Source organism: Leucoraja erinacea, chromosome 18, assembly GCF_028641065.1.
Source record: "Leucoraja erinacea ecotype New England chromosome 18, Leri_hhj_1, whole genome shotgun sequence".
NCBI classification, from domain to species: Eukaryota; Metazoa; Chordata; class Chondrichthyes; order Rajiformes; family Rajidae; genus Leucoraja; species Leucoraja erinaceus.
In genome coordinates, this window is record NC_073394.1 from 39,786,804 (window position 1) to 39,839,041 (window position 52,238).

General features: G+C 43.3%; 1 protein-coding gene across 1 annotated transcript; it reads left to right on the forward strand.

Annotated features, from left to right (window-relative positions):
• Positions 1-18,694: 18,694 nt before the first annotated feature.
• Positions 18,695-50,850, forward strand: LOC129705981 (vitamin D 25-hydroxylase). The gene is made up of 5 exons (XM_055649956.1): positions 18,695-18,892; positions 29,533-29,674; positions 45,003-45,635; positions 46,988-47,317; positions 50,378-50,850. Exons 1-5 carry the CDS (start codon positions 18,695-18,697, stop codon positions 50,551-50,553), a joined length of 1,479 nt encoding a protein of 492 aa, XP_055505931.1. The 3' UTR covers positions 50,554-50,850.
• The last annotated feature ends 1,388 nt before the right edge of the window (positions 50,851-52,238 follow it).

Sequence of the window (52,238 nt, forward strand, 5' to 3'; positions counted from 1 at the left end):
AAGTCCCCCCTTAACCTTCTGCGCTCCAAAGAATAAAGACCTAACTTGTTCAACCTTTCACTGTAACTTAGTTGCTGAAACCCAGGCAACATTCTAGTAAATCTCCTCTGTACGCTCTCTATTTTGTTGACATCCTTCCTATAATTAGGCGACCAAAATTGTACACCATATTCCAGAATTGGCCTCACCAATGCCTTGTACAATTTTAACATTACATCCCAACTTCTATACTCAATGCTCTGATTTATAAAGGTTAGCATACCAAAAGCTTTCTTTACCACCCTATCTACATGAGATTCCACCTTCGGGGAACTGTGCACTGTTATTCCCAGATCCCTCTGTTCAACTGCAAAAAGATCACCTCCTTTTCGCTAAAATGTCTGTGGAATAACATTATTCCAATACTATCTGGCCATAATAGTTATATCAGCATAAACCTCTCAGCTTTGGTATCTCTGGGTAACACATCTCCATCGAAACACAAAGTGCTGGAGGGACTCAATGGGTTCAGCAGTGTCTGTGGAGGGGAATGGACAGACAATGTTTCAGGTCCGGGTCCTTCTTCAGGCTTCAGAAAGGTCCCAACCACAACATTCTCTGTCCATTCCCTTCACACCTGCCGAGTTCCTCCAGCACTTTGATTGTGCTCATGATTCCAGAGTCTGCAGTTTCTTGTGTCTATGTCTCCATCAATATCAGATATAAAATATATACCATGTTCATAACCTATTTGCCATTTTACTGTTTGAGTGAAACATTTACCACTCTCTCCATATGGAAGGAATTCCTAACTTGACTCCCGAAAGTCTGGACTCATTTCCAGACTTTGTCCTCTCGTTCTACTCTCTCCAGCAATGAAATTGAATTTCTTTTAAACACCCCATCAAAATCGTTAATGAACAACATTTAAATGTCATTTGAATTATTTTCTCGGCCTGCATATGACAGATGACATTTAGTTTAGTTTTATATGGATTCCCTTCACATAGTCATACAGCACAGAAAGAGGCCCTTCGGCCCAATGTGCCTATGCCAGCCAAATTGCCCCATCTATGCTTTTGTCCCATTTGCCCATGTTTGGCCCATTTCATTCTAAACTTTTCCTGTCTAAATGTCTTTTAAAAGTTGTTATTGTACCTACCTCAACTACCTCCTCTGGCAGTTTGTTTAATTTTGGATATTTACATATATCCACTTTTAATCATTTTAAAATAGTCCGTTCTATTATTTTTGGGTCCAAATATGGTCATGTTCACCTGCAATGAAACCCATTTAATACTTTGTATATGAGTATAAAAGTGATCATTTTTGTCTCCAATATCCTTTCAGGCTGATAGAAATATGCATTTTGGAAATTATAGTCTTTAGAAATGATTCTGTTTGCCCAGTAATTATTAAATTCTCTACATCGATCACCCAACACTTCCTATCCTCCCTCTAAAAATATTTTTCATGTAAGCCGCTGCTTTGCAGCTACTGGTTAGGATCAGTTTGTGCATTCCCATAATCAAACTCACTTGCATTCCCATTACTCTCAATATTATTTGTCACATCATTCCCAATCTGACCTGATGCCTTGATTCCCAACCCTAACGGACGTTCTGGAGAAATCTGTCCAGGCATTCCTTGTTCACTCTCATGGGAGTGTCTCCGGATTGCATTCCAGCTCATCCCAAAGGTGAAGAAATCCACAGAAAAGATGTTCACTCAGAAAAGACACAGCGAGACAAATTCCCACACAACCATGTCAATGCACAAGATGCACTCTGCCAAAACTAACTTTATGCTGCATATCAATAAAATTGAATTTACATTCATCTTAGCTTTAAGGATACCTAATTGATTGGGTGATGCCAAATGCAGTGACTAACTTGTTCCGAACCAAGAAAAGCAATGATGACTAAATTCACCACTTACACTAATCAAATCCCTGGCAGATGCATCCCCCCACACCGAGGATATCAACCACTAAATTAACTTATTTTCTGCAACTCATCCTCTGCTGCTATGTCGAGTCGTCCCATTGTTTGCTGTTTCCCAGTTAACTGCATTTTGGCTCCTGCTCCTCTCAACTTTACCCATTGTCCATGCACACCGACCGATGTCCCTGAGACTGACTGCCTCTGTTACTCCTTTACTGCCACTGGTCCCCTCCTCTCATCTGCCAGATTTTGACATTGCTTTGAAGAAATGCAGGATGGCATCTGAGGTGTCATCGGGACAATCTATCCCTCAGCTAATGAATTGTCATCATAATATCGTCAGACTGAGTCTGAAGAAGGGTCTCGACCCCAAACATCACCCATTCCTTCTCTCCAGAGATGCTGCCTGTCCCGCTGAGTTACTCCAGCATTTTGTGTCTGTCTTCGGTGTAAACCGGCATCTGCAGTTCCTTCCTATATACGGATTCTGCTTTACTGCCTTTGCCACAGTGGCTGGACTTCCAAAATGCCAATTCATCTGTAGGTGACTAAGCAGTCACTTTGTCTACACTTGGTCTCGCCAAACACTTGAGCTCGGTCTGCCAAGACCCGCTGGAGCTCCCATTTCAACTCCCATTCCCATACTGACCTTAGATAGACACAAACCTTTGAAGTAAATTGTGGGTCAGGCAGCTTCTCTGGAGAACATGGATAGGAGACGATATTGGTCAGGACCATTCTTCAGACATATTCATTACCCAAATTGTGCTTTCTGTCTTGGGCCCCCTTCATTGAATTCTCCAGTTTTAAGTAATATCCCACTACCCCTGCATATCCATGTGCCTATCCCAAAGTCTCTTAAACATCACTATCATATCTGCCTCTACCACCAGCAGCACATTCCAGGCACCCACCTAGACATCTCCTTTAAACCTTTCCCCTCTCACCTTGAACCTACGCCCTCCAGTATTTGATTTTCCCTCCTAGGAAAAGTCTTCTGACTGCCCCTCATAATGTTATGTATCTATCAGGTTTCTCCACAATGTCTGGCATTCCAGTGAAAACAATCCAAGTTTGTCTTACCTATCCCTGTAGCTAATAACTCCTAATCCAGGTGTCATTCTGGTAATCCTCCGGCACTCTTTCCAAATCTTCCATACCCTTCCTATAATGGGACAACCAGAACTGCATGCAATACTCCAAGCGTGGCCTGACCAAAGTCCTAAAAAGCTGCATTATGACTTCCCAACTCTTAACATCAATGCCTCGATCTATGAAAGCAAGCATAGCAAATGTTTTCTACTTGTGTTGCTACTTTCATGGATTTATGTACATAGATCACTCTGTACATCATGCTGTGAAGGATCATGCCATTCATTGTATATATTTCCCCTTATATTTGACCTCTGAAAGTGTAACATCTCACATTTGGTCAGATTAAACTCCATCTACAATTTCTCCACCCATGTCTGCAGTTGAGCTACATCCCACTGCATTTTGTGACAGCCTTTCTCATAGTCCACAACCCCAGCAATTTTGGTGTCATCTGAAAACTTACTATCCAATCCATTTACACTTACGTCCAAGTCATTTATATATATCACAAACAGCAGGGGTCCCCGCACAGATCCCTGCGTAACTCCTTCCACCACAACCCTCTGTCTTCAGTCAGTAAACCAGTTCTGAATCCATATGGCCTATATTAATGTGTTTAAGAAGGAACTGCAGATGCTGGAAAATCGAAGGTACACAAAAATGCTGGAGAAACGCAGTGGGTGCAGCAGCATCTATGGAGCGAAGGAAATAGGCAATGTCTGAAGAAGGGTTTCGGCCCGAAACGTCACCTATTTCATTCGCTCCATAGATGCTGCTGCACCCGCTGAGTTTCTCCAGCATTTTTGTGTACCTTGGCCTATATTAATCCTGTGCAGCTTAATCTTGTGGAACAGCCTATCATGGAAGACTTCAACAAATGTTTCCCCAGCACTTCATGTTTTACTGATCAATACCCCCATTGGACAACCTGCCTCAATGTCAGAAACTCCACCAATTTTTGTAAATGTATTGAATAACCCATCTACATTTCCGTCCGTCATTGATGCATACTATGAGCAACCGAGGTAGCAAGATAGCAGTACAGATTTCCGCTGAACTGTACTGGTCATTTTGTTGATTAGCACTAGATGGACCTTCAATTTTAATCATGTATTAATCATATGCTTTGATAATATTTAAATTTCAATAACATAGTGCAAGTTAGTGCATAGCAACAACCTAATCCTTGCCTCTAAATTGTTAGTTGAATTGTTACCACATTTATTAACATGGATAGGAAAGGTTCAGACGGATATGGGCCAAACAATTCAATTCAATTCAATTCAACTTAATTGTCATTGCACAGATACAAGTATAGGTACAACGAAATGCAGTTTAGCGTCTGTTCGTAGTCATAGTGCAAGATAGGAATTAAAAGAAATACAGAACAAGCATACATTAGAGTAAGAAGAGTACTGGTTAACAATGTGGATGGAGAGACCAAAGATATCTAGCGACGGGACTCCGAGTTCAGCAATGTAAGTGTGTTGTTGAAAAAGCTGTTCCTCATCCTGCTAGTTCGAGACCTGAGGCTCCTGTACCGCCTCCCTGATGGGAGGAGGGCAAACAGTCCATGGTTGGGGTGAGAGGGGTCCTTGATGATCTTCCTGGCCCGTCTCAGACACCGTTTTCGGTGGAGGGCATCCATGGCAGGGAGCGGGGCACCGATGATGTGCTGCGCGGTTTTCACCACCCTTTGTAGTGCCTTCCTGTCCGCTGCGGTGCAGCTGCTGTACCATACCGTGAAGCAGGTGGTCAGGATGATTTCGATGGTACAGCGGTAAAAGTTGGTCAGGATCTGGGGGGACAGGTGGGCTTTCTTGAGCCTCCTCAGGAAGCAAAGGCGCTGCTGCGCCTTTTTGATCAGTTTGGTGGTGTTGAGGAACCAGGACAGATCCTCCGAGGTGTACCCCGAGGAATTTGTAGTTGGAGACGCGCTCCACCTCAGTCCCGTTTATGTGGATGGGGGTATGTCTGCCTCCTCTGTTCTTCCTGAAGTCAACAATAATTTCCTTCGTCTTCTTGGAGTTGAGGATGAGGTTACTGTTGGCACACCAGGCTGCCAGGTGCTGGACCTCCTCCCTGTAGGCTGACTCATCGTTGTCACTGATCAACCCTACCACCGTGGTGTCGTCAGCAAATGTAATGCTAGCGTTGGAGCCATACTTAGGGATGCAGTCATGGGTGAAGAGGGAGTAGAGGAGGGGGCTGAGCACTCAGTGTTATAGTGGAAGAGGTGAGGTTGTTGACCCTAACAGACTGTGGTCTGTTGGTGAGGAAATCCAATGTCCAGTTGCAGAGGGAGGTGGAGATGCCAAGTCCGCTGAGTTTGGTGATCAAGCTGGCGGGGATGACAGTGTTAATAACGCAGGCAAATGGGTCTAACGTAGATGGGGCGTTTTGGTCAGCATGGATGAGTTGGGCCGATGAGCCTGTTTCCGTGCTGACTGGCTCTATGGGTCTATGGCAATTGGCTAAAAGGTTACACAGACTAATAAAAATAACAATGTCTTTAAAAGAGAGAGCAGATTTATTTTTGTAAAATAAAGAGCTGGAGTTCAGCACTATCTTATCGAAGCCACAGTAGGGTTTTGTTGCCAAAACAGTGACAGTCCATTTTATTGTTAGTTGGCATGGTTTCCCTGTCATCTGCAGCTCTTTCAATCTTTCTCCAGGCAAAGCGCTTCATCTCATGACTGACACTCATTTGACAAGTCTCTTCTCTTCCTTATTCTTCTGCCACTACGTCACCTTTGACTCAGCTATGAATGTCCACACCTCACTGCCTACTTGGGTAACTGCTGCCTCCAGCACTTCAAGTACTTGGACATGGATCTGCCCTTGGGTAAAACAACACGTCATTTATGAACAATGGGCACTATCAAACTATGACAGTTGAACCATACTTCACTTTGACAAAGACTGGATGTTTAGGAATTTGCCTCAAAGTTTAATCGAATACTGGACTACAAAAGCATTGTTAGAATGACTGTTTAAAAGCAAAACATGGGTACCAAGATATATGAAACATATTTTTATTAGTGTTAGTGTGTGGGGATTGCTGGTCGGTGCGGACTCGATGGGCCGAACGGCCTGTTTCCACGCTGTTTCTCTAAACTAAACTCATCATCAGTGGTCACTCGAAACGAGTATGGTTGTCTTTTTTACGATGCCTGTGCGTGACTTTGTTTAACGTGAGGAGACTGGTGAACAGACAGCCACCACACGGAGCTTGACAGATCTGGGTCAGGATCCAGTGACATGGAGTCCAAGTCCTTTTCTGCTGCAGCCTTCATCCGCCTTCCCGGCCGTTGTGACGCTCCACTAAGGTCAGCCATCATCATCCGCCTGTTCCACCGTTGAAGTCTTGGTTGGATTGCTCTTTGTCTAGAGACATCCCCCTCGACATTACCGCCATGGATGACCCTACCAGGAGCACAGCTCCAGACGGCATCGCTCTCAGGATCTCAGGACCACACAAACTTCTCCACTACGGCATGGCGACAATCCACAGAGAGAAACTAAACTAAACTAAACCTACTAACCCACACGTCTTTGGGATGTGGGAGGAAACTGGAGCACATCACTAGGCTCCAGGTGACACATCACCTGCTCACTCTGCAAATCTGGTTTAATTGAATACTGGTTATTGCTTGCAGTATTCTGAAGCAGAGGATGCCCTTACACCATGGAGGACTACATTCCTTCTATGTAGCACCTTCTTCAAGAAGAAAAACAGTTAAAATCTATTTAAAAAATATAGAGAGTTCCTTTCAATATGGTGACAAGCTGTCAAAGGACATAAGTGCTGGAGTAACTTATGTATATATAGATATAGATATTATATAGATATAGATACGTGTGTGTGTGTGTGTGTATGTGTGTACAAATACAGATACATATTTATATATATACTTAGTACATAAAATACTGGTTGCAATGCTCAAAGGTTGGAACGTTGAGCATATATATATATGTATATGTATATGTATATGTATGTGTATATGTATGTGTATATGTATGTGTATGTGTATGTGTATGTGTATGTGTATGTGTATGTGTATGTGTATGTGTATGTGTATGTGTATGTGTGTATGTGTATGTGTATGTGTATGTGTATATGTATATGTATATGTATATATGTATATGTGTATATGTATATATATGTATATATATACATATACATATATATATATATATATACACATACACATACACATACACATACACATACACATACACATACACATACACATACACATACACATACACATATATGCTCAACGTTCCAACCTTTGAGCATTGCAACCAGTATTGCAACCAGTATATATAAGCAAGATATTCTACTGCGCTTCACAAGGTCAGCATATCACACTAGAAGGCTGAGCAGCAACTAAGGAGAATTGCTCCAGATTTTTGGACACGTACTGTCCACTCTATATAACATGGCCCTAACATTCTTGCCATTATAAAACAATAAATTATGCAACTTACCATGAGCGCCAACCACAGGTGATCTAATAGTTTGAAACAAATCAGCTAATGCCTTCATTAAAAGAGCAAGCAAAGGAATTTGAGAGGAACACAATGGCACATTTGTATGCTATTATCACACGGCCCAATTTCACCCGTTAGTGTCCAAAGATAAATGGCCACAAATTCTGCAAATGTTGGCAATGGTAAGGATTTTCAAAGCTTGATACAAGTCATAAAATTAATTTATCGGTATTTTCATTAGATAGCTGGCTTGCATGAATATGATTAAGTGTCAAGTTATATTTAGGTAATACATTTTTAAAGGAAAATGTTTAACCTAAACCCTTGCTCAATAGATTGCCCAGCAGTCTGATTTTAAGTATGTTGTACATGTAGTAATGTCATGATTTTCTCAATTTTCCATCTTTTTTTATGCAAAGGGATTGGAGATGAAACACGGGGAGGATTTGTTACATTTGGAGACGATGTTGATGAAGGCTCACTTGGCATACCATGGACAATCTTGGTCCCTTTACCTAAAAAAAGATTGGAGATGGTGCAAAGGAGATTTCCCAAGCTGATTCCTGGATGGGAAGTTGTCCAACTAAGAGACTTTGAATAGTTTGGGGATGCATTCCGTGGGGTTCGGAAGAAACTGTGCAGCCCTTTACAGAAAAAAAATCCAACATCTGGAAAGTAATGTATAGGTTCCATCTAAAACAATGCAAGTGTGGAATGTTGCTGTCAATGGATGCTTTTTAGGGTATAGATCAGTTACAGATATGGGCGAACAAATGGCAAATAAAGATAAACCATCATGGTCTGGTTTGGCTCATCCACAAAGCACGACACCCGGAGGCTGCAGCACATCGTTCGATCAGCCGAGAAGATTGTTGGCTGCAACCTTCTCCCATCAACGTACTGTACACTGCAAGGGTCCATCTCTGAACCCTCTCACCTTGGCCACAAACTCTTTGAAGTACTTCCCTCTGGGAGGTGACTCCGGACTGTCAAAGCCACCACAGACAGACATAAAAACAGCTTTTTTTCCATGAGCAGTTGGTCTACTCAACAGCCAAAAGTCTGTAGCCTCCTTTTGCTCTGGTATTTTATTTTATTCTTCACATGTTTAAATTTTACTTCGGAGTCACATGAGTAATTCCATGAAGACCCCGCCAGTCTGCATGCGTGCCATTACGTCCGACGCATGGCGCAGCGACCAGCTCGGAGGTGCAGCGCTCCTCCAGAGGTAAGTTTAAAAAGCCTCAGGTAAGTGTTAAACTTAGTCGGAGGTCGTGTCTGCACTTGTTAAATCTTGTTATAGGAGGGCAAGTCCAAGCATGGAGAAATCGTTGAGAACAAGGTGAGCCGTTGCGAAAGTAACTATAGCCCGCGGTAGTGCGGGTTGCGGGCGGCCGCCTAGCTCATCTACCGAGTCACCAATAGTAAGATCAGTGACTGCAGACTTGGTGTCTCAGATTCAGATTCAATTTTAATTGTCATTGTCAGTGTACAGTACAGAGACAACGAAATGCATTTAGCATCTTCCTGGAAGAGCGACATAGCAAACGATTTGAATAAATAATAATAAGTGTCCGGAGGGGGGGGGGGGGGGGGTGGTGATTGGCAGTCACCGAGGTACGTTGTTGAGTAGAGTGACAGCCGCCGGAAAGAAGCTGTTCCTCGACCTGCTGGTTCGGCAACGGAGAGACCTGTAGCGCCTCCCGGATGGTAGGAGGGTAAACAGTCCATGGTTGGGGTGAGAGCAGTCCTTGGCGATGCTGAGCGCCCTCCGCAGACAGCGCTTGCTTTGGACAGACTCAATGGAGGGGAGCGGGGAACCGGTGATGCGTTGGGCAATTTTCACCACCCTCTGCAATGCCTTCCGGTCGGAGACAGAGCAGTTGCCATACCATACTGTGATGCAGTTGGTAAGGATGCTCTCGATGGTGCAGCGGTAGAAGTTCACCAGGATCTGAGGAGACAGATGGAACTTCTTCAGTCTCCTCAGGAAGAAGAGACGCTGATGAGCCTTAATGAGCCCCACGGTGTCTGAGGGCACCGTGGCTAGCGCCGGTGGGGCGTAAAGCCACCAGAAAGTCTGTACGGTCGATAGACTCCGATGAGTCCAGTCGGGAGGGTTCCCCTCCGAGAAGGGATACCGTGTATGGGCGGTTAGCCAGGATGGAGCTCCTTATGGAGGGGATACTCCATCAAGAGTGTCGGCCTTTCCAAGAGCCGGCGCCAGCAGCACCTACTACAGGGCTGCCTAATGTCTCCCTCTTGGAGGAGGAGAGCATAACGGGTCAGTATGAATCTGACGCCGAGTCTGAGGGCTTAGCATTGGCGGCTGCCCCAAGGGACGAAGGGCACGAGCCGGATGTCCCATCCTGGCAGCAAGGTTTGCCATCCCGATAGATTCAGGAGAGCCGCTTGGGGAAGAATTGGCAACAACAATTAATTACTTGGCCTCACACCAGCTTCAGGAGCTGACCATGGATGCAACACCTAGGAAATACGACACACCGGCTAATTGTATCCTGCTTAAAGTGCCGGCAGTAAACCATGCCATCTGGGGCCATATGGGAGTAAGCATCAAGGGCGCAGGAGATGAAGCTGCAAAGAGTACTGAAGCTACCAGCTTCCGGCATTATGGCATTCGGGAGGTCAGTGGATGGTGGGCACCTGACTGAGGTTCAGCAGGATGACCTGGCTCTCATGTGCAATGTGCACTTTGAGATTAACTGCCCTAGAACAAGCGCCATCCGCCCTACAATCAACCCAAAATTCGCTGCCCTGTGTAAGCCTAGCAACATCCAGCCACCAAATCTTTTGTTCGGGGAAGACCTCGCAAAACGGGTGAAAGAGCTAGACGATGAGGCAAATACCGTCGGGCTCATTAAGGCGCCAATGACCAGCAGAATCCTTCAGAGGCAGCACCCCTACAAAAGGTTTGCTGAAACCGGGTCGGGTCAAGGACCAAGCCGGTCATTCAATGTGCGCAGCTGGCGCACTCCAGCAGGAGCACGGGCAAACACGCCTTTCCCCGCCAGAACCAGGGGACAAAGAACACTACCGGTAACCATGGTTCTTGTGTCTGTCGAAACATACTCAGTGAGAATTACCTACCAGTTGGGGGGAGATTACATTGGTTTTTGAAAGAATGGTATGGCATAACATCAGAGTTGTTTATACTGCAAACTATACAAGGGTTTTGAATTGAATTAATTCCCAATTTGTGTCCGCCTACTCAACATACCTCACGGCGGGCACTCATTTTCTCACAAAAAGAGAATTTGGAGGTTCAAGCTGAAATTGGAAAATTATATTTAAAAGGTGTAATTGAGAAGACAGTTTGTCAACCTCACCAATTCATATCTAATATTTTTCCTAGACCAAAGAAAGATGGTGGGAGTCGGATGATTTTGGACTTGACAGACCTTAATCCATTTGTGCAGTATAAACATTTAAAAATGGTAACATTTGAGACTGCCAAGCAATTGGTTTCCAGAGGGTGTTATGTGGCATGTATAGATTTAAAGGATGCATATTACTCAGTGCCTGTTCATAAAGACTATCGGAGATATTTGAGATTTAGCTGGATGAGGCAATTGTGGCAATTTAAAGCGCTGCCTAATGATTTAACCTCAGCCCCTAGATTATTTACAAAGCTGCTAAAACCAGTACTGGGACTACTTCGGGCTCAAGGTCATATTGTAATGGCTTATTTGGATGATATCTTAATAATTGGAACTTGGGAGGCAGCTGAGTTATCTGTTTCAGCTCTTAAACTCATGTTTGAGAGATTGGGGTTTCTCATCCATCCAACTAAATCAAAATTGATACCAATTAAAATTATTGATTATCTGGGATTCACATTTAATTCAAATCACATGTCTGTAACTCTGCCCAAGGGCAAGAGATTAGATTTAATTGAAGGCTGTATCAAGCTCATTGGGGAGCAATCACCTTCAATTAGGTATGTGGCTAGCTTGATTGGCAAATTGATAGCAGCCTTTCCAGCTGCACAGTATGGACCTTTGCATTACCAACATTTACAGAGGGCAAAGGTACAGGCACTTAGAATACATGCAGGTCATTTCAACAGACCCATGCAATTACCAACTGAAGCTATTGCTGAAGTACAGTAGTGGATAAGAAACATTTCGAATTGTTCCAGCAAAATTTTGATAGAAGCACATTCAGTTGTGTTACAGACTGATGTTAGTGCCCTAGGTTGGGGGGCTACTGATACCATCTCTAGCTGTGGAGGCAGATAGAATGTGCATGAGGCATTTATTCTCCAGTCACGTGGAATTAATTATTTAGAGTTATTGGGAGCATTTTATGGGCTTAAAGCTTATTGTACCACCAAGCATCACTTACATGTTCAGCTTCAGATTGACAACACCACGGCAGTGGCATATGTGAATCATATGGGTGGAATGAAGTCGGAATCTTGTGACAGATTGGCTAACTTTATTTGGCACTGGTGCATTAAAAAAACGTTTGGGTTTCAGCTGTCTATTTGCCAGGCAGATTCAACATGGTGGCAGACACCAGGTCACGCAAATTCAATGACAACACAGAATGGATGTTGAATCATGATGTATTTAATGATATTGTTGTTCGGTATGGGATGCCAGATATCGATTTGTTTGCATCCAGACTAAATCACCAGGTACCGAAGTATGTTTCATGGGAATCAGACCCAGAGGCAGTAGCAGTAGACGCTTCCGCGCTACACTGGGGCGGACTGTTTATATATGCATTTCCCCCATTCTGCCTCATCAGTCGGTGCCTGACCAAGATAAAACAGGACTCCGCTTCAAGAGTTTTGGTGGTACCCGACTGGCCTACACAGCCATGGTTCCCTCTCATTTTGGACATTATAACTCAACCTATTATGGTGGTTCCAAAATGTAATAACTTATTGGTGCACCCTGTGACTGGGGATCAACACCCGTTGTATGATCTATTAATTTGTTAATTTCCAGATTTTAAGGAGGCCATACCTGGGTCCGGGACTATCCAATCGTACCGTTGATGTCGTCACATCATCCTGGAGGGATAGCACCAAAAAGCAGTACATCTCTCATGTCAGGAAATGGGAGGAGTTTTGCTTACAAGGGAACATTAGTTACCACACAGTTTCCATCCCAGATGTGTTAGAGTTTCTGTCCAAGTTGTACTTTGATGAAAAGTTGAGCTATAGTGCCATCAATAGTGCCAGGAGTGCTCTGTCATCGTACTTATGCTTGGGGTCAGAACTACAGTCGGTAGGATCTCATCCGTTAATATCCCGGTTTATGAAGGGTGTTTTTAATTCCAATCCCCCCAAGCCTAGATATTCTGAAATCTGGGATGTGAGTGTGATACTCGCGCTGCTTCGTCAGTGGGGTCCAGCCACATCCTTGTCTTTGGTGAAGATTACCCTGAAGTTGGTCATGCTCATGGCGTTGGTGCCAGCGCAAAGGGTTCAGACTCTGCAGAAGTTGCAACTGGACAGGATGCTGTCAATGACGTTATATTTTACATCTATGATCTTATAAAACAGAGCAGACCAGGGGTGTCAGGATTCAAACTTGTACTGTCAGCATATCCCACGGATTTACGACTATGTGTAGTGGCACACTTGCGATGTTATATCGAGGTCACCAAGGGTCTCAGAGGCTCAGAACTATCGTTGTTTATTAGCCACAAAAAGCCACATATGAAAGTGTCGGTTCAGACCATTTCAAGATGGCTGAAACAAGTGTTGGTCTGTGCAGGAGTTAATACTGACAATTTTAAATCTCCCTCCACCAGGGCAGCATCAACATCAGCAGCGAGGGCAATGGACGTCCCTCAGCGGTTTTATAATAAACCACTTATCGAACCCGGGGTGTTCGCCCATTCTATTTTAAGTTCTGTTTCATAGCTTCCCCCTGGAAGAGAGGGGTCGCAATTGTGTTTCTTTATTTTTTGTTGTGAATTAAAGCATCAACATGTTAATCTGTACCATGTTTCACTGTATTGCTCATTATTCACTTCTCCTGATTCAACTGATGCAGTGTGATGCCTAGATTCGTATATCTACGGCACGGCAGAGCTTTGAAATCTTCACGGAATCACTCACGTGACTCTGAAGTAAAATAGTAAGATTAAACGAGAACTTACCAGTTTGAAGTTTGATCTTTATTTTATGAGGAGTTACGATGAGGGATTACGTGCCCTCCGCTCCCGGCTCTCAATATCATAAAGGTCAACTGGAAGGTCTGTTTCTAGTCTTACTTTGTTACTTCAGTTACTATTATCTGTGATTTCACATCGCTGCTTTGAAGATTGACGCGCATGCGGACTGATGGGGTCTTCAAGTAATCGCTCATCGTAACTCCTCATAAAATAAAGATCAAACCTTAAACTGGTAAGTTCTCATTTAATCTTACTATTATCATGTTTTATTTTTAATTGTCTACTGTATTGTGTTGTTATCCTTGCGAGCAAAGCACCAAGGCAAATTCCTAGTATGGATACTAAATTTATTCAATTCAATTCAATTCAATTTAGGCAAGTGTAAGGTGTTGCATTTAGGAGATCAAAAGAAGGGGAAAGTAAAGAGTTAATGACATGATCTTTATCAGCATTGATGTACAGAGGGATAACAGCGTCCAAGTCCACAGCTCCCTGAAAGTAACACAACTCAAGCGGTGGAGAAGGCATATGGTATGCTTGCTCTCAGCCTATAAGTGTGAGGGAGTCATGTTGCAGCTTTATCAAACCTTAGTTAGCCCATATCTGCAGTGTTGTGTGCAGTTCTGGTCACCCATTTGAGGAAGGATGTATATCACCCCAGATTCCAGTGACTTGTGTCTCCATCCGTTCCTCCATCCTGACCCTGGTAGTCTTCCTGACTGTAGCTGGCCCCAGGGTATTTAAACACTTCTGTTTGTTTTATGTAGATCACTAAATGTAGCTCCTATGTGCTTGGTACCACTGGTAGAGCTATTGTCTCGCAATATTTGAGATCCGGGTTCAATCCTGATTTCAGATGCTGTCTGTGTGGAGTTTGCAAGTTCTCCCTGTGACCATGTGGGTTTCTTCCGGACGTCCTGGTTTCCTCCCGCGTCCTAAAAATTGCTGGGTTTGTAGGTTAATTGGCCCTCTGTAAATTGCCGCTAATGTGTACAGTGAATGATAAAGTGGCATAACATACAACTGGTGTGAACAGGTGATCAACGGTCAGCATGGATGCAATGGGCTGAAGGGCCTGTTTCCACGCTGTATCTTTAAACTGAAATAAACTAACTTGTTCTCCAGAGCATTTCAACACTTACTCTTGACTTACGGCCTTTACATGTGGTCTTCTAATTGATTTCCACTATCTTCAGTCAACTTGGCATGAGTTTGGCTTTCATTTTTACTACACATCTCTCTTTACAAACCTTGTTCATTATTTGACTGTTAACATGTGTAAATAAAAAGAGAGATAATAATGTCAGCAGGTCTCACTCAGCAACAAGCAATCCAAGCACAAAAAACATGGAAATACATTTGTTTTCCCCCTCAACATTGTAAGCAAAAAGGAACGATGGGGAAATGTGAATAAAAGTCCGCTTTTGAAGTTCTGAGTCATTTCTAATCTTCTTAAGATAAAAATTAATGGAACGAACCATCTGATTATTTCAGATAGCTGTGAACTTCGATCATTTTTCAGCCTTTTTCACCATCCACATTTAAAACAATTTCTGTACTAATTTGTGTCCTTGCTCTTTGTACATAACTTTGTGGATATTCCAACACAACAGATAGGGCAGATAATAAGTACAAGGGTTTCCTTTGCGATTATATAACGCACATTTTGCAATAGTTTGCTAAAAGTTGTTGACAACTGACAAAATGTTGTAACTGCTCAGGAATTCATGAAAATAAAAGAGAAATCCTCAGGCAGGCACGCTGAGTGCTTGTATGGTGTGCTGTTAGAATCATGTGATCATAGAGTGATACTGTGTGGAAACAGGCCATTTGGCCCAATTCGCCCACACCGGCCAACAATGTCCCAGCTACACTAGTCCACTTACCTGCGCTTGGTCCGCATCCATCCAAACCTGAACATGACCTGTCTCTTACACAATGGGATAGTCCCAGCCTCAACTACCTCCTCTGGCAGCTTGTTCCATACACCCACCACCCTTTGTGTGAAAAAGTTACCCCTTGGATGCCTATTAAATCTTTTCCCCTTCATCTTGAACGTATGTCCTCTCATCCTCGATTCCCCTACTCTGGGCAAGAGACTCTGTGCATCTACCCGATCAACTCCCCTCATGATTTTGTACACCTCTATAAGATCCCCCCTCATCATTCTGCGCTCCATGGAATAGGGACCCAGCCTACTCAACCTCTCCCTATAGTTCACACCCTCTAGTCCTGGCAACATCCTCATAAATCTTTTCTGAACCCTTTCAAGATTGACAAAATCTTTCCTATAACATGGTGCCTAAACTGAACACAATATTCTAGAAGTGGCCTTACCAAAGTCTTATACAACTGTTATACAACTCCCAACTTCTATGCTCAATACTCTGACTGATGAAGGCCACCTTATCTACCTGCGACTCGACCTTCAAGGAACCATGCACCTGTACTTCTAGATCCCTCTGCTCTATAACACTATTCAGAGATCTACCATTTTCTGTGTAGGTCCTGCCCTTGTTCAACGTCCCAAAATGCAACACCTCACACTTCTTTGTATTAAATTCCATCAACCATTCCTCCGCCCACCTGGCCAATTGATCCAGATCCTGCTGCAATCTTTCACAACCATCTTCACTATCTGCAAAACCACTCACTTTAGTATTATCAGCAAACTTGCTAATCTTGCCCTGTATGTTCTCATCCAAATTATTGACGTAGATGACAAACAGTAACGGGACCAGCACCGAACCCTGTGGCACACCACTAGTCACAGACCTCCAATCCAGGCCTGGACTAGCAACCTTCCACCATCACCCTCTGCTTCCTTCCATGGAGCTAATTTGCTATCTATTCCGCTATCTCTCCTTGGATCCCATGCGATCCAACTTTCCAAAGCAGCCTACCATGCAGAACCTTGTCGAATGCCTCGCTGAATTCCATGCACGCAACATCTACAGCTCTGCCCTTATCGATCTTTTTGGTCACGTCTTCAAAAAAATCAATCATATTTGTGAGACACAACCTCCCACACAAAGCCATGCTGACCTTAGAATAAAGGGGAGGTCATTTAAGACTGAGGTTTCACTCAGAGAATTGTGAATTTATGGAATTCCCTGCCACAGAGGGCAGTGGAGGCCAAATCACTGGATGGATTTAAGAGAGAGTTAGATAGAGCTCTACGGGCTAGTGGAGTCAAGGGATATGAGGAGAAGGCAGGCACGGGTTATTGATAGAGGATGATCAGCCAAGATCACAATGAATGGCGGTGCTGGCTCGAAGGGCCGAATGGCCTCCTCCTGCACCTATTTTCTATGTTTCTTTGTGACTATCCCTAATCAGGCCTTGCCTATCCAAATGTCTGTACAAGCTATCCCTCAGAATACTCTCTAGTTCCTTTCCAACTACAGATGTTAAGCCTATAGTTCCCAGCATTTTCCCTGCAGCCCTTCTTGAAAAGAGGCACAACATTTGCCACCCTCCAGTCCTCTGGCATATCTCCTGTATTTAAGGACGACTCGTAAATTGCAACCAGGGCTCCCGCAATTCCCTCTCTAGTTTCCCGCAATGTCCTTTCGAAGATCGGCAGTGGATCTGTGGCGTGGTTTATTGACCAAAACTCAATGTCAGTTCCATTCACACACCTGGGATTCTCTGGAAAGGTTAAGGGGAAGGATTGATGGAAAGAAAATACAGATACTGGAAGAAAGATACAAAGTGCTGGAGTAACTCAATGGATCAGTGAATATGTGGAATTCTTTGCCACAGAAGGCTGTGGAGGCTGTCAATTGATATTTTTAAAGCAGAGATTCAGATTCAGATTCAGATTCAATTCAGATTCAATTTTAATTGTCATTGTCAGTGTACAGTACAGAGACAACGAAATGCATTTAGCATCTCCCTTGAAGAGCGACATAGCAAACGATTTGAATAAATAATAATAAGATAGATAGATTATTGATTAGTGCAGGTGTCATGGGGAGAAGGCAGGAGAATGGGGTTAGGTGGGAAATATAGATCAGCCATGATTGCATGCCAGAGTAGACTTGATGGGCTGAATGGCCTAATTCAGGTCCTATCAATTATGACATGCCAAGCAACTTCTCTGGAGAGATGGCATGGATGACATTTATGGTCATAATCCTTCTTCAGGCTGAATGTAGAGGGAAGGGAGAAGGGGAGGGGGGCGCGGGACTGGAGGTAGGAGAAGGTCAGTACAAATCAGGGCAGGCATCAGATGAACAAGGAAGGGTGGAGCCCACAATGGCCCATTGTTGCCTAGGGAAGAGGTGGTAATGGTGTGGAGGGATGATCCTGGACCTCCATGGTTAGCATATCTTTCAATGAGGTACAAAGACAAACTCGCTAGAATTATACAGCATCTAGAATTCCAAGAAGACAAAGACAAATCTATGGAGGATGCAGGAAACCATTAAAAAAGTCTGAATGCAGAAGCAAGGAACTGCAGATGCCTGTTTGCACGAAAGGATACATAAAGGCTGGAGTAACTCAGCGGGTCTGGCAGCATCTCTGAAGAACATGGACAGGTGACGTTTCGGATCGGGATCTTTCTTCAGAACGGTGTCCCACATGATAGGAAGGGTTGGAGGGAGGGAGCACTTTGTACCAAAGCCCTTTCATGCTTTGAACATGATTCCAGCATCTGCAGTTGCTTGTGTAAAATGTGGGAGAAGGAACTGCAGATGCTGGAAAATCGAAGGTAGGCAAACGTTGCCTATTTCCTTCGCTCCATAGATGCTGCTGCACCCGCTGAGTTTCTCCAGCACTTTGGTCGACCTGGGGGATATGTGTTCAGGTGCATGGGCAGGAAGGAGCACTTTGTACCAAAGTGTTTTTTGTCCAGTCAGTGCATTAACACGCGGTAAAGAGGCATCCCCTGAGGCCGCTCCAATGAGGGGGTGGGGGCGGGGGCGGTCCTCCACCTCCACCTCCACCTCCACCTCCACCTCCACCTCCACCACTGGCCAGATGTGATGAAGCCGGCGGTCGGGCTCGGGAGCGCGCCGTGGATGCCGAGCGTGGGCACGGTGCTGGGCTGGCTGCTGCTGCTCTTGTTGTTGCTGCTGCTGTTCCGCCAGGTGTTGCGGCAGCGGCGACCCCGCGGATTCCCCCCTGGCCCCGCCGCCCTGCCGCTGGTCGGCAGCGTGCTGGCCCTGGTCACCCAGCCACACGTCTTCATGCGCCAGCAGAGCCAGGTCCACGGGCAGGTAGGGTCAAAGTCAGTCAACCGCCCGCACCTTATAGAAACTTATAGAATATCCAATCTTATAGAATCTTATAGAAACTTACAAAATTCTTAAGGGGTTGGACAGGCTAGATGCAGGAAGATTGTTCCCGATGTTGGGGAAGTCCAGAACAAGGGATCACAGTTTAAGGATAAGGGGGAAGTCTTTTAGGACCGAGATGAGAAAATCATTTTTTACACAGAGAGTGGTGAATCTGTGGCAGAAGGTAGTTGAGGCCAGTTCATTGGCTTTAAGAGGGAGTTAGATGTGGTCCTTGTGACTAAAGGGATCAGGGGGTATGCAGAGAAGGCAGGTACAGGATACTGAGTTGGATGATCAGCCATGATCATGTTGATTGGCGGTGCAGGCTCGAAGGGTCGAATGGCCTACTCCTGCACCTATTTTTCTATGTTTCTATGTTTCTACCTTGCCCCGGCCAATAGACTCCAGAGTGAGGAAGAACTGGCCCTTCTTCGCCCCAACTTGGCCAACATAGCTGTGTGTCTAAAACATGACATTGCTTAGTCATGAGAGTACAGAGGAGATTTACTAGAAAGTTGCCTGGGTGTCAGCAACTAAGTTACAGAGAAAGGTTGAACAAGTTAGGACTATTCTTTGGAGCGCAGAAGGTTAAGGGGGGACTTGATAGAGGACTTTAAAATTATGAGAGGGATAGACAGAGTTGACGTGGATAAGCTTTTACCATTGAGAGCAGGGAAGATTCAAACAAGAGGACATGATTTGAGAATTAAGGGACAGAACTAGGGGTAACATGAGGGGGAACTTCTTTACTCAGAGAGTGGTAGCTGTGTGGAATGAGCTTCCAGTGGAAGTGGTGGAGGCAGGTTCCATTTTATCATTTAAAAATAAATTGGATAGGCATATGGACGGGAAAGGGATGGAGGGTTATGGTCTGAGTGCAGGTAGATGGCACTAGGTGAGAGTAAGTGTTCGGCATGGACTTGTAGGGCCGAGATGGCCTGTTTTCGTGCTGTAATTGTTATATGGTTATATTGTTATGGAGTGTTTCCACACTTGAAAAAATCATTTTCCCACAGAGAGTGGTGAATCTGTGGAACTCTCTGCCACAGAAGGTAGTTGAGGCCACTTCATTGGCTATATTTAAGAGGGAGTTAGATGTGGCCCTTGTGGATAAAGGGATCAGGGGATATGGAGAGAAGGCAGGTACAGGATACTGAGTTGGATGATCAGCCATGATCATATTGAATGGCGTTGCAGGCTCAAAGGGCCAACTCCTGCACCTATTTTCTATGTTTCTATGTGTGCAAGAAGGAACTGCAGATGCTGGAGAATCGAAGGTAGACAAAATTGCTGGAGAAACTCAGCAGGTGCAGCAGCATCTATGGAGCGAAGGAAATAGGCAACATTGCCTATTTCCTTCGCTCCATAGATGCTGCCGCACCCGCTGTGTTTATCCAGCAATTTTGCCTACATTGTTATGGAGTCCTAGAATGTGGAAACAGACCCTTCTCCTAAGTTGCCCACAGCGACCAACATGCCCCATCTACGCAAGTCCCGCCTGCCTGCGTTTGGCCCATATCCCTCTAAACCTGTCCTATCCATGTACCTGTCTAAATGTTTCTTAAATTTTGCAATAGTACCTGCCTCAACTTCCTCCTCCTCGATCCATGCACCCACCACCCTTTAGAAACATAGAAAATAGGTGCAGGAGTAGGCCATTCGACCCTTCGAGCCTGCACCGCCATTCAACCCCTTAAGAATTTTGTAAGTATCTATAAGATCCCCCCTCAATCTTCTAAATTCTACATTGGAGATAACAAGGAACTGCAGATGATGGGTTTCACAAGAAGACACAAAATGCTGGAGTAACTCAGCGGATCAGACAACGTCCCAGGAAAAAATGGATATGTGATGTTTCGGGTCAGGACTCTTCTTTAGACTATGTATTGGCACTGTTATCTCTCTATCTTAGCACTGATCCTCACTGCAAGGTGAGGGGTTGAAGAGGGACCTCAAGGACAAATTTTCCACTCAGAGTATCTCATATCTGAAGTGAGCTGCCAGTTGACGTTAATCAAATGTTCAAATCATACAGCACAGACAATTGATCAAGTTGATGAAGTTTGGATGGGTGCATGGATAAGAAAGGTTTAGAGAGATATGGGCCAAACACGGGTTGGTGGGACTAGTGTAGATGGGGCATATTGGTCAGCATGGGTAAGTTGGGCTGAAGGGCCCATTTCTGTACTGTATGACTATGAAACAGGCTCTTCGGCCCAACTCTATGCCATATAACCATATAACAATTACAGCACGGAAACAGGCCATCTCGGCCCTACAAGTTCGTGCCGAACAACTTTTTTCCCTTAGTCCCACCTGCCTGCACTCATACCATAACCCTCCATTCCCTTCTCATCCATATGCCTATCCAATTTATTTTTAAATGATACCAACGAACCTGCATCCGCAACTTCCACTGGAAGCTCATTCCACACCGCTACCACTCTCTGAGTAAAGAAGTTCCCCCTCATGTTACCCCTAAACTTCTGTCCCTTAATTCTGAAGTCATGTCCTCTTGTTTGAATCTTCCCTATTCTCAAAGGGAAAAGCTGATCCACATCAACTCTGTCTATCCCTCTCATCATTTTAAAGACCTCTATCAAGTCCCCCCTTAACCTTCTGCGCTCCAGAGAATAAAGACCTAACTTATTCAACCTATCTCTGTAAGTTAGTTGTTGAAACCCAGGCAACATTCTAGTAAATCTCCTCTGTACTCTCTCTATTTTGTTGACATCCTTCCTATAATTGGGCGACCAAAATGGCCCATCCACACGTCCCATTTGCCCATGTTTGACCTATATTCTGCTAAATTATGATAAATTATATTATAATAAATGAATATTATGAAATGTATACACACACACACACACACACACACACATTGGTGAGACTGAAAACCTGGCAGTTTAAGAAACTTAATATTAATGAAAAAAGTACCCTGTCACAAATGTGGGTTGGGCAGGATTTCTGTAAGCCAGAAGCAAGATAATGCAGGGAAGTCATTATCCCATTTCCATATGTTGACGGGAATTTTGAGAATTATTAGGAAGATGAGTAGGTTCTAATTTGGTTAACCCTGGAGCTCACATACTGGGGAGCACGAGGGGGAAATGGCCAAGATAGAATGTAGTAGCAAAAGCTGAAACATTCAGCTGAGAATCAGGCTTCCTTAACAGTAGGAGGAGGATAGTCATATGTAGTTCTGTCTAGGTTCTTATCTGTTGCAATCTTGCATTACAGCTGCTCTTGCTCAATGTGTTTAGCAGGCAATTCTCCCAAAGGTTAAGAAATGACCTATTTTAACCTGAAACGTCACCCATTCCTTCTCTCCAGAGATGCTGCCTGTCCCACTGAGTTACTCCAGCTTTGATTAAAGTTAACGTCATACATTCCTTCTCTCCAGAGATGCTGCCTGTCCCGCATTTTGTTCCTAGCTTCAATTCAATTTAAACTAGCACCTGCAGTTCTTTCTTACCTATATATACATATATATACCCACACACACACATATATATACACACACATTAAAACAAATAAACACACAATAATAGGTTTAAAGGGGTATTAGCTTTGATGGGGCATCTTGGTCAAAGCTGAAGGGCCTGTTTCTATGCTGTGTGACTGTGACTTTAAATGTAATGGTAAACTGTGGAAGAAACCAGCAAGGACCTTTGTACTTTACTTATCTTGCTGCCGACTAAGTATCAATTACACAGCATCCAAGGATGTGTTGTGGAGGTGACCCCACGAGCCGGTCACTGGCGCATGCGTTTGTCTAACGCCTTTAATTGGAAGACTCATTGTTGATAAATGCAGTCGGATTTCAATGATGGAAAGACTTAATGTGAACCTGAGGGGCTACTTATTCACACAGTATAATCACATGGGTACATGGAACGAACAGCTTTTGAAAGATACTTGGACAGCTACATTGATAGGAAAGGTATAGAGCAAGGGTTCCCAACCTGGGGTAAATTCATCCCCAGGGGGTAAATTTCACCTACCCAGAGGGTAAACTTGTTGATTCTGCAATTGTACATATTTTTTCTCATTGACTTCCTGTGTGTGGTTCTGGTGTACAAGTATCTGTTCATCATTAGTTGTTCATAAATAGGTGAAATAACATTGTGATGTGCTATTAAAGTTGCCTGGGGTAAATGGGGCAAAAAAGGTTGTGAGCCCCTGGTTTAGAGGCCAAAACGGGCATATGGGGCACATGGTATGCTAGCACTTTGGTTAAATTGGCGAGCATTGGGCTGAAGGGCCAGTTTCCGTGCTGTAGTGTCTAACCCGTTTCCGAGCAAGGCATTGGTTTGAGACCAAATCTGGAGTATTGGGTACAATTTTGGGGAAAAAAAGTTTATAGGGGGTTCTGGATAAAGCACCAAAGAGAGTACAGAGGCCAGGTGACTAGAAATCTGCCCTGGGTTTCAACAACTAAGCTCAGAGATAGGTTGAATAAGTTAGCCACACTCCAACTGGAGCGTACAGGTGACGTCTGGAAAAATATTCTCTCTGCATTATTATTCCACTCTTTCTGCACAGAACATTTCTACAGAAACTTCCGTTTGTTGAAAATATTGAAGATAAAGGAGCCATGACATTTGGAAATGACTCTGCGATGTGAAGTCTCTGATCATTAATCGTTCCCCCGTGCAGGACACCCTGCAATCTGTGACCCTGTCCTCCCGACGTTACTTATCAGACGTATTATTCAAAACTATCATTCCCAGCTGAAACACATTCTTTGATCTGGTAATAGACACAAAAAGTTGGAGTAACTCTGCGGGCCAGGCAGCATCTCTGGAGAGAAGGAATGGGTGACGTTTCAGGTTGAGACCCTTCTTGAGACATTTCAAACATCTCGATCCGAAACGTCACCCATTCCTTCTCTCCAGACAAGCTGCCTGTCCCGCTGAGTTACTCCAGCTTTTTGTGTCTATCTTAGATTTAAACTGGCACCTGCAGTTCCTCCTTGCACAATTCTTTGATCTGGTATCTGGAGTGGAAACATAGAATTTAGAAACATAGAAATTAGGTGCAGGAGTAGGCCATTCGGCCCTTCGAGCCGGCACCGCCATTCAATATGATCATGGCTGATCATCCAACTCAGTATCCCGTACCTGCCTTCTCTCCATACCCCCTGATCCTCTTAGCCACAAGGGCCACATCTAACTCCCTCTTAAATATAGCCAATGAACTGGCCTCGACTACCCTCTGTGCCAGAGAGTTCCAGAGATTCACCACTCAGACTGTCTTGAATCAACAGCAATATAGAATAAATTGGAATAAAAGCGAAATTATGTCTTTAAATCCACAGGATTCGAGACACTTACTAAAATTCCCCTTCAAAATTGCAACAGAAAAATTCAAGTACCTGGGTATTCAAATTACGAGAATCAGAAAATTATTCAAAGTGCCAATTTTATACCAGCTGAAACACTGAATGATACGATTAAATTTGGGAAAACGCACAAAATTGATAGGAGTAATTCGCTATAAAAATGACTTTCTTACCACAAACCATATATATTGTTTCAAGCGATGGATACAGGCAAAATATTTTTTCAAAAAATTAGATACCACTATCACTTTTTATATGGGACTACAGAACACATAGAATTCAACGAAAGCATTTGTGCAAATCTAAAGAAGTTGGGGGTTTATCATTACCTAAATTATATATTACTACTGGGCAGTGCATATTAAGCCTCCACCACTTCCACTGGCTCATTCCACACCGCTACCACTCTCTGAGTAAAGAAGTTCCCCCTCATATTACCCCTAAACTTCTGTCCCTTAAGAGGAGTGCTATCCGCACGATATAGGAAACGATGTTTGCTCTCAAGGCCGATAAAATTGAATAGTATAATATATAAAACGTCACCCAATCCTTCACAATATAATAACAATTTGGAAACAAATAAAAGTATCCTTGAAATTAAAGCTTTATCAGTGTCTAACTTACTATTTAAACAACCCATCATTCAAAGTTCTTCATTGACAATTCATATCAACAATGGGATAGACTGGGGATTAGGAAAGTAGGGGACATGTATGAAGTGGGCAAACTGTTATCTTTTCAACAATTAAAATGTACAATTTAAATTGAAGGATAATCAATATTGTAAATATATACAGGTATGTGACTTTATGAAGAAATATAGCACATAGAAAAAAAAACTATATTTTTAGATCCTTTAGAAGAAGCAATGAATATTAAGGCTGATTCACAAAAATTAATATCATACTTTTATAATAATATATTAAATAGAGAATCACCCTCAACAGAAGCATTAAGGGAAGATTGGGAACAAGAGTTAATGATAAAGATCTTGAAGGATAGATGGGAAAAGTATTTGATGAATACACATAACTGTTCTATTAATGCAAGACATAATTTAATTCAATTCAAATTATTACATAGACTATATTATTCAAAAACGAGGTTGAATAAATTTTATCCAAACGTCTCTCCCAGATGCGATAAATGTTTGTTTCAAAACGCTAATATAACACACTCATTTGCTGGATGTACAAAGTTGAATAAATTTTGGAGTGATATATTTGATATATTTACAAAGATTTTCAACTCAAGAATAGAACCTAAAATGGAATGGATTATATTTGGAATAATAGGAGAAGATACCAATTTAAATAAAGATCAAAATGTTTTTTTTAATTATGGGTTAATAATTGGAAAGAAATTGATACTTAAATTTTGGAAAAATACAACCATACCAACTGTTAAAATGTTGATTAGGAATATGATGGACATAGCACGCCTTGAAGAAATGAGACTCCGACTAATAGATAAATATGACCAATTCTTAAAGAGTTGGTCTCCTTTCATCGACTTTTTGGAATCATGTGATGCAGCGGTGCCGTAAGGATTGCTGATTTCAGTTCATGACGCGGATAGAGCTACATCTCCGAATACAGATTTGAAAAATTCTCTTTTAAGGGGCCTTCTCTTCTATTTCTACTTTCCACTTTCTCTCTTCCTTTTTTTATTTTTTATATACACACTTCACGTTTTTCTACTCTCTACCATCTATTTTTCCCACTTTTTCCCCTTTCTATTGTTTTCTTTTTCTTGTTCTGCTTACTTCCTTCTTATAACATAAAACTAGAGGTTGTACATAGAATGGATTACGGTATTACATAGTTGGCACCTAAAATTAGGTGCCACTGTACTGTTTTGTGCTGTATTAACTTCTTATAAAATAAACAAAAAAAAAACAAAAAAACAGCAATAAAGGCTGCTTCTTTCACAGTTAGATTGTACAGCTATTCATCAATGTGAGATGTAGCAACATTGGTAAGGAACAGGATGTCAAGTCGTCAAGTCACTTTTATTTCTATAGCACATTTAAAAAACAACTCTCGTTGGCCACAGTGCTTTACATTGCTGGAGGTACTAACGTTATATAACATTGGTTCATAGATTAAGTACATACATAAATACATACATATAACCCTCCCTCAGAGGACGTCAAGAAAGGCTTGAGAGTAAAGATGAGTTTTAAGTCTCTACTTAAAGGAGTCGATGGAGGGGGCAGTTCTGATGGGAAGAGGGATGCTGTTCCACAGTCTAGGAGCTGCAACTGCAAAGGCGCGGTCGCCCCTGAGCTTATGCCTAGACCGCAGGATGTTCAGTAACCCCAAGTCGGCCGATCTGAGGGACCTGGAGGCGGTGTGGTGGGTAAGCAGACTTTTGATGCAGGTGGGGACAAGCCCGCTAAGGGCTTTGTAGACATAAAGAAGGATCTTGAAATTTATTCAGAACCGCACAGAGAGCCAGTGGAGAGAGGCCAGGATCGGGGTGATGTGGTCCCTTTTTCAGGTGCCCGTCAGGAGTCTCGAAACGATTTGATCGTTTTCTGGGCTTCAGGGGGAGATAGAGTTGTGTATCGTCTGCATAGCAATGGAAGGAAATGCCGTGCCTTGAATGACTTGGATGTGTTAATTCAATGTAAATGCCTGAGATCCATTAATCGATTAACATGTTAGAACAGCCCCCAGAGCGTGTCAGAGCACTGAAGTGACAACTCCAGCACCTGCTACTGCTCTAGTCCAATTGATATCATCGCTCTGATCTTTCCCACAACTAATAGCTTCCCCTTGGAGTGTCTAGGTGATTGTTTCAGCCTGGTTCTGTTGAATCCGTTTCAGCCATTCTTCCTGGTAGTGTATTGTAATCACCACAATGGGATGATGCTGGAGTGGGTCAAAAACTTCAAATTACGAAGACCAGCACACCGATGCAATTATAAAGAAGGCACATCAGCGACTCCACTTCCTGAGAAGATTACGGATATTCGGCATGTCGAAGAGGATTATACAGGTGCACGATAGAGAGCATTCTGACTGGTTGCATCGTGGCCTGGTTCGACAAGTTGAACATCCAGGAGCGAAAATGACCACAAAAAGTTGTGACCACTGCCCAGTCCATCACCGGCTTTGACCTCCCCACCAGTGAAGGGATCTACCGTAGTCGCTGCCTCAAAAAGGCAACCAACATCATCAAAGACCCACACCATCCTGGCCACACACTCATTTCACCCTTGTCATTGGGAAGAAGGTACAGGAGCCTGCAAACTGTAACGTCCAGGTTCAGGAACAGCTACTTCCCTACAGCCATCAGGCATTCACTACAACAAATAAGCTCTGAGCTCTGAACTGCAAAAGACTATTTTATTATTGCACTATATTTGTTATTTATTGAACTTTTTCTTTTTTTTTCTCTTCCCCCCACTATATACAATGTTTACATTTTCACATATTCTGTTGTGCTGCAGCAAATAAGAATGTCATTGTCCCACCCGGGACAAATGGCAATAAAACACTCACGACTCTTGACGCAGAGGGACCTGGCGTGAGAGGGCCGCTGAGAGAACAAAGTGGGGCCCAACGTGGGGGATGGGGCCATTTAGAGTCAAAAGAGGGACGGGGCTGGCGGGAGGGGGGGGGGTTCAGCTAGAACAAAGAGGGATCATTGGGGACTATAATGAACACTATAACTTTGTCAGCACGCTAGACCTTTTGACACTTTGCATACTATGTGAAGGAAAAAATGTCACTGTGACATGTCAGGTGAGATAATAAAGTGTCATTCATTAATTCGTTAATTGTATAATTATCTTACGGCGTTATCCCTTGGCTGCTAACCCTTCTGCCTTAGGAAATAATATTCTTTCTAACTCACTGCATGTGAGTGGAAACACCTCCATCAAATTGTTTCCGACAGAAAATCCAGGAAGCACGATGCAAGCCAGTCAGCATCTGGACAGGGAAAGACTTCATGTTTCAGGGTGAAGACCCTTGATGAAGACTTGTGGAGAGGGTCAGGGGAATGGATAGGGCAAAGGAAATATCGCTGATAAATTTCCATTTTAACCATATTTACTGCAATTCTTCCCTATTCTCTATGATTTCTTCAGTTTTCTAAGAACATATTTCAGAAATATCTAAGTTATCCCTGATCAACTCGTGTTTCTCCTAGTTTTATTCAGCCAAATATAAAGTGCTGGAGGAACTCAGCGGGTCAGGCAGGCAGCATTTGTGGATGGACGGGAGACGTTTTGGGTCAGGACCCTTATACAGACTGTTGGGGGGAGAAAGCTGTAAAACAGGGGTGTGGGGCGAGACAAGGCCTGACAAGTGATAGGTGGATATAGATGAGGGGGGTGGTTGGCAGATGAGTGGAGCAAGTGCAAAGGCTAGGGGTGAAAAGGAGGGGAAAAAGATGTCAGATAGGAGGGGACGGATGAAAAGGGAGGGATGTGGGTGGAAGGGGACGGGGATGGCAAAAGTACCCTGTTTAACACTCTCAATGGTGCTTTATCAATCAATCAAGGGTCTTTATTTCTGCACAGTGAGATTCTTTTTCCATAGATCGCACATACACTAGTCTCCATATTTTGGCGGCATTTACAAAAAGTCTCTTGTTTATCAACAGCAGAAATAAAATTCCTGGATTACCCTAGTCAGTTTTTGGACGGAATGTCACACTTGGCAGTATTTTAGTTCATATAGAGTGTTGTGAAATTATTAACAGAGTTCTTGCTATTTTTTGTCTATTATCAGTATCTAGAATATAAATTATTTTGTCTTTCTTATTTGTCTAATTCAAATGACTTTTCTGTGTTTAGTTCCATTGCCAGAGTTGAATCTAATAGGACCACAACCATCTTTTCTGATTCTATGTTCTAAATATTTACCTTATTGTGAAAACAATGAAACATAACTTGAAATTTTAATGCCCCAATGCATCCCAATGCAAAATTACAAATAGGAAGCAAAACGTGCTTCAACAAGTGTTGCATTGTTTTAACATGTAAGTGGCTCAACTCACTGGCATTAGTTTAAGTAAAGAATATTAAACTTCCCCTTGGTTAGTAAAGTTTAGAAATATTAATGTTATCAGCTTATTCTTTATTACATGCTGTATGAGCAGAATGCAATTATCATGGTTTCCATTTCAAGATAAACTACGCGTTTAAACTGCATAATTTAGTTCAATTTGCAATTGCAAATACCTTAACTGTACCTTGAAATCTGCCTTGCTTGTGTAACAGATCTTCAGCCTGGATCTGGGTGGGATATCGACTGTGGTCATTAATGGTTACGACGCTCTCAGGGAGTGCCTCGTCCACCAGAGTGATAACTTTGCTGATCGCCCATCTCTGCCTCTCTTCAAGAAGCTGACCAAAATGGGAGGTAAGCTGGTGGAATAGACACTGCTTGCCATAAACTTACAACTGAGAATTCTTTACAGCCCATCTTAAGGGAGCACAGTGATGTAACGGTAGAGTAGCTGCCTTGCAGCGCCAGCGACAGGTTCAATCCTGACTACGGGTGCTGTCTGTACAGAGTCTGGACGTTCTCCCTGTGACTGCGTGGGTTTTCTCCGGGTGCTCCAGTTTCCTCCCATACTCCAAAGATGTCCAGGCTTGTGGGTTAATTGGCTTCTGTGTATTGTAAATTATCCCTCGTGTGTAGGATAGTGTTCATGTCCAAGGTTGTTGACGGGAATCATGAGAATTATAAGGAAGATGAGTAAGTTATAGTTTGGTTAACCCTGGAGCTCACATATAACCATATAACCATATAACAATTACAGCACGGAAACAGGCCATCTCGGCCCTACAAGTCCGTGCCGAACAACTTTTTTTTCCCTTAGTCCCACCTGCCTGCATTCATACCATAACCCTCCATTCCCTTCTCATCCATATGCCTATCCAATTTATTTTTAAATGATACCAACGAACCTGCCTCCACCACTTCCACTGGAAGCTCATTCCACACCGCTACCACTCTCTGAGTAAAGAAGTTCCCCCTCATGTTACCCCTAAACTTCTGTTCCTTAATTCTGAAGTCATGTCCTCTTGTTTGAATCTTCCCTATTTTCAGAATTAAAAGCTTGTCTACATCAACTCTGTCTATCCCTCTCATCATTTTAAGACCTCTATCAAGTCCCCCCTTAACCTTCTGCGCTCCAAGAATAAAGACCTAACTTATTCAACCTATCCTTAGTTGTTGAAACCCACAACTTCTGTAAATCCCCTCTGCTGACATCCTTCCTATAATTGGGCGACCAAAATTGTACACCATACTCCAGATTTGGTCTCACCAATGCCTTGTACAATTTTAACATTACATCCCAGCTTCTATACTCAATGCTCTGATTTATAAAGGCTAGCATACCAAAAAGCTTTCTTTGCCACCCTATCTATATGAGATTCCACCTTCAAGGAACTATGCACGGTTATTCCCAGATCCCTCTGTTCAACTGTATTCTTCAATTCCCTACCATTTACCATGTACGTCCTATTTTGATTTGTCCTGCCAAGGTGTAGCACCTCACATTTATCAGCATTAAACTCCATCTGCCATCTTTCAGCCCATTTTTCCAAATGGCCTAAATCACTTTGTAAACTTTGGAAATCCTCTTCATTATCCACAACACCCCCTATCTTGGTATCATCTGCATACTTACTAATCCAATTTACCACCCCTTCATCCAGATCATCGATGTACATGACAAACAACAAAGGACCCAACACAGATCCCTGAGGCACCCCACTAGTCACCTGCCTCCAACCCGATAAACAGCCATCCACCATTACCCTCTGGCTTCTCCCATTCAGCCACTGTTGAATCCATCGTTTGCTATGTCGCTCTTCAAGGGAGATGCTAAATGCATTTCGTTGTCTCTGTACTGTACACTGACAATGACAATTAAAATTGAATCTGAATCTGAATCTATTCCTGCATTTATACCCAACGGTTGAACCTTCTTAACCAACCTTCCATGAGGAACCTTGTCAAAGGCCTTACTAAAGTCCATATAGACAACATCCATTGCTTTACCCTCATCAATTTCCCTAGTAACCTCTTCAAAAAATTCAAGAAGATTATTCAAACATGACCTTCCAGGCACAAATCCATGTTGACTGCAGTTCCTTCTTAAACACATATGATATCTACATGTTAGATATATGGGAGGGAGATTTCTAAACAACAAGAAACTCAAGATTAAAGTTAACATTGGGGAGACATGAGAATTAAGGGACAGAAGTTTAGGGGTAACATGAGGGGGAACGTCTTTACTCAGAGAGTGGTGGCTGTGTGGAATGAGTTTCCAGTGAAGGTGGTGGAGGCAGGTTCGTTTTTATCATTTAAAAATAAATTGGATAGTTATATGGATGGGAAGGGAATGGAGGGTTATGGTCTGAGCGCAGGTATATGGGACTAGGGGAGATTATGTGTTCAGCACGGACTAGAAGGGTCGAGATGGCCTGTTTCCGTGCTGTAATTGTTATATGGTTATATGGTAGACATTGATTAAAAATGGTTTATTTCAACTCCACATTGTGTCATGAGGGTATTAAACGCGTACAGTTATTGTAGGATTTTGAAGCAGCTTGAGCTTGCTCACATTGTTTGCCGATGCACATCGCTCAGGTTTTTATTAAACCGACTTGTTTGATAGACTAACAACTGATCAATGAGCTGTTTTATTTTGTGTCTGAGCCAATCTGAGTAAAGTCAGGTATAGGATACAGGTAAAACACAAAATCACCCCCTACGGAGATGATCGCTGGGCAGCACGGACTCGGTGGGCCGATTGGCCTGTTTCCACACTGTATCTCTAAAGTCTAAAGTTATCTTGTGGTTTTTAAATGTAGCATTAAAGTGTGGTTATAGCATTGATCGCAATCAACGCAATTGAGAATAGGGAAGGAAAAGAATGGAAGACATTTTCATTATTGGCAAATTAGTACTTAGACCAATTACAGGGAAAAAGTGTGGAAATACATATAATTTCAAATATTGACCCAAAGCACAGTCTTTAACACCCTTTTCCCCGCAAGGAGACCAACCCTAGCATTTCTATCCATGTATTTAGAATTCATCTCCTGGATTTTTCTTGTAAATCCAGTATATTCGAGTAGTAACAGCTTACTGTAATGGGAGAATCTCGGACCAGAGTTCACATCCTCACGATAAAAGGATGTTCCTTTAGAATGGAGATGAGGTGGAATTTCTTCCGCCACATTGTGGTGAGTCCGTGGAATTCGTTGCCACAGATGGATGGGGAGGTAAAGTGATCGGATATTTTTAAAGCGGAGATTGATAGGTTCTTGATTAGTAAGGGCATGAAAGGTTATGGGGAGAAAGGTTATGGACGGGAAAGGAATGGAGGGTTATGGTCTGAATGCAGGTGTATGGGACTAGGGGAGAATACGTGTTCGGCACGGACTAGAAGGGTCGAGATGGCCTGTTTCCGTGCTGTAATTGTTATATGGTTATATGGTTATGTAATAGGGTTGAGAGGGAAAAATAGATCTGCCATCATCAAATGGAGGAACAGGCTCGATGGGCCAAATGGCCTAATTCTGCTATGTTTTATAAATCTGCATGTTATCACATTTTTTCTAAACGGTTATGTCCAGAAATGAGGACAAACTGATGTTTGATTTATGTTCAACGATAGTTACTGAAAATGAGAGAGGGGAAAGCAGATCCAAATCTGAGGAAGGACATTATTGCCATAGAGGGAGTGCAGAGAAGGTTCACCAGACTGATTCCTGGGATGTCAAGACTGTCTTATGAAGAAAGACTGGATAGACTTGGTTTATACTCTCTAGAATTTAGGAGATTGAGAGCGGATCTTATCGAAACTTACAACATTTTTAAGGGGTGGGGCAGGCTAGATGCAGGAAGTTTGCTCCCGATGTTGGGGAAGTCCAGGACAAGGGGTCACAGCTTAAGAATAAGGGGGAAATCCTTTAAAACCGAGATGAGAAGAACTTTTTTCACACAGAGAGTGGTGAATCTCTGGAACTCTCTGCCACAGAGGGTAGTTGAGGCCAGTTCATTGGCTATATTTAAGAGGGAGTTAGATGTGGCCCTTGTGGCCAAGGGGATCAGAGGGTATGGAGAGAAGGCAGGTACGGGATACTGAGTTGGATGATCAGCCATGATCATATTAAATGGCGGTGCAGGCTCGAAGGGCCGAATGGCCTACTTCTGCACCTAATTTCTATGTTTCTATGTTTCTATGTGTAGGTAGGAACTGCAGATGCTGGTTTAAACCGAAGATAGACACAAAAGGCTGGAGTAACTCAGGGGGTCAGGCAGCCTCTCTAGAGAAAACGAATCGTCACGATGGTCACGAGACCCTTCCTGAACGTCACCTATTCCTTTTCTCCAGATATGCTGTTTGACCCGCATTTTGTATCTATGTTTGGAGGGGAACCAGAATTCAGGAAAAAAGTGAGACACTTTAGCAGCCCCTGTGTGAGATAATCCTTTGAGTGTACCTCCCTCCAGTGGTACATCAGTGGAACTGCATCGCAATGTACCATTTGTCACAATTTTGGGCCACTGTTTCCTTAAAATGTAATTGCATTGATTAGCTTTTTTCAAACACCATAAAAATTAAACCTGTTAATGTACATGGGATTTATTGATGAAAAGGCTCTGATAATGCTTTTCAATTTTCAGAATATATCTGACTTATTTTCATGCAATTACAGAATAATACATTCCGGAATCAAGGCTGTGCTGGCTTTTTGAAACCACAATTAATTTTACACACCCTCTCTGTCATCCGACTGATGTCTCAGTAATGGGCCTGTCCCACTTAGGCGACTTTTTTAGGCAACTGCAGGAGACTATACAGTCGTCACATGTTCGCGGGTGGTTGCCGTGGAGTCGCCTTCATGGTCGTGAGGAATTCCCGTATTCTGGGAACTAGTCGCGGCCTTATTATGGTTGCCGTGAATTGAAAAATTAGCGGCGACTTGAATGAAGCCGCCATGGAGAGTAGCGAGAATTCTCGTGCCCGTAGGTGAGGTCACCAGGAGGTCCTAGTGGGTTGCCGGGAGGTCAAAGGTTCTTGTAGGTTGTAGCCGGTGCTGACTGGTGAATTTCATTGGCTGGTTGGGGAAAAAAAGGTAAGCAGTAGTTTTCAGAACCAAGGATAACCGACCGGCAATGTGAATGTCCGCCGAACTTCACAGCCGTGTATCTCTGGCTTCTTAAAGGTTGTCTCCACTCCTTCTCCCCCTCTCTCCCCCCCCTCTTTTAAAGGACTTTTACGCTGTGCTTTTGCCGTCTTTTTACCGAGCCAACCTTCCTGTTCATCGCGGTGTGTGTCTGTATCACCCTGGCTTTGCACCGTGTGAATTATTTAGACAGCGCTCCCCCCGCTTGCACTGTCCCCCGCCTGCATAACCGTCTGGTGAAGAAAGCGATTTGTTTGTGTGTGTGACAGGGAAGTCAGTGGAACAACAATGGCAGGTATTTCTTGGAATAATACAGAAGGTGCAGGAGCTGTTCATTCCCAGGAGGAAGAATGATTCCAAGGGGAGTAAGGGGCGACCCGTGGCTGACATGGGACGTCAGGGACAGTATAAAAAGGAGCAAGAGGATTGGGTTATGTTTAAAGAGCAACAGAAGATAACTAAAAAGATAATACGGGGAGAAAAGATGAGGTACGAAGGTAAGCTAGCCAAGAATATGAAGGAGGATAGTAAAAGCTTCTTTAGGTACGTGAAGAGAAAAAAATTAGTTAAGACCAAAGTTGGGCCCTTCAAGACCGAAAAAGGTGAATTTATTATGGGGAACAAGGAAATGGCAGATGAGTTGAACAGGTACTTTGGATCCGTCTTCACTAAGGAGGACACAAACAATCTTCCTGATATACTAGTAGCCAGAGGATCTGGGGTGACAGAGGAACTGAAGGAAATCCACATTAGGCAGGAAATGGTGTTGGGTAGACTGATGGGACTGAAGGCTGATAAATCCCCAGGGCCTGATGGTCTGCATCCCAGGGTACTTAAGGAAGTGGCTCTAGAAATCGTGGATGCATTGGTGATAATTTCCCAATGTTATAGACTCAGGATCAGTTCCTATGGATTGGAGGGTAGCTAACGTTATCCCACTTTTTAAGAAAGGCGGGAGAGAGAAAACAGGGAAGTATAGACCAGTTAGCCTGATCGGTGGTGGGGAAGATGCTGGAGTCAATTATAAAAGATGAAATAGCCGCACATTTGGATAGCAGTAACAGGATTGGTCCGAGTCAGCATGGATTTACAAAGGGGAAATCATGCTTGACTAATCTGGAATTTTTTGAGGATGTAACTAGAAAAATGGCCAAGGGAGAGCCAGTGGATGTAGTGTACCTGGACTTTCAGAAAGCATTTGATAAGGCCCCACATAGGAGATTAGTGGGCAAAATTAGGGCACATCGTATTGGGGGTAGGGTGCTGACATGGATATAAAATTGGTTGGCTGACATGAAACAAAGAGTAAGGATTAACGGGTCCCTTTCAGAATGGCAGGAACGCTAGAGGCAGGAAACATGTTCCTGATGTTGGGGGAGTCCAGAACCAGGGGCCACAGTTTAAGAATAAGGGGTAAGCCATTTAGAACGGAGGCGAGGAAACACTTTTTCTCACAGAGAGTTGTGAGTCTGTGGAATTCTCTGCCTCAGAGGGCAGTGGAGGCAGGTTCTCTGGAAGCTTTCAAGAGAGAGCTAGATAGGGCTCTTAAAGATAGCAGAGTCGGGGGATATGGGGAGAAGGCAGGAACGGGGTACGGATTGGGGATGATCAGCCATGATCACATTGAATAGCGGTGCTGGCTCGAAGGGAAGAATGGCCTACTCCTGCACCTATTGTCTATTGCCGGTTTTTCAGGCAACTGTCCGTAACTTGAGTCGCTGGCAGTCTGCTGAAAAAGCGCTTAAGTGGGACAGCCCCATAACTGTTTTTTTTTCAAGTCTTGATCTGATTCCTTTTATGTTATTAGTAAAACCATATCTCCATGAGCCTATGAGACAATTATGCTACAGAGGCTTATTTAGACTAGGTTTTTTCCTTATAATCTCATATTCTCTTAAATCTATGCCCTCTGATTATTATCCATTCATTATTTGAAAGCATTTATTTTACTTTATACATGATTTCAAATACCTAAAAGACATTTGGACGAGTACATGGATAGAAACGTTTCAGAGGGATGGGAGCCAAATACAGGGAAATTGGACTAATTTACATGGGACATCTTGGTTGGCATGGACAAGTAGGGCCGAAGGGCCTGTGTCTGTGTTGTATGACTATACTACTTTCATTGCTCTCAAACATCTTTCTATGGATGGTTCTACAACTCTAGCATATCTAGTTTATTCACGTATATTGTAATCTACCATTCTGAGCATCATTCCCGTAAACGTGGACACCATCAAGGGTGTCCCCAGGGTATCAACACTTCCTCGCACACTGATGACTTTTGGCCAGATATCAGTCAAACCCTTCTCAAGTGGGAAAGGGTTTGGGCAAGAGTTACGATGATGTTGTCGGGGCTCGAGGGCCTGAGCTGCAGGGAGAGGTTGGGCAGGCTAGGACTCTATTTCTTGGAGCACAAGAGGATGTGGAGATGTATGCAGGTGATGTTATGTCAAATCATGAGAGGAATTGATAGGGTGAATACACAGTCTTTTACGCAGAGTAGGGGAATCGAGAACCAAAGGTTCTTAGTTTAAGGTGAGGGGGGAAAGATTTAATTGTAACCTAAGGGGTAAAATTTTTACACAAAGGGTGGTGGGTGCATGGAACGACCTGCCAGAGGAAGTAGTTGATGCAGGTACTATCGCAACTGTTAAGAAACATTTAGACAGGCACATACATAGGAAAGGTTTAGAAAAATATGGGCCAAATGTGAGGCATCACTCTAGATGGGACATGTAGGCTGGTTGGGCTAAAGGATCTGTTTCCATTCTGTATGGCTCTATAACAATGTTATGGATAGACACATAGCTTAGACAGCTGCTGCTTGGAAAGTCTGATCCACACTCCATCCTGCCCAGGCAGGTCTGGCAGCCGAGGGCTTTGCTCTGGAGATGTTTAATTAGTACTGGACAGTGATGCATTACAATGATGTGAATGAAGTTAAATGTAAATGTTCCCTTTTAAAAGGAGTGTTGCTTAATATGATGGATGGAAACCGTCCGCCAAGAGCTACAAGCGATTCATCATCTCCTCCGGATACCCAGTGACAAAGCTGGAACTTTTTGATCTCTGTTTTTGAACAGATGAGAGAAAGAGCAGGGTTGCAAGACAAGATGCATTTACAGGAAGGAAAACTTTTTTTTTCTGATACAAAGCTGAAACTGAAGACAGGGTTTTATGTCAATGAAGACAAGCTAACCACACGTCCTGGAGCAGAGTGGGTTTTTCATTTTCTTGGAATAATGTCTGGCATAGGGATGTTGTACATCGGGATAGGCAACATCTCTGCAAATTTACAGAAGGCCAATTAACCTACAGGAGCATCTGGGGAAACCCCCCCTGAAGGAAACCCACTTGGTCACAGCGGGAATGTGCAAACTCCACACAGACAGCACCCGAGGTCAGGATCGAACCCGGGTCCCCGGCTCTACCAGCTGCACCACTGTGCCGCCAGTAAAAGGAAGTTAAGAGTTATTTTCCTTTGCCTGTGGAAACTTCTGCCCATGACAGAACTCGGCCAGAGCGCCCATCCCAAGAGTGTGGTGTGGTGCACATGAACCACAGGCCCTCCCCAATGTAGCTGGGACTTTAGTGCTGCGATGTGTGTTTGTGCCCAGGAGGGGGGGCTGAGTGTGGAGGATGTGGTGGAGAGAGCTTCCCCAGTGCATTCATTGCCAGCACCGCCATTCATTGTGATCATGGCTGATCATCACCAATCAATAACCCGTGCCTGCCTTCTCCCCATATCCCTGGAGTCCACTAGCCCCCAGAGCTCTATCTAACTCTCTCTTAAATCCATCCAGTGATTTGGCCTCCACTGTCCTATGTGGCAGGGTATTCCACAAATTCACAACTCTCTGGGTGAAAAAGCTTTTTCTCATCTCAGTCCTAAATGTCCTCCCCGTTAGTCTAACACTGTAGCCACTGGTTCTGGACTCGCCCAACATTGTGAACAATTTTCCTGCATCTAGCCTGTCCAGTCCTTGGTAACAGCTTTGAAATGCTGCACTGCAAATGGTTGTTGGTCTAAACTTGACAACTTCCTGTTTGCACTGTATATCGATTTTAGATAAAATGCTACCACTTATGGCTGTGATTTTTGGCCATCTAACTCAGTCCCCCCTCTGCTCATCGGGTGCAGAGGATTCTTCCCTTCAATGAAAAATAAAAGTTTTACTAGTGTTAAAAAAAAATGGTGAGAATCTCACTCCTGTCAATCACGTCATGAAGGCCATTATAAAAGGGATGAAGGGATTATAAAACCCGGAAGTGTGGGTGTGGCTCAGTCTCGGCCAGATGGGGGAGGGAGAGGTCACGACTCTGTCTGAGCTGTGAATCAACTGAACACACTGAATGTCTACTGAACTGTGAGTGTGGTGTTTATGCGATCTTTTGGGTGGTTTTATGGTGGTTTCACCCTGCTTGAAATGGTATGAAACTGCATTTGAATGTGGTGGCCTTGCACCTTGCATGAAATGGTATGAAACTGCAATTGCATTTGGTGGTCTTGCACCCTAATTGAAGTGGTGGAAACTGCACTTGAATTTGGTGGCCTTGCACCCTGCTTGAAATTGAATTTCAACGCCCACCAGCCATGAGTGAGCTGCCAGCACATCAGGCTTGAGTGACTGAGCTGTCACCCCAAGAATCCATTTGGCCCACATTGTCCATACTAGCCCTCTGGAAACCAGTCCCTTCAGCCCACAATACCCATACTAGTGCTCCAGAAAGCCCCCCCACTGGCCACCAATATTGGAATTTGGTGGAGAGGTGGAATATTGCGTTGGGGGACCAGCCCTCCCGTGTGAACATGGGGCCCAACGACTCCCACTTAGTCTAGTAATTTTATATGCCTTTTCTATAAGATCCACCCCACATCCTTCTAAACTCCAGTGAATACAAGCCTAGTCTTTTCAATCTTTCCTCATATGACAGTCCCGCCATCCCAGGGATCAATCTCGTGAACCTACGCTGCACTGCCTCAATCACAAGTATGTCTTTCCTCAAATAAGGAGACCAAAACTGCACGCAATACTCCAGATGTGGTCTTACCAGAGCCCTATACAACTGCAGAAGAACCTCTCTACTCCTATACTGAAATCCTCATGTTATGAAGGCCAACATTCCATTACCAATGTATTGACAATGACATCATAAGGACCAATGAGAACAGATGAACAAAAAATTCATCAGAGTAAAGTCTGAAAGAGGATTAAAAAAAGAGGAATGAAGTGGCAGAGAAATCTAGGAAATAAATCGTAGAACCAGAAAGGCCAGAATTGGGAGGAGCACAGTTTTGGGGCTGGAGGAGATTACAAAGATGGGGAGAATGAAGAATGAATCTTTAGATTCTGGAGTAGTTCCTGAGGACTGGAGGGTAGCTAATGTAACCCCACTTTTTAAAAAGGGAGGGAGAGAGAAAACGGGGAATTACAGACCAGTTAGTCTAACATCGGTGGTGGGGAAAATTCTGGAGTCAGTTATTAAAGATGGGATAGCAGCACATTTGGAAAGTGGTGAAATCATAGGACAAAGTCAGCATGGATTTATGAAAGGTAAATCATGTCTGACGAATCTTATAGAATTTTTCGAGGATGTAACTAGTAGAGTGGATAAGGGAGAACCTGTGGATGTGTTATATCTGGACTTTCAGAAGGCTTTCGACAAGGTCCCACATAAGAGATTAGCATACAAACTTAAAGCACATGATATTGGGGGTTCAGTATTGATGTGGATAGAAAACTGGCTGGCAGACAGGAAGCAAAGAGTAGGAGTAAACGGGTCCATTTCAGAATGGCAGGCAGTGACTAGTGGGGTACTGCAAGGCTCAGTGCTGGGACCCCAGCTATTTACAATATATATTAATGATCTGGATGAGGGAATTGAATGCAACATCTCCAAGTTTGTGGATGACACGAAGCTGGGGGGCAGTGTTAGCTGTGAGGAGGATGCTAAGAGGCTGCAAGGGGACTTGGGTAGGCTGGGTGAGTGGGCAAAGGCATGGCAGATGCAGTATAATGTGGATAAATGTGAGGTTATCCACTTTGGTGGCAAAAACATGAAAGTAGACTATTATCTGAATGGTGGCCGATTAGGAAAAGGGGAGATGCAAGGAGACCTGGGTGTCATGGTACACCAGTCATTGAAAGTAGGAATGCAGGTGCAGCAGGCAGTGAAGAAAGCAAATGGTATGTTAGCATTCATAGCAAAAGGATTTGAGTATAAGAGCAGGGAGGTTCTACTGCAGTTGTACAGGGTCTTGGTGAGACCACACCTGGAGTATTGCGTACAGTTTTGGTCTCCTAATTTGAGGAAAGACATTCTTGCCATAGAGGGAGTACAGAGAAGGTTCACCAGACTGATTCCTGGGATGTCAGGACTTTCATATGAGGAAAGACTGGATAGACTCGGCTTGTACACGTTGGAATTCAGAAAACTGAGGGGGGATCTTATAGAAACTTACAAAATTCTTAAGGGGTTGGACAGGCTAGATGCAGGAAGATTGGTCCCAATGTTGGGGAAGTCCAGAACAAGGGGTCACAGTTTAAGGATAAGAGGGAAGTCTTTTAGGACCGAAATGAGGAAATAATTTTTCACACAGAGAGTGGTGAATCTCTGGAATTCTCTGACACAGAAGGTAGTTGAGGCCAGTTCATTGGCTATATTTAAGAGGGAGTTAGATGTGGCCCTTGTGGCTAAAGGGATCAGGGGGTATGGAGAGAAGGCAGGTACAGGATACTGAATTGGATGATCAGCCATGATCATATTGAATGGCGGTGCAAGCTCGAAGGGCCGAATGGCCTACTCCTGCACCTATTTTCTATGTTTCTATGAGAGCAGAAGAAAGTGGTGGGAATTTAAAAACCAATTTGTTTTTAAAAACCTGACGGTGCAGGCGATGAGTGATGGGGCATCCATTGTTGCTCAAATCGCTGAGTTTCTCCAGCAGTTTGTTTCTCCAGATCACAGCATCTATAATCCCTTGTGTCTCCAATCAGGAGACGAGTGAATGAAGACACAAAGTACTGGATTAATCAGTGGGCCAGGCAGCATCACTGGGGAACATGGATAGGTGGCATTTCGGGTTGGGACCCCTCTTCAAAATATTCTTCAGCTATCCATGTTTTAGGAGATGTTGCCTGCTAGATGTGCAAGTTGGAGTTGAAATGTGAATTCAGATTCCACCACAGTGACGAGGTTGTATCTGTAAATTTTAAAATTCGGATTAAAAAGCTTATATGAATTTGCCAGTAATTAAAAACTCTCCATAAACTGTTGAAAGCTCTGTGAAACCCTTTGAGTTGTTGTTGGTCTCTGACCTTAGCAGGACTCAGTAAAATCTCTAAACATTTCAGGTACAGCGGGCAGTGAAGAGAGCGAATGGCATGTTTGTCTTTATAACAAGAGAAATTGAATATAGGAACAAAGAGGTCCTTCTGCAGTTGTACAGATCCCTAGTGAGACCACACCTGGAGTATTGTGTGCAGTTTCGATCCCCTAATTTGAGGAAGGACATTCTTGCTATTGAGGGAGTGCAGCGTAGGTTTACAAGGTTAATTCCCGGGATGGCGGGACTGTCATATGCTGAGAGAATGAAGCATCTGGGCTTGTACACTCTGGAGTTTAGAAGAATATAAGATTGTTAAGGGCTTGGACACACTAGAGACAGGAAACATGTTCCCGATGTTGGGGGAGTCCAGAACCAGGGGCCACAGTTTAAGAATAAGGAGTAAGCCATTTAGAACGGACGAGGAAACACTTTTTCTCACAGAGAGTGGTGAATCTGTGGAATTCTCTGCCTCAGAAGGTGATGGAGGCAGGTTCTCTGGATGCTTTCAAGCGAGAGCTAGATAGGGCTCTTAGCGGAGTCAGGGGATATGGGGAGAAGGCAGGAACGGGGTACTGATTGGAGATGATCAGCCATGATCACATTGAATGGCGATGCTAGCTCGAAGGGCCAAATGGCCTGCTCCTGCACCTAATGTCTATTGTGTAATACTTAGTTGTGACAATCACCTGCCTGATTTGCCTTTCTATTCACTGGTTGGACTGTTCTTCTTTAAGCATGTCTGGTCTGAATTCATTTATTATGTCATCAGTAAATGGGATAGATCAGATCGCCAATATTTATTTATAAATGCAAGATGTAATTAGCTGATTTCTTCATGTTTCTTCTGTACTGGTTGCTGAATGTTTCCTCCAACTTACCCATGACAAATAGTCCGCACTCGATCTGAAGTGTGATGTGTTAAATTATCTGTGGTGGGGCCATATAACCATATAACCATATAACAATTACAGCACGGAAACAGGCTCTTGTTTGAATCTTCCCTATTCTCAATGGGAAAAGCTTGTCCACATCAACTCTGTCTATCCCTCTCATCATTTTAAAGACCTCAATCAAGTCCCTCCTTAACCTTCTGCGCTCCAGAGAATAAAGATCTAACTTATTCAACCTTCTCTGCAACTTAGTTGCTGAAACCCAGGCAACATTCTAGTAAATCTCCTCTGTACTCTCTCTATTTTGTTGACATCCTTCCTATAATTGGGCGACCAAAATTGTACACCATACTCCAGATTTGGTCTCACCAATGCCTTGTACAATTTTAACATTACATCCCAGCGTTCTATACTCAATGCTCTGATTTATAAAGGCTAGCATACCAAAAGCTTTCTTTACCACCATATCTATATGAGATTCCACCTTCAAGGAACTATGCACGGTTATTCCCAGATCCCTCTGTTCAACTGTATTCTTCAATTCCCTACCATTTACCATGTACGTCCTATTTTGATTTGTCCTGCCAAGGTGTGGCACCTCACACTGATCAGCATTAAACTCCATCTGCCATCTTTCAGGCCATTTTTCCAAATGGCCTAAATCACTCTGTAGACTTTGGTATCTTGGTATCATCTGAATACTTACTAATCCAATTTACCACCCCTTCATCCAGATCATTGATGTACATGACAAACAACAAAGGACCCAACACAGATCCCTGAGGCACCCCACTAGTCACCTGCCTCCAACCCAACAAACAGCCATCCACCATTACCCTCTGGCTTCTCCCATTCAGCCACTGTTGAATCCATCTTGCTATTCTGGCATTTATACCCAACAGTTTAACCTTCTTAACCAACCTTCCATGAGGAACCTTGTCAAAGGCCTTACTAAAGTCCATATAGACAACATCCACTGCTTTACCCTCGTCAATTTCCCTAGTAACCTCTTCAAAAAATTCAAGAAGATTAGTCAAACATGACCTTCCAGGCCAATGAATGTGTTTTCAGTCTCATGCACATACAATACTGATATCACTCATGGAGCAGCAGTGCAGCGGGTGGAGCTGTTGCCTCACAGCGCTGGAGTCCCGGGGCCGATCCAGACCCCGGGTTCTGTCTGCGTGGAGTTTGCAGGCTCTCCAGGTGACCACATGGGTTTCCTCAGGGTGCTTCAGTTTTCTCCCACATCCCAAAGACGTGCAGGTTTGCAGGTTAATTGGCCCACTGTAAATTGCCCCCAGTGTGTAGAGAGTGCATGAGAAAGTGGAATAACAGAACTAGCGTGAATGGGACTCGGCTGCTCAACACTTTAACTCCCCCTCCCATTCCCACACTGACCTATCTGTCCTGGGCCTCCTCCATTGTCAGAGTGAGGCCCAGTGTAAATTGGAGGAACAGCACCTCATATTTCACTTGGGTAGCTTACACCCCAGCAGTATGAACGTTGACTTCAAGTAGCCCTTGCATTCCCTCTCTCTCTCCATCCCCTCCCCCCTTCCCAGTTCTCTGACCAGTCCTACTGGCTCCGACTACATTTTATCTCTGTACCACCCACTCCCCTGACATCAGTCTGAAGGGTCACCCATTCCTTCTCGCCAGAGATGTTGCCTGTCCCGCTGAGTTACTCCAGCAATTTGTGTCTATCATTACCTATCCATGTTCTCCGCAGATACTGTCTAACCCACTGAGTTACTCCAGCACTTTGATATATCTGAGGAAGGATATGCTGGTGCTGGAAAGGGTCCAGTGGATGTTTACAAGAATGGTTCCAGCAATTATTGGGTTAACATGTGATAGCATTTGACGGCACTGGGCCTGTACTCACTGGAGATTAGAAGGGTGAGGGCGGACCTCATTGAAATTTACTGAAGAGTGAAAAGCCTGGGTAGAGTGGATGTGGAGATGATGTTTCCATTAGTAGGAGAGTCTAGGATTCAGAATAAAAGGACATACCTTTCGAAAGGAGATGGAGGAATTTATTTAGTCAGAAGGTGGTGAATCTGTGAAATTCATTGCCACTGGAGGCTGTGGAAACCAAGTCAATGAATGTTTTTAGGGAAAGATTGATAGATTCTTGATTACTAAGGATGTCAAGAGTTATGGGGAGAAGGCAGGTGAATGGGGTTGAGAGGGACAGATAGATCAGCCATGATTGAATGGCAGAATAGACTTGATGAGCTAAATGGCCTAATTCTGCTTTTATTACTGATGAACTCTTTGTGTCTTGCATGCACTCTCCTTAGGACTGTTAAATTCCAAATATGGTCGTGGTTGGACTGATCATCGGAAGGTTGCTGTGAATTGTTTTCGTTGTTTCGGACCAGGTCAAAAGAGCTTTGAAAACAGAATCTCTGCGGAATGCCTGATCTTTTTGGATGCTGTTGACACCTATAAAGGAAAGCCCTTTGAAGCCAAATGCCTTGTAACTAGCGCAGTTTCCAACATCACAAACCTGATCATTTTTGGAGAGCGTTTTACGTACGATGACACAGAGTACCAACATATGATTGAGATATTCAGCGAAAATGTAGAACTGGCTGCCAGTATCTGGGCGTTTCTCTACAATGCCTTCCCTTGGATCGGTCTATTACCATTTGGAAAACATCAGCGGTTGTTCAAAAATGCTGCAGAGGTGTATGACTTTTTGTTCAAGATTATACAACGGTTTTCCCAAAATAGAACCGCCCAGAAGCCCCGGCATCTCATCGATTCATATCTGGATGAATTGGAAAAGAATATTAATGATCCTGAATCTTCCTTTTCAACAGAAAACTTAATTTTTACTGTTGGCGAACTCATTATCGCCGGGACAGAGACTACAACTAACGCACTTAGATGGGCCATTTTGTACATGGCCCTGTATCCAAACATTCAAGGTGAGAAAGCATCACTCATACATTAGGGATGCTGTCTGTGTGAAGTTTGCATGTTCATGTTGCGAGGGTTTCTTCCGTTCCCTCCCCCAGCCCAAAGACGCATGTGTTGGTAGATTAATCGGCCTCTGTAAATTGCCTAGTGGGCAGATGGTCGGTGGAATATAGGGGGAAGGAGGGGGAGGTGAGAACGGGACGATGAGAATGTGGGGAGATCAAAGAATGCTTGTTGGATTAGTCGAAATGGGAGTAGTCTGGGCTAAATGGCAAGTTCCTGCCCTCTAGGACTCCATGGCACTCACCTAAATTAAAATAATTAAATATCAAAGCTCACCAGGGTTCCTTACTTAGTTGTTTTTTTTCTCGGTAAATCTTACTTCCTATTACTTCTAGAAGTGAAAACAGCCATGATTATCAGTATTGGTGAACTGTTGACATTCAAGAAATAGATTCTGCATTGAACCAAAGCCAGTGCAAGCTTAAAAGGTGCCGACCCAAAACATCACCATCCAGAGATGCTACCTGACCTGCTCAGTTACTCCAATACTTTTGTGCCCAAAAATCAAGTGCATAGGGGCAACATTTAATATGAACCTGAGGGGCAACATTTTCTCAAAGAAGGTGGGAGGTATCTGGCGCGAGCTGCCAGAGGAGATAGTTGAGGCAAGGATAATAACAGGACTTAAAACACAGTTGGATAGGTAAGTGGATAGGGACATTTTAGAGCAGTGGTTCCCAACTTTTTTTGGCCATGCCCCACCTAATCACCTCTAAAATCCTGATGTCCCCCACCCCCACCCATGTGGTGATATATAATTCTTATCATTTCAATACCTTGGTTTAAACAAGCTTCAAAAGAACAATAAATAAGGTTCTCCCATGACCTCGCGCGCTTCGTGCGACGTGCATGAAGAGCGATGGTGCGGTGATTATGTAATAACTACACAATAAAGACCTTTTTTACCCCCAAAAAAATATTTACTCAAAATAACATGTGAAACATAAACTACATATGTTTACCTGATGGAAAATCCAAAAAAATGAAAATCGGAAATTTGGACCCAGACCTCCTCAGTTGCGCTCAATTGCCCCCCTTAAAAATCAAATGCCCCCCTGTGGGGCGCCCCCCGTTGGGAACCACTGTTTTAGAGGGATATGGGCCAAAGGCAGGCAAATGGTCGAGCTGAGATGTGGCATCTTGGTCGGCATGGTCGAGTTGGGCTGAAGGGCCTGTTTCCACGCTGTGGTTCCTACTCCATCCCTTTAGTCCACACAACAATTCAAAAGTGAAATCTCAACTAAAGTACTTTACAAATTATAATATCATGAAGGTTATTATTTCTTTCATTTTGCAGAAAGGGTGCATCAGGAACTTGACACAGTTGTGGGCAAAAAGCATATGCCCTCCATGGAACACAAGCCACAGATGCCATATACAGAGGCGGTATTACACGAAGTTCTGAGATACTGCAACATAGCACCACTTGGTATTTTCCGTGCAACCACCAAGAACACTGTTGTTCGAGGCTATTCCATTCCAAAGGGAACCACAGTTATAACAAATCTCTACTCTGTGCATTTTGATGAAAAATATTGGAATACTCCCGATCTATTTTGTCCCGAGAGATTCCTGGATAAAAACGGGCAGTTTGTGAAGAAAGAGGCATTTGTTCCATTTTCTATTGGTAAGAGACATCGCAATTCCAAACTTTCCCACATCAGCAGGGGCGAGCAACATTGACAGCTACAAAGTTTTAAAAAAATGCTAAGTTCATGTCATAGGAGCACAATTAGGCCATTCAGCCCATCGAGTCTACTCCGCCATTTGATCATGGTTGATTTATCTTTCCCTCTCAAACCAATTCTCTGCTTTAACCCCATATCTTTTGACACCCTTAATAATCAGGAATTTGTCAATCTCCGCTTTAAAAATACCCAATGATTTGGCCTCCCCAATACCCAATGAATTCTACAGATACGTCCCCCTCCGACTAAAGAAATTCCTCCTCATTTCCTTTCTAAAAGTACATTCTTTTATTCTGAAACTGTGACCCCTGGTCCTAGACTCTCCCAGTACTGGAAACACCCTCTCCACATCCTCTCTATTCAGGCCTTTCATTATTCGGCAAGTTCAACTGACACACACCAAAGCTGTCATTGGAAGAAAAATACACAAGCATCAGTTGTGGAATAAGAAACTTGTTAGGTCGTGCATTGAGGCTACCGTAGCCCAGTTGTCTTACACATCAATATTTGGGACCCCGGTCACTTTATGTTTTTGTACATGACCTGTTAGGTATTACTGAAAAATAAACATCCAGCAAAACGAGTATAAGATTTGACTGTTACGTTTGAGCAGCTAGGTTGCAGAAGATAACATGAATTGATGCTGCCTGACCTGCTGAGTGACTCCAGCACCCTGTATCTTTTTCTGTATTTTTAACCAGCATCTGCGGGTTCCTTGATTCTATATAAAATGTTTAGTTTATTGTCACATGTACCGTGAAAAGTTTTTAAACCCCATGAGTTTATTGAAGGACTGCAGTGATTTTGTTTTTATGATGGTACAAAGATATAACACCTCGAAAGAAACAAATGTCATTACTTTGGTTACTGGCCACCTGACATATGGTTATTAATCATGTGTTCTGGCACCTTATTATCCACAAACTCTGGAGGACTCTGCCCCTGTAAAGTTGTATGCTAGCCAGTTTTCAGGGCCCTGGACAACAAAAATTATTTAAACATAAAGGAAATACTTATAGGATTCTACAATTTGGAGATGCCTGTCATCATAAGATAGTTAATGTGACTGTTCCCCTGAACTCTGGAATGGTTTCCACTCATATTTTTAAATATAGTAACCTTGATTTCATTATGAACCATTTATTGTCGTAGCCTAAATATAAATGGGCAAATTGTGAAGAAAGGGAAGGATTTGTTCCATGGAAAGATGTTACTTGTGGGTCACAAAGTGTGGGGACATCTGCAAGGACTTTGGGATGTACAAAACAGAAGGTGCAAATGTCTTGTGTCCTTCAGTTTCATTTATAGATACGGCGCAAAAACAGGCCCTTCGGCCCGAGTGCGCCTACCAGCATTCCCATACACTAGCACTATCCTACACACTAGGGAGAATTTACAATTTTAACACCAATTAACCTACCTACATGTCTTTGGAGTGTGGGTGGAAACCGGAGCACCCAGAGAAAACCTACATGGTCACATGGAGAACGTACAAACTCTGTACAGACAGCGCCCGTAGTCAGGATCGAACCCGGGTCTCTAGAGCTGTAAGGCAGCACCTTTGCTACTGTGCCGTCTTTAACAAACCACATTGAGCAATCAGTAATTTCAAAGTTTTAAGCAGTAAACATGAGTTAGAATGACAAATTCTGTGTGAAATTACATACAGAAAATGATAGAGAGATTGCACAAAGAGAAATAAAGAACAAGCTGGATAAGAAATGGAGTAATTTATTTTCAAATAATAATCTGCAATGATCAAACGTCAGAGGAGTGAGACTCCTGACGTAACGGTTTCATTCTCCATGCTGGAGAGTGTGCAGCACTAATTAAGAGTTACAATACTGTCAAAAGGGTACCTTGTGGCAGGCTAATCCATACGTCCCAATATCAGTAACATTTCACGCTCTGGTTTATATTCAAATGGAGAAATAGAATAAAGATGTGGAAGTACATTTGTGAACAGCTTCTGGATTTGTGATCAACATAAAACACAGAATACAGCACAGGAGCAGGTCCCTGGGCCCACAATGTCAGCACCAAAATTAATGCCAATATTAATCTCCTCGACCTGTAAATGATCCATATTCCACCATTCTCTGCATATCCAGGGGCCTACCGAAGTCTCTAAGTACAACTATTGCACCTGCCTCCATCACCACCCCAGCCAGCACATTCCAGGCACTTACCACCTTTTGTGTGTAAAAAAAATTAACATTCCCCCAACCCATCTCCTCTATTCCTTATATTTATACCCTGGTGAAAAAAAAGTATCTGACTGATTACGCTATCTATGCTTGTATATTTCTACTTAACAAAAGTTGGTGCCTGACTCGGTCCCAAGCTACAAGTCAAATCAAGTGAGTTTATTGTCATGTATAGGACAATGAAATTCTTGCTTTGCTTAAGCACACAGAAAATAGTAGGCATTTACTGCAAAACAGATAAATGTGTCCATATACCATGATATAAATATATACACACATGAATAAAGAAACTGATAAAGTGCAAATAGCAGAAAGTGGTTATTAATAATCAGAGTTTTGTCCGAGCCAGGTTTAATAGCCTGATGGCTGTGGGGAAGTAGCTATTCCTGAACCTGGTTGTTGCAGTCTTCAGGCTCCTGTACCTTCTACCTGAAGGTAGCAGGGAGATGAGTGTGGGGCCAGGATGGTGTGGGTCTTTGATGATACTGCCAGCCTTTTTGAGGCAGCGACTGCGATAGATCCCCTCGATGGAAGGAAGGTCAGAGCCGATGATGGACTGGGCAGTGTTTACTACTTTTTGTAGTCTGTACAATCAGCACTGCCAACCTCAGCCGTACTTTCACCACAATGTCTGGCATGTAATGTACAAGGATGGGTTTAGTGGGGTATATGAGCAACGTATTGTTAGTAACATTGAATATTTTGAAGAGGAAGTAGTGTTAATACACAATTAGACGAGCTTCACTTCTTTAAGAAAATTGGATAATTTGTCTTCAATTTTATATTTTCTAGGTCGAAGACACTGCCTTGGAGAACAGCTTGCAAGAATGGAGTTATTTCTGTTTTTTACCATGCTTTTACAAAGGTTTCACATTCATTTCCCACCTGGAACTGTTCCAAATCTGAAACCCAAATTGGGAATGACATTACAGCCTCATCCGTACCTTATCTCAGCACAAAGACGTTGAGAAGAGAATATTAAAGTAGTTTGTTACCAATGTAAATATCACCATGGTTGGGAGGGAATTAATCTACAATTAAGAAGCAGGGATAACCACACTCTAATATAATAAAAAGGAACTGCCGATGTTGCTTTATACCAAAGATAGACACTAAATGCTCGAGTAACTCAGCTGATCAGGCAATATCTCAATATCTCTGGAGGAAATGGACAGGTGATGTTTCAGGTTGAAACCTTTCAGACCATTTTATAACCAAATTCTATTTTGTATTGCCTAATATTATGATTAAGCAAAATAAAATAGGACAAAACTAGTTGCACAGTGACAGGTGGGGACTTGTTAATGTGCAAGAGATCTGAGGGTACTGAATGAAACGTGCAGATATGGCAAGCATCTGGAAAGCAAATTGTACATTGATGTTTATTGCAAATTATTTTGAGTATAAGAGCAAGAATATCTGAGTATACCGATGCAGAGCCTTGGTAAGCCCACACCTGGGGTATTGTGTGCAGTTTTGTTTTCCGTCACTAAGATAGGATATACTTGCCAGAAATGTCTTATGGAAATGGTTCACAACACTGATTGCACACATGACTAGACTGTCACATGAGAAGGATTTGAACAACCAGGCCTGTATTTGTCACAGTTAAGAATAATTAGAAAGGTGGGGGGGAGGGGGAGCAGAATGGAGCTGGATGTTGACTCCTCTCACTATGTTTCTGGGCCATATTACCTTCCCCGAGTTTAGCATAAGACATGGAGAGTACAGAAGGGTGTCATTCAACTAAAGGCACTTTCTGAAAAATATCCAGTTCGTCTTTTTTTACTGTTCTTACTCCAAAGCCCTGAGTTTGGCCTCTTAATTTCCAATTGTTCAATAGTTACTGTTGAATAAGTTACATCAATTTTTCCAAGCTTTGTATTCCAAATCATTAGCAAATTTGCAGATGACACAAAGCTGGGTGGCAGTGTGAACTGTGAGGAGGATGCTATGAGAATGCAGGGTGACTTGGACAGGTTGGGGGAGTGGGCAGATGCATGGCAGATGAAGTTTAATGCGGATAAATGTGAGGTTATACACTTTGGTAGCAAAAACAGGAAGGCAGATTACTATCTAAATGGCGTCAAGTTGGGAAAATGGGAAGTACAACGGGATCTGGGGGTCCTTGTACATCAGTCTTTGAAAGTAAGCATGCAGTTACAGCAGGCAGTGAAGAAAACAAATGGCATGTTGGCCTTTATAACAAGAGGAATCGAATATAGGAGCAAAGAGGTCCTTCTGCAGTTGTACAGATCCCTAGTGAGACCACACCTGGAGTATTGTGTGCAGTTTTGGTCCCCTAATTTGAGGAAGGACATTCTTGCCATTGAGGGAGTGCAGCATAGGTTTACAAGGTTAATTTCATCGAAACATATAAGATTGTTAAGGGCTTGGACACGCTAGAGGCAGGAAACATGTTCCCGATGTTGGGGGAGACCAGAACCAGGAGGCACAGTTTAAGAATAAGGAGTAAGCCATTTAGAACGGAGACAAGCAAACACTTTTTCTCACAGTGGTGAGTCTGTGGAATTCTCTGCCTCAGAGGGCGGTGGAGGCAGGTTCTCTGGATGCTTTCAAGAGAGCTAGATAGGGCTCTTAAAAATAGCGGAGTCAGGGGATATGGGGAGAAGGCAGGAACGGGGTACTGATT

Bases quoted from the DNA above. Each gene is read 5' to 3' on its own strand.
- LOC129705981 (XM_055649956.1), top strand. From the start codon at position 18,695: ATGCCGAGCGTGGGCACGGTGCTGGGCTGGCTGCTGCTGCTCTTGTTG. The intron at 29,675-45,002 runs GTAAGCTGGTGG...CACTCTCCTTAG, and splicing joins GAAGCTGACCAAAATGGGAG to GACTGTTAAATTCCAAATAT. The intron at 45,636-46,987 runs GTGAGAAAGCAT...TTCATTTTGCAG, and splicing joins CCTGTATCCAAACATTCAAG to AAAGGGTGCATCAGGAACTT.